Source organism: Globicephala melas, chromosome 2 (assembly GCF_963455315.2).
Source record: "Globicephala melas chromosome 2, mGloMel1.2, whole genome shotgun sequence".
NCBI lineage: Eukaryota > Metazoa > Chordata > Mammalia > Artiodactyla > Delphinidae > Globicephala > Globicephala melas.
Window position 1 is genome coordinate 65,313,439 of NC_083315.2, and position 71,849 is coordinate 65,385,287.

Sequence of the window (71,849 nt, forward strand, 5' to 3'; positions counted from 1 at the left end):
TCTACCTTACTATTTTAAAAATAGTCTATAGATAATATATGATAAATGCATATGTTCATTGCAGCATTATTTACAATAGACATGGAAACAAACTAATTGTCAATGGATGAATGGATAAATAAAATGTGATATATATAGGATATATATAAATGTGATATATATTTTTATATGAATGTTATTCAGCCATAAAAATTTTTTTTAAATAATGTTCTTATTTGGCCAAATTAAAAGTTTGCAATCATATGTTGGTCCCTAAAATACTTTTTTTTTTTTTTTGCAATGTTATTGGCCAGAAAACTAGAAGCCTGGGAGCTACTGTTACATAGGGACAATTAGAGCTGGTTGAGTACTCTTTTTTTTTTTTTTTGCGGTATGCGGGCCTCTCACTGTTGTGGCCTCTCACTGTTGTGGCCTCTCCCGTTGCGGAGCATAGGCTCTGGAAGCGCAGGCTCAGCAGCCATGGCTCACGGGCCCGGACCGGGGCACGAACCTGTGTCCCCTGCATCGGCAAGCGGACTCCCAACCACTGCGCCACCAGGGAAGCCCTGGTTGAGTACTCTTGGATAGAGTGGAGAAAGTGTGCTGAAGGAGGAAAGATATTTGGGAAATAAAACTTAGAAAATGAAGCAACCATTTGGCTATGTGAGTCAACAGAGGACAATTCAAAGGGTGCCCTTGATAAAAACAGGAGAGTGGGGAGCATGATGGTATTTTGGTAGAGGCAGAGTAGGCAGAGGTTGAAAGGGAAGATCATTTTAGTTGTGGAAATGTTCTGCGGATGTTCTCGTAGGAAACTGTTGAAAAATGTCCCTTGGGCAACTGAAATCAGTCTGGAGCTTGGGAGGGAGGTTCATTTATTGTTGAGAAAAGATATTTATTTTATACCTACTATGACAAGCACTAAATTTGGGGGGAAAAGATATATTTTCATGTCATTTATATAGACTCCCTTACAATGATCTTTTCATTAAGTACTTGTTACTTAATACAGTCATCCCTCGGTATCAATGGGGGATTGGTTCCAAGACCCACTGTGGATACCGAAATCTGTGGATGCTCAAGGCCCATAGTCAGCCCTCTGTAAGTTTCAGTCTGCATCCACTGATTCAACCAACGTGGTATTGTATTCTACTGTATTTATTTTTTTGAATCCACATATTAGTGGACCCGCACAGTCCGAACCTATGTTGTTCAAGAGTCAACAGTATAACTCTTTTATTTCTGTTTAATGGTGCTTTAGAACCTCTAATTCGAAGATATATTGCAAATACAATGATAAATATTTAAAATTTACAATTGATCTACAAAATCATAAATGAATCAAAAACTAAGACTGAAAAAAGTTTTATTAGTGTATTGGTTAGCCGAGGCTGCAGTAACAAATAAACAAACATGTAATGGTACAGTATCTAAAAGTTTCTATCTTGGTCACACTCTGTCTCCTGATGAGCAAGTGAACAGGTTGGTAGAACAGCTCTCCATAGAGGCCCAGGCAGATGGGGGTTCCACCTTCATGAACAACACATGGCATCTAAGGTCACTCTGTCACTTCCATCTCAGTCAGCATGCATTCAAGATTTCAGCCCTCCAAGTGGCAAACATTACTTCTACTCACACTCCCCTGGCTAGAACTCAGTCATATGGCCCAATTTAATGACAAGGGCAGCTGGAAAGCATGGTCAAGCTTTGTGTCTGGGAAGAAGAGGAAATGGATTTTGTCGAATAATCAGCTGTCTGCCACGGTTTGTATTAAATCGTCTGAGAAAGAGTTAAATTCTAATAAGTAAACACTTGATCATGAAGAGCATTTTGTATGTCAATGAACAGAATCTTGAGCACTGCATCTCTGGAGAGAAGTTACTGCCATTTATAAGGAACTTCTATTCATGTAACCGTTAAACCATGCTTTAATAGTTGTAAAAATAAAACAGCTGAATTCCTATAATGTTGTGCAGAGTCCTTACAAGGGTATCATTTGCTTTTTTCAGCTGAAAAGCAGTCTAAGCTAAGTGACCTGAAATGATGGGGGGCAAGACGCAAAAGGACAGCGTCCCAAGATTAATATGTTTTCTATAAGCAGATCCTTTCCGACCTTCCTTTTTGTTCCCAGGAATATGAACCTCTTTGATGTGTTTGTGGTTTTTGCATTTCTTTCACCATCAGCATTTTTTCTTCAAAATTGTCCTTAAAGTGACTGCATCCTATTGTGAACCCTTAGTCTATGACGACTTGCCTACTTCCAATAATTTTTTACTACAAATCTCATACCCCTCAGCTTAGTTCTGCACCTGAGCCTGAAAATACGCTCACAGCAGCAGATAGAAACCCATCAGCAGTAATATATCACTACTCAAGATCTTATACCACAAGATGTCCAGAGATCTTTGCATTTATTCATGACAAATGACTTGTAGGTTATTCTCATCTTTAGCATAACCCTTAGGACTAAATTCCTTGTAATGTAAAATCAATTATCTCTACTGGGCATCCTTCTTCTCAAAGTCTTAGAGTTATTACCAGCTCGGATTTGTTAAGTATTTCATTGACATCAACAATAGTACATTGTTTCTTCTGGTCTAGGGTCTGGAGAGGGAAGCATCTGAAAGGAAATCAAAGAGTTCAGATATTAGCTCTGTTTTAGGTTGATCCTAGATAGGTGATGCAGTCTTGTCTTAGTATGTTTGGGTTCCTACAACAAAATACCACAGGTTGGGTGGTTTACAAATGAAAAGAAACATTTATTTCTCACAGTTCTGGAGGCTGGGAGTCCGAGGTCAGGTGCCAGCATGGTTGGGTGAAGGCTGTCTTCCAGGTTGTAGATTTCTCACTGTGTCCTCACATGGCAGAAAGGCTAGGGAGCTCTGTGGGGCCTCTTTAATAAGGGCACAAATCTCAATCATGAGGGATAAGGATTTAGTCACCTCCTGAAGGAGAAGGCCCCGCCTCCTAAACCCAACACTTTGGGGATTAGGATTTCAACATATGAACTGTAGGGGGAGGTACACAAACATTCAGACTATAGCAAGTCTCTTCCTCGTAAACAGCAGTGAGCAGGGGAGGAGCTCAGACAAGGCTAATTTGGATCATTAGGAAACCTTCAGAGTATGGTTTAATCAGAACACTTTAGTGGATTTTGCTTTTGGTCACCTAGCATCAGAATACTCTTTGGGCAGAATCCTAAAATAGATGGGAGGCAGGGTCACACACCCCACTGTAGGAGCTAAAGGGGTCAGATAATCTTTTCCCCTGACAGCTGGGGCATCTGCAAATATTCCTGCCAACGGCTCTGAAGCTTGAGGGAGTGACACAAAAATGAAGGCTCCTGAAAGATCATTCGCGGCAATGGAGGGGTGCAGAGTCCACAGCCTAGAGATGACTTCCAAGGTATGGGGGGTCTTCTGTAGACTATACCTGGAGTACCATCTTGGCTGCTCCAGGCTGCCCAGCTTCCCACTTCCTGCTCTTTTCCTGTACCTTGTTCTTTGGTTTGTGATAGGATTATAAGAAATTGCCTACTGTTTGTATCGGTCAGGGAAAGTTTCCATTGTCTGCAACTAAGAAATCCTACTAGCACAAGCATCCCCCAAATCTGTTATACCTGTATTTTCCATTAAAATAACTTTTTCTTATTGCAAAAATTATTTATCAACTGAAAAACTTAGAAAATATAGACAAAAACAAAAAACAGTGTAACCTCATCACCCACAGAGAACCTTTGTAAAAAAAATTTTTAACATTTTCTGGTGCATACTTTCCTAGACTTTTTTCCTGGGTATATGAATATATTCTTTGTTTCTTTTTTTAGCTATTATAGAAAGTGCTACCACATTGTGATCAACGTGCTTGCTATTTACCTGCTATTCTGCCTCATCTATAGCTTTGCTTCTGCTCATGAACGTGAATATAGACATAATGAGTTGGTCCAGCCTAGTGAAAAGTATTTGTCACCCTTACTCAAGTTGCCTTTGAATAAACATACGTATAAGTGATATAATTCTCTTATACAATAAGGCATACAAAATTATTTCAGAGGACAGTGTTCCTTTGCTGGCTAAGAGTCGTCATATGACTCATTTGGTCAAGTGCATTGGGTGTAATTTTTATATTCAAGTTGCTAGAATTCAGAATTTTCAGAGGAAGTTCAGGTTATAGGTATACTCTCCTGAGGACCTAATATTTCCACTAGAAATAATTTTTAAATTACTAATTTCTCAGAATGCATTAAATTCATCTCTAAGAAGAATTACATATAAGTAATTATATGTACAAATAATAACTGCCATTACAAAGTAGGTAATCTGAGAGGACAGTTTCACCAGGCATGCTTAAACTTAGAAACACTAGTTGCAGATAGTAAATATATTAAAAGCTCTTAGAAAATCTGTTCTCTACCTCTTCCATCTTAATAGACATTAGTACTCTTTTCTTCATAGAGGTAAACTTCAACCCCAGATAGATTAAAATGAATTTGTAGATTCTAAGTTAATTGTATTTCTATTTTTTCAACCTAGGTTGTCCTCAGTCAGTCTTATTCTATGGCTCCTTATCCGATTATTTGTCTTTAAGGCATTATTTTTTTTCCTTTATAGCCATAATTACTACTAAAAATAAGAGATTATAGCTATGGCTTTCTTCCTGGTGAGTGGTATACAAACTTTCCTCTTAATTACCCTTAATACCAAATTACCCTTAATAAATATATTTAAGAAACAGACTCACAACATTTCTAGTGGGTTTCTAACAAGTATATAGATGATAGGTATTTTTCTATCTATAAGCTATCTTTAAGCTGCTTTTATGATTTTTACTATTAATTTTTAAAATGACATATAATGACTATTTTCATTATATATTTCATAATGACAGTGCTTTTTCTCCATGACCAATGCATTGATAAGGTAACTATTCAATAATTTGAGAGATAAAATCATCCAATGCTTTATTAAGCAAAAGAATTAAGAATGGTTAACTTTTTAAATCCTGGACCTCAACATGCCTTTGCTATTAAAATCAAAATGCAGTAGTCTTCACATTTGTTACCATGAATTTCAAAAGAACAATCTACAGTTTTAAAAAACAAGAGGAAAAAAAGAATAATCTACATTTCTAAAAGCTATTTATATAGAAAGACAAAGGAGAACATAATTAAGCTGGAGTCTTTCCACATCATTGTCTTTTGGGGTCCAGGCAGCAGAACCATGATGTAGGTGAAAAAGTACTATGGCCAGGTTCCAGTGTATGTGATTCAAGCTGAAGAACAAAAAGTTGAACTTGTGAATACATTAACTTGACTCATAAAAGGATGCTAACCAGAGGGTCTCCATCTTTAGAGACCAAACAAGGGCAAATGAGTTAAAATGGCAGAAACACCAATGTGGGTTATTTATAAAACAGTGTTTTCCAAAATGTATCAAGAGGCTAAGGACACCCATTGCTTATACCTCTTAAAGAATAAGATGGGCTGCTCATTTGTTTGGAATGGTTCTTGAAGGAAAATATTATGTAAGGCAGGAAGATCTCTCTCCTTACTTGAAGGCCATTTCTCCCTAGGGGCTCAAACCTTTGAACTGCATCTCATTTATTCTTCTCAGTGTGAATCAAATCCAGTTCTGCAAGTTACAGACTCGACATCTTTCATAACCTAACTCCCATTGTAGAATCTCTCAGGAGTTAGGAACTCATCCTCTTCCTACTCCACCTCAAAATTCAGCCCATATTCCTTGATATGGGGCTTCTTTTCTTACTATACGTCTGATATTCAGAGCCATTCAAGGGCATTTATTTCCTATAATATGCAATGAAGTGCAATTTAAGAAACAACTCTGTAGAATAGGGACTGTAAGGGCAGTGTTTGTTGTTATTGTTTGTTTGGATGTTTGGTTAAGTAGCCTGGGGCAAATGGCTCAGCTTTGGCTGAGCTATATTCCTATTTCCTTTTGATAATAACAAAAATCAAAATCACTAAAATTTTCTGAGAAATAAACTACAAAGAAATCTATTTGTGAAAGTGAGAGAAAAATCTCTCCTTTCAAAGTATGTTGGAAAGATGGGAAGTTAAGTATTCAATTGGCTAAATACACTTTTTGAATATTTCAGCTTCTGTAATGATTGACATCCAGTGAAGCCTTCTTTCGATTTTCTAAAACCAGTACAAAAGCTGTTATCTAAAAACAACCGTTAAGTTTAACATTTTGAGTAGTAATCAAGTCATGACTTTTTCCATTCTAATTTGTTCCTGTACATTTTTTAACGGGGGGTTTGGGCTTCCAAGTCATCCTCTCCAGTCTTTGTACGATAAAATGAGCTATTTGCTTCCCTTTAGCAGAGCTGGATGGGGGCTATCTCTGCATTTGATTGGTTGGCTTTTAAAGGATTACTTCTCTGGAAAGGTACCCTACCATATCACATTGCTAGCGGCGTGGACTTAGTTGTGGTTAAAATTTTTAATTGAAGATGAGCATTTACCACCAGAGAGAACATAAACTTCAGGACTCCTGTGCTATATAGATTCTAGACATCATATTGGCTAAATGTGATTTATGAAGAGCTCTGTTTTGAAACAACCTTAAACACCATATCCAGAAATAACAGCTGACTCTGGTAAAGAGAGGAACTTTGGGGTCCCTGTATGTTTTATAACGAAGCCAATTTTAAAAATTATAAATTTCAGCTCCACAAATTGACCTCAATAAGATTAACAAAACTGAGGAAGACTGATGTCAGCTAAGGCAACAAGTCAAATAAATTACCCCATACTATTTATATGCAGATGAAATAAAACAATGGCTTTCCATTTTTATTTTGCATTTCATAGCTACTCAGAGTATACATGATCACTTTTCCAATTCCACTTAATATTTTGTCTGAAAGAAGAATTTACTGAGTAAAATGCTTAGTTGCAGGATTTCACATTTGCAATCCATCGGGTTACAATATTAAAGTTACTACAGTTTCTTCCTCAGTGTAAGCATTCTATATGTGCCTTTTATTTACACTGTCACTTTTTATTTCCTCCTAAACTTTGTATGCTCAAGAATGAAACTGTATTGGTGTTATGTAACAATATTTCAAACTTGCAACATACATATTGGTTTATCTCTCCCTTGAACCCATGTCCCTGAAAAATAAATACAATGTATGCAAAAGAACTACCTTGAAGTGCATGAGGAAGAGTGTAGACGTGTAGAAATAAAAGAATCGAAAAACAGTTGTGTGGAGACGTATCTGTCCTGTTGACAACAATCCCCGTGATTTGTTAACAGACAAAGGCAGCCAACGCAGTACACAACACAGTCCTAGAACTGGCCATAAGTTGTTAACCAAGTGGGAATTAAGGCTTTAAGGTCTCTTACAACTAATGTGATTCAAAAAACCGAAAGCAAGCAAACCGTAAAACTTGGAGAAAGTGCTCCAAATAGAGCCTCTTTGGCAGCCCAGATTGAACCAAATGACTCAGGTGGACAATTAAAATAAACTGTGCGCCGTTTTCTTTCACTAGGTCTATAAAGCCCAAAAATTATGTTCGGTCCAGAAAACCAGGAGTTACTAGCACCTTCCCTTTCCATTTTTTAAAATATTCAAAGTATTCAGCATCAATTCTTAGTCCATGGTCTTCACTCATTTATTGATTAAACAAAACCCCGGGTGCCTCTTGGTGATCACTCCTTCCAAGCTGACATGCAAACTGAAATGCCTCTCCATGGAGAGGGTCGAGACCGCAAGGCAAGTCATCCAGAAGTGGACGCATCTTGCTTTTTATTTACTTATGTATTCAAGGGGCTGCGATGGCCACGGCTGGACTACGACGAGGCGGGAGGCGAAGGGGCGCGCGGGCTGTGAGCCGCAGCCTGGGGGTGGGAACCCGTAGAGGAGATGGGGGGCAGCAGCCACGCTCCACTAGCTCTGCCCGCTGGACCCAGAAAATGACCAGCCCCTCCCCCCACCGCACCCTTGACCCCTCCCCTCTTTCCAGGCCTTTCATCTGCCCGCCCGCCGGGCAGTCCGCGGCCCCCAGACCTCTCGCCGTCTGCCTCTTTCCACAACCCGGTCGTGCGGCGCGGTCAGGCCCGGGGCAACCCCACGAAGCCCTTGGCCCGGCGCGGACCCCGACCCCCTGCCCCTCCGGCCGCGCCCCTCCCTTTCGTATAACGCACCTGCGGCCCCGCCCCCGGCCAAACGCTGAGGCGGCGGCGGGCTGGCGAGGCCGGGCGGCTCGGCCCTCCAGGCACAGTCACCTTCCCTTCCCCCTACATTCCGCCCACCCCCCTTGCTCAGCCGCCGAGCTGCCGCCGCGCTCCTCAGCCGCCCCGAAATCTAAAGGGGTCCGTCTCCGGCACCACAACCAAATGGCTGAGCCTCCCTGGCCGGCTGCGCAGCCCGCCCATTGGTCCCTTCCCCCCCGCCTCCGCCACCATTCGCTGTTGCCCGGAGACCCTCGGCGGCGATTGGCTAAGGCTGCTGCCACTCTTCCGGGCTGCCAATCCCGCCTCCACGGTGATCAGGTTAGTGTGCGCCGCGGGTGCTGGGGGCTCGAGAACCGAGCGGAGCTGGTTGAGCCTTCAAAGTCCTAAAACGCGCGGCCGTGGGTTCGGGGTTTATTGATTGAATTCCGCCGGCGCGGGAGCCTCTGCAGAGAGAGAGCGCGAGAGATGGACATGGACAAACGGATTCATTTAGAGCTGCGGAACAGGACGCCCTCTGATGTGAGCATTTGCCAAAAATATCTCTGTCGGTCCATTCTCCTACTTTGTGTGTGTGTGTGTGTGTGTGTGTGTGTGTGTGCGTTGGGGGGAGGCACTTTTTTTTGAGGGGGGCGCCCGGGAGATGTGGGTTTGGGGGTCGGACTGCAAATGAATTGCAAGGTTGGGGGGTTGCAGTGCCAGCCGAGCATGTTCTGGCTGCCGCCGCCGCTGCCCTTGGTGTGTGACTACCTGTGCGTGTGCTCCCGCGTGTGCGAGTGTGGGTGCGAGAGTGTGCACCCATCGGGGGCCGGCGGGCGCACGCGTTTGGGTCGGAGAGAATGAGGCAAAATAACCCTCTGAGCTCGCTGCTCCCGTGACTCCGTCTGAGGGAAAGATTAACAAGAGAGGAGGAGGAGAGGGGCTGCCTCCTGGATTTAACAACAAAAAAAGGGGGTTTTATATTTTATAAATGAATCCCCCCTTCCGCCCCCCTCCCGCGCCTTCCCCCTCCCTTTCTCTCTCGCTCGCTCGCTCGCTCGCACACACACAATAAGTTTTGGGCTTCGCGAGTCCGGTTTAGTTTCTGATAAATGTGGGCCGAGGCCCCTGGGGAGAGCGCGTGGGGAGGGGGCTGCAGTGGAGTTGGGAATGGCTCGAGTTTAAAGTGCGTCTTCATTTCTTTGCAGTGATGAGGCGAGAGACGGGGGAGCCATATTTGTAACTTTGTAGTGTTCGTGAACGCGCCCTTTCTCTCCCTCCCTCCCTTTCTCTGCCTCCCTTCCTCTCCTCCTCTTTCTCCCTCACTCTTTCCACCCCACCTTCGGGCCAGATGCTGATGTTTCTTCCTTTCCTTCCGAAGGGAGGATAAATTGGAAGACGGGGGGAGGGATTTTCGAACGTGCAAAGGCACAGATAATCCCCGCGCCTCCCCACCTCGCGCGATCGCTACTGCAAGTTACCCAAAGGCTGTGTCCCGGTCCCCCCTCGCCCTTGCTCCTTCCGGCCTCCCTAAGATGCTAGGCTTTGAGCCCTGGCCGCCCCCCCCGGCCCCGACCCCCGGCCCGTTTTTCTCTAGGGTGGGCTCCTTGGCAGCCATTCGGCGCCCAGTTAATAAATGGGCCCGGGAAACTTTGTCAGGACGCGAGCTGCCCAGAGCTGGTGCCTGTGGTGGGTATTGGCTGGGTCCAGATTTATGCGGGCTTAGCACACACGCAGCTCCGGGATGGGAGTTTGCCTTCCCGTCGCCGTTATTGATTGGGCAGTAGCGGGAGTACGGCCGGAGGAAACTTAAACCGATGGGAACTGGGAGGCTAGGGCAAAAGCCTACCCCCGGGGAGGGGAAAGGTGAGGGTGGGTTACTCGAACGCCCGTTTTTGTCTCCCTCTCGCTTTCAAACACTGTTTTATGTGAGTTGGAGGCTCAGCGGAGGAGACCCCGGGTCTGGGGCGGAGACGCTGGCTGACTCCTCTCGTGGCCCCTCCGGGGACCAGCGGAGCGCGGGCGGGAGGACCCCTCACCCCAGCCCTGTGGCCAGGGTTCCACAGAGTTGGGAGTTTGGGGTAGCACTGTGCGCTGACCTGTCGCCCCTCCAGCCCGTTAAAACCCGAATTCCTGGCGCAGGCAGGCCTTGCTTCCTCTTTTCTCTACTTCCTCCCCCAAACCTGAGTGAGACTTTTGAAAACAAGATCCTTTTTGTGCCCCCCCCATCATAACGCAGCTGTGGACTGTAGACGTGCAATGCCTTATGGCGCGCAGGGCGGGGAGGGGGTGGCGGAGGGAGGGGAGGGGTTGCCCGCCGGAGGACGCTGGAGTTTCCGCGAACAATTTGCCGGCGGTTTGCCTTTCTCTGGCCGGTTTCATCCCAGCTTGGACCCCGAGCCAGAGGATTGGGGGGCTGGGTGTGGTGATGGGGGAGGGGGCCGGAGCCGCGGGCTTCCCGCGTACTTTCCGGAAGCCCCCCGTGCGGAGGGGGAAGGGCGCCAAGTAGGGGGCCGGGGTCGCGGAGGGAGGGTGCGGAGGCGCGGTTCGCCCGGCCAACCCTATCGCCGCTGCTGGCCAACTGGGAGCGAGATCGAAAGCGGGTCGAACCGGCTCTTTAAACTTCCCGAGTGTGTGCTGGGGGAGGGGAGCGCGCCGCGCCGAACTGGGAGCGATTTCTCACGCTTACGCCCCCTCGCCTTCGAGTCTCCCGGCCCACACGCCTGCCCCCTACCTTGAGGCGGGGTGGGGCGCGGGTGGGGGTGGAGGGGGCACTTTCTGTCCGTTTGCGGAGGAGGGGGAGAAAGCTAGCTAATGAGGGACAAAAGGGGTGAGGGAGGAGAAACTCGGTTTTTTAAACGTTCTTAAGACAAATAGCTCCCAGAGAGCGCCCCCTGCACCCCTCCCTGCCGTGCTCCCCCCAGGGCCCCCACACACCCACCTTCGGAGCCTCTCCCAACTCTGATCCGGGGGCTGGTGGCCACGCCGCGACGCCGAAATAGGACAAGCAGCCATGTTTCCCGGGTCTCGCGCGGCCCGCCCCTCCCCTCCCCCATGGCGCGGCCGGCGCCGAGCGCGGGGCTCCTAATGCGGGCGCCGGGCTCCATGCGGCGCAGGGCGCGGGCCGGCGGCCGGGCGACCCGGCGGCCGGGCCTCGCGCGTGCGGGTCGGGGCGCGGGCGCGCCGGACTGGCCCCAGGGCGGGCCTTTTGGCTTCCCGAGCTGGTTTGGAGCTCGAGGTGTTTTATTTATTATTATTGTTTTTGTAACGGCCAGGCCTGCCGGAGGCCGAGCCCGAAGGGCGCCGAGGCGTTACTGGGGGGCAGGGGCGGCCGCCGGGGCCCTGCTCGCCTGTGGCACGACTGCCGGGCGCCGGGCTGCCATTTTGTCACCGTGGCTGTTGTCCCTGGGTGGGGGGGCGCAGACTTGCGCCATCGCCCCGACGGCCCCGGACGTGGAGGCAGCAGGGGGAGCGGGCTCCGGGGACCCCCAGTTGTGCTCTGGGCCCCGATGGGGGTCCCCGCCCCTTGCCAACGGCCTGAGGCTCTGCTGGAGCGTTGCGGCGGCCGTTGCTCCGGGAGGGCGACGATCCTCCCGGCGAGTGCTCCCCCCACCCCCCAGCGCGCTCCCTGCCTCCCCCGCCCCTCTTCTCGCCAGTGTTTCGTCCTTCCTCCTGCAGGCGTTTTAGACGTAGTTCAATGTGGCCCTAAAGACGAACGGATCGCCCTGGTGTTTGCTCTTTCTGCGGAACTGATAGGAGGGTGGGGGGAGAAATTAAACATGAGGTTTCTTTTGGGGGGGCGCACGCGACTCTAGCGGCCCTGACTGAAGCCGAGGACAGCAGCCGCTTAGCCGGGAGGGACGAGTTGATGCGTTGGGGAAACGCCCTCCGGGGCTGGGCTCTCCGGGAAGGTAGGTCGCGCTCGGTGTTTCAGGTGGGTGTTGCAGCGCCCTGCTGGCTGCTAGGGGAGGCCCCCTTGCTCTCTCTCTGCCCCTCCCCCTTTTATTTTTGCCCAGGGGAAGGCAGCCCCAGTAGTAAATGTAACCCTAAACCGAAAAGATTAGGGAATAAGGCGTTGCTTTTTAAAAAGTAAATGATGTCTTTTTTTTTCTAACAGCCTTTCTCTGGCTGTTGACTGTGAGCCAGGCAAGGCATCGCGTCGCCGGCATCTGTCTGAGACTTTTTAAAAGCTGATATCCATGCTGGTTAAGCACCTCACAGGTTAAACTCTGGTAGACGTTTGCATGGAGACTAGCTTTCATGGCAGTGCCCGGCCAAGACTGCTCAGGAAGCCAGGTTTAACTTTGACCTTTGGAATACGTCACATCATGTTTTCCAGACTGACTTACTGCCTAATTGGGTTCAAGTAGGCTGATATTAACTCCAGTTTATGCAAGCCTACCAGGGATCCAGAGGCAGAATATTGAGCATGAGTTCCATATGGACATGGTCAGTTATGTTTTGGTACTGGATTGCTGCTGCTTATGGTAGTTTTGAGCCTGAGGGCTTCACGGGGGAGCTGGGTAGTAGAACCACACAGGCCTAAGTGTAAATTCCTCGTGTCACAGAGGTAAGATAAGTTAACCTGGCCTGCCCCTGTGATCTCAGGCCGGCTAACTTAACCTACCTCTTTGATCCTTGGTTTCCTCACCTGTAAAATGGGAATAATCCTATTTAATGAGTCAGTGACAAAACTGGCTTGATCTGGCCCTCAGGTGCTCAGTATGTGATAGTGTTATTCTCAGAGAGATAGGGGGGTGTGATGCAGCACAACTTTGGGCATTTCTAGGGTTTAGAGAACAACAATAATAATAGCTGATGCTTGTATAGCACCCATGCTATGCCTGGTACAGTTTTAAGTGGATTACACATATCAGTTAATTTAGTCCTCACAGCAGCACTAGGAGGCAGGTACTATTATAATCCTTATACTAACACAGGAAATCAAGGCATAAAGGTGTTATCACAGCCAATCTGCATACTCAACCTCTGTACTCCCTCCCCTGAAGTACCCTTACTTATAAGAGACTGTGGGGAAGAGCTTTTTCTTCCTTGGCTTTGAAATATTGCCACCTTGTGAGAGAGAAGACTGGACAGCCTCCTGGTTGAAGATACTGAGGTGGGTGGTCAGGATCAGAGGCTCTCTGGCTTGTCGGTTTTAAGGGGGAGGCCGTACATACACTTCCCTAGTTTGGGTTAGCACATCACATCTGGTTAGAATCTGGCCTTTTAGGTGTTGGGGGACACATTTTGAGGAATGAGAAGATAAGCAGGAGCCACTCAGGCAGTGGTGTGTGTGGGATCGTGCGTGTAATGCATTTCTCACTTTTATTATCAGACAAAAAGCTGAACAGAATTGGCATGTCCTTGGTTTCCAGGACCTAGTTTACTAATAACACTTCATGGATCATCTCACTTAATCCCCCAACAACTCCTTAAGGATAGGCCAAGCAGGGTGACATCCTCTGTTGTGAGGGTGAATCATCCAGGCTGAGAGAGTAGGTCAAACAGCTGGTAAGCAGCAGAGTTGGGTTCTCCTCCCACTGTAAAACCGGAGGTCCTTAGACAGTAAGGACTTTGAAAATTGTATAGTCTGTTGGGTCCCAAACGTGGCCCATCACCAGAATCATCCGGGCGCGTGTAGAATGCAGATTCCTGGCTCCACCCCTGGACATTGGTTTAGCACAGGCATTGCCAAATTTTGGGTGAACTGCCTGTTTTTGTATCACGAGCTAAGAATGATTTGTACATGTAAACACTGCAATCAGTTTGATGATGTGGAACACTGAATCCCAGTTAAGGGAAATGTTGTCTCCCTTCCCCTCCTGCAAAGAATTATACTTGTCTCCTTGGACCTTTATTAGGAAAAAAATTGTGCTCATTATATGTTTTGAATTTTATCAATAAAACAGTTGTGGAAATTTGTTTTTTTTCATTATAAAAGTGCCTATGTAGTATTGTCAGTTTTGCCTTTAGGTAAAGTTTACTATCTTGCCCCTTACAGAAAAAGTTCGGTAATCCCTAGTTTAATAGATTGTGGGGAAGGACCTTGGGATCTCAGTTTTTAAATTTTTTTAATTATTAAATTTTTTTATTAAGTGTGTAAGAAGCCTTTCTTCTGGGTGGTACCTTAGGGGTCTTTCCAAGTCCTTTGACATGTGCCTTTTTTTTTGTTGTTTTTGTTTTTGTGGTACACGGGCCTCTCACTGTTGTGGCCTCTCCCGTTGCGGAGCACAGGCTCCGGACGCGCAGGCTCAGCGGCCATGGCTCATGGGCCCAGCCGCTCCGCGGCATGTGGGATATTCCCGGACCGGGGCACGAACCTGTGTCCCCTGCATCAGCAGGCAGACTCTCAACCACTGTGCCACCAGGGAAGCCCTGTGCCTTTTATCTAGTTGATGTCTGGTGGAAATCAGCCTCAATCCATGAACATCCATAAGAAGAGAAATCGTACTTGTTGCTGGTGTAAAATTGAGCATCCCTTCTATCCAGAAGTTATTCTGTGTAACCAACCGAAATTCTTCATCTTGCATATTCAGGATATTTCAAAAGGTTTTTGCATACCTTGTAGTTAAATGGTTACCCTTAAGTTTTAGATGTCTTCTCAGAGCTAGAGAAAAGGAGCTTTGAACTGCGACGGTTTGAGCTTTGAGGTCTGGAAGGTGTAGCAGCTGTGTACCTGGTGGCTGACATCAGAACTTCAGAGCACAGATCACTGGAAAGCACAGATAATCCTAGAATCTCTAGTTTGGGCCTGCTGCTCTTCCACCGTGCATGTTGCCTGGGGAACGTACTAGCAGCAAAGTGGCTTTGAGTTCCAGAGCCTTTCTTTCTACCTCTCTAGCCTCTTGTGCCTGAGCTAATAAGCGGAAGGAGTGGATAGAAAATTGGCCAGGCCGCGGGAGGAGGTGATAAATCCAAGAGGGTGAATCCCAGTCCCCATAACTGTGGCCTGTACTTTAAGGACAGCAAACTGCAGACCCAGTTCCCTCTCTGGGCCACTGCTGCACCACTAGCCTCTCAAGGTAATACAGGCACCTTGATTGAGCTTTGGGGGCTGGTCGTCTAGAGCTTCATTTTATATTAATTTTACCACATTGAAATAAAAAACCTCAGGGCTGTTGGGGATCTTTTATGGAGATTGTGTAGGATGCTCATCAGATGTCTCGTTACCACGGTGCCTGCCCTCTACTCTGGTGTATCACTTAGGAAAGGAGCAGAGAGCTTGTTGCTGAGTGGTCATGAGCCCTGGTCGAATGAGCTTGGCTGAGTTGTTGAGCCTGAATTATGACTTGGTGAAGAGGAGGCTCATTTCTCTGGTGTCCAGAGGGGGTACTCCCTTACAGATGTTCGCTACCATGCCCTCCCAGGCAACACACACATTTTGACCTGTCCACCACCTCTAGCTAGTGCTCTAGTCTCCTAGGAAGTACCCTCCCCCAGTCCCCCATCACCACTTCCTTCCTCCCACAAGCAAAGTAGAGAAATAGTGACCTGAGTCTGAATCTTATATTACATTGAAATATAATTATATGACAAATGATAAATACCCAACAATGATGTTTTCATTAAAGAGATGGAGTCTGGCAGGGATGGAGACTTGTGAAGGCATCTGTTATTCCGAACTTTTCATTTAATAAAATGGGTTAAAGCTAGATGAACAAAGCTGCCGTTGGCCTGGGCCCCCTTCCCAGACATGGAAGCAGCCTCCCTGCATAGAACCAGTTGTCCTGATGACATTTGTTAACACGAAGCCTATAAAACGAGATAAGATGTCTTTGTTCACTGGCACTGGGCCCCATCGAGTGCCTCCTGGGCCACACCCTGAAACCCCTGTGTTTTCACTCAAATTTATTTTGTTTCAGCTTCACAGATGCCCTGGTGCACACATCTGTTGCCGCCTTTTACCAAAACTTGCTCCAGGTGGCAGATCTAAAAGATGAGTTTACTTAACCCCACGATCACTTACTCTAATGTGGATTAAAGTCTGGGTTATCTTTCCCAGGGGGATTTGCGTTTGGAGATTCCAGTTTGGTGAGGAAATTACCAGAGAGCTATTAGAGACTTGGGTGCTCTTCCCAGCCTTGCTATTAACTAACTTGGACAGTTGTTTGGCCTCTTTGGGCCTCTGTTTTCTCCACTCTAAAATGGGAGTGTTGAGTGAGATCAGTGGCTTTCAAACTTTTTGTTCCTATACTAAGAAATATGTTTTAAAACACTACCCAGTATGTATATATTGATACATACACAGGTTATCTGAAAAACTGACAGTACGCTCCCTTGCTGGGAATAAAACACTTTTATATTCATTAAAAAAAAATGCTGGCTTTGACCCATAAATTGATTTCATTACTTGTTAATGTTGGAAAGACATTAAAAGATGAATATTAATGCTCGTTCCTTCACACTCAAATGTTTTGTGGTTTGATTTGGAGGAATGCGGGAATGCCATTTGCAGCTTTGTGAAATCTCTCCGCCGAGGGTCAGTAGTGATTCCTCCTGCTTTGAAGCCATCTCATCTTGGGTCCTATGTTCTCAAGCTGCTCTCCTAGCTCTTTCCCAACCCAGGCCTTCTCACAGCATTATGGAATCATTATCCTAAATTCCTGCCTGGATGGATGCCTTCCAAGTCTCCTGGTTGTGCCAGCAGCCCTCCGCCAAGCATGTTCCTCCACCCACTTCTCTCTACCCTCACTGCCCCCCCCCCCCGCTTTGTCTTTGTAAAATGACAATGTAATAGTGCCTACCACACAGTCTGGCACAAAGTACGGGCTTGATAAACATTAGATGTCATTGTTATTATGGTCTGTTCCTAGACACCACAGTTGGCATTCACTTAAAAAAAAAAGTTTACATTATCAACAGACACATTATATCAAAAAGTAACATTTGTTTCAGTGGGGAAAGAGGTTAGAAGCTAGAGATTCAAACTTGCCAGTTGTTTTTCCCCACAAGCAATTCAACAGTAAATGTGTTGTTTCTCCATCTAATGAGTGTAGCTCTAGCGTCTAAACATCATGGAGCAGCCCCAGCACTGGATTCTAAATAGGTAGTTTCTGCTGAGGGTAATAACATGACTCTCCCTTTTCCTGGGCAACACCTGGTCACTACCTAAAGCGAGTAATTCAGACTCCTCAAACTGCCCACCAACCCTCCACCCCCGCCCTCCCAGCCAACGACCTTCCCCTCACAGAGAAAATGGAAACTTCCTGGTTTCCTAAGAAATTCCTAGACCAAACCTGTGCCCAGCTCAGCTGTCCTTTGGGTCTTACCTGTGCCTGCCTTTCAGTTACCTTTTTCCTCCTGGGCACCTAGCTACTCTCCTTTGGATCCTTCTCAAGCTTGGGGGGTTTCTCCCATCTTAAAGCAGACAGGAAATGTCCCTTGATCTCCTATCTCACTCTAGCAACTGGCCATCTCTCACCTTTTACATTCAAACTTCCTGAATTGTCTAACCACCTTCTCCCTTCCCTCACTTCTCTCACACCTCAGCCTCCGCAGCTTCCTAAACAGCTCCCCAAATCCCAGCAGCCCTCACTGTCTTTTACATGACTCCTCAGCAGCAGTACTGTATCCCCACCCTTGACCTTCATGAGATATGTTCCCCATTACCTCCCCCTTTCTCCAGTATTTCCCCTACAGCTGTGGCCACTCCTCAGTTTCTTTGGTTCTTTGGCCCTCCTCTCTGCAGCCGTGAAGTATCGGACTCAGTCAAGCCCAGGCCCTGAGCTCTCTCTTGTTCTGTATTCCCTCCCCACAAAATCTTGTTCTTCCTCACTGACAGCTGCAGGTACTTTGTGGTGCCTGGGGTCTGACGTTTACTGTTAACATCTCCGGCCTGACCTCTTGACTGAGCTCAGGACGCACCTAGTGTCTCCCCCCGAGCGTCCCCAGAGCACCCCACATTCAGCATGTCCAGTGGGAACCCATGGCCTCTGCAACCTCCTCCATCCTCCCCACATGCACACATGTGATCTTTCCATCACAAATCCTGTCAGTTGAAAATATCATCCAGCCGATTTCCCCTGCACAAAGCCCCCTTGAAGCCATGCTTCAAACTTGTTAGAATGATCTTACCAAAATGCAAGTGTAATCGTGTCACCCTGTACTTAAAATACACCATTGTCCTTAGGATAAAGCCCAAAAGCCTTAATAAGACCAACAAGAGTCCTGTGTGGTCTGCCTCTTACTCTCATCTTTCTCCTCACCCCCCTTTCCCACTGCGCTGGCCTCACTACCGTTTACGCTCTCAAAGCTACTCCTCTCTGGAGCTGCCACCATTACTTCTCTAGCATCTAATCATCTTTATGATCTCCTTCATCCGATATCCCTCCTCAGCTCTAGGTCTTCTTTTGTTCTAAAACTCGTATAGAAATTTCCTTCAAAGAGCTTCAGTTTGTAATTAGACATTCCTGCGTGTGTTTGAAATGGCATCTCTGTACCCATGTAGCCGGTAGGCTGCATGATTGATGGGACCTGTTTGGGCTCAGCAGTGCACTTGGCAGGTGCCAGGCATTGTAGAAGTATTGGTTGAGTGAAGGAGCCATGGTCCTTGTACGTTCTTGTCATTTTCATCACCCACGGTCTGGTGAGCCAAGCACGAAGCCACTGAAACAAAGCATCCGAAACACCACTGTGGTTTGGTGTCCTCAGCTTTCCCAGGGTCAGTGTGAGCGCCTGCCTCTGGGTGGCTGATTCACACCTTCTCAGCCTAGTGGTCTTCACATTTTTCTGGGTTTTATATCCCGTGTCGGTAAAAAATTTGAACCTGAGCCCTGGCCCCGGTGTGTCTCCCTTTAGTTAGGAATTATTCACATACACTGCCTCTAAATATGTACATTGTAGAACCACCAAAAAATTAAAATTTAAGAGGTTAAGTTAAAAAATATTAGAAGTCCGAGGGTTTACTTCCTGCGGCCCCATGGATTGTCTGGGGGTGATCCACTTAGGAGACCACTCCTCCAGTCAGTTGCTTTTTTTTTTTTTTTTGAATTTTTGAATTTTATTTTACTTATTTTTTATACAGCAGGTCCTTATTAGTTATCTATTTTATACATATTAGTGTATATATGTCAATCCCAGTCTCCCACCACCACCACCCCCACCGCCACTTACCCCGCTTGGTGTCCATACGTTTGTTCTCTACATCTGTGTCTCTGTTTCTGCCCTGCAAACTGGTTTGTCGGTACCATTTTCTAGGTTCCACATATATGCGTTAATATACGATATTTATTTTTCTCTTTCTGACTTCACTCTGTATGACAGTCTCTAAATCCATCCACATCTCTACAAATGACCCAGTTTCGTTCCTTTTTATGGTTGAGTAATATTCCATTGTGTGTATGTGTGTGTGTGTACATATATATATATGTATATATATATACATACCACATCTTCTTTATCCATTTGTCTGTTGATGGGCATTTAGGTTGCTTCCGTGACCTGGCTATTGTAAATAGTGCTGCAGTGAACATTGGGGTGCATGTGTCTTTTTGAATTATGGTTTTCTCTGGGTATATGCCCAATAGTGGGATTGCTGGGTCATATGGTAATTCTGTTTTTAGTTTTTTAAGGAACCTCCATACTGTTCTCCATAGTGGCTGTGTCAGTTTACATTCCCACCAACAGTGCAAGAGGGTCCCCTTTTCTCTACACCCTCTCCAGCATTTGTTGTTTGTAGATTTTTTGATGATGCCCATTCTAACTGGTGTGAGGTGATACCTCATTGTAGTTTTGATTTGCATTTCTCTAATAATTAGTGATGTTGAGCAGCTTTTCATGTGCTTCTTGGCCATCTGTATGTCTTCTTTGGAGAAATGTCTGTTTAGGTCTTCTGCCCATTTTTGGATTGGGTTGTTTGTTTTTTTAATATTGAGCCAGTCAGTTGCTTATTTTATTTTTAATTTGGTTACGAAAGTTCACGGCATACAAGAAATGCCTGTGTCTTATTAAGTGCCCTTTCCTTATTAAGATCTTCCTCGCCCTGGTGTTGATGGTTAGGAGTGGAGAACATTCTTAGCCCTTCTTTGATAAGCAGGGAAGATCCAGTGGTCTGCCTGAGCTCCCCAGCAAATCAAGCGTCTGTTGCCCCATGTCAGCTGGGTGCTGCCTGGTCAGGCTGTGTGCACAGACCCTCCTAAGTTCCCTCAGGTCGTCCCTTGGGGTCCAGTAAAGCCAACTCCTGGGCTGCTCCTGAAGATGCTTGGAATAGCCCAGAAGCACCTGAGATGAGAGGATTCCATCAGCCATAGACTTCAGCTGGTCATTTTAGCGGGGGGAGGAGACTTTCTCCTGCTTATCCCTCAGGCTGGATATAAATCAAAGGCAGGATCTGTGCGGGCCAGAGGGAAATCTGGAGGAGAGAAGCCTGCCGGTGTTCCCGTGTTTTTGTGGGGCACCATCAGCAAGGTTGTGCCAGGACTCTGCAGTCAGAAGTGCCCAGAAGGTCTGGATCGGTGGATTCTGCCGCCTCTTGCAGAAGGCGTGAGTGAGTGAGAGAGATTCCTGAGTGAGTGGGGGCTGCGGGGGAGCACAGCCCTTATAGTAAATTTAAAGGGGTTAATTGTAGATTTCTTCAGGGGCGTGCATCATGAGGAGAGACCCATCCCACGTAATGTAACCAGCTTTCCCCTGAGCTCTTGGCCTCACCAACAGGCCCAAATGGTGTGGCTGTGGAGGGGAGGGTGAGGGGAGCTCACTTTCACTGACATGGGCTGTGTGCATAGCCTCCAGGATGATGCACGGGGCTTTAGGAACGCTCTGTAAGTATCCGTGTAGCAGATAGAGTGCATTGAATCTAGTTACTTATGTCCTGGGCTGGGGGCAAGGGATATGAACAATGGGGAGCGGGTTACAGAAAGCTGGTACTTACTGCCCGTTTCTGTGGTGGAGCTGGGGAGGCATATATATATATGTATGTATGTATGTATAAACACAGCACATAGGCAGGAGGAAAGGTATGTGGTTGGTAAGGCAGATTTCAAGCCCAGCTGTGTATCAGAACCACCAGGGGAGCATTTTGAGAAATTCCCAGGCTCTACCCAACTTCCGAATCAGTCTCCCAGGGTGGTGCCCAGTCTGTGTATTTTTAGAATGCTCTAAAGGGGTTCTCTAAAGCAAAGTTGGAAGCCGCCACATTGAGGCGGGGTGCAGAACTTCACAGCGGGTAGGAAGAAGTAAGCTAAGCGGATGTAAGAGAGAGGAAAATGGAGCAAGGAAAACAGGAGATTGGAAAGGATGCAGGATTTAAGCTGCTGGGGTGCTGGGACCCGGTCCTTGGCCTGCTCACTGTATCCCCCCGCCAGCCCCACCCTCCACGGCCACACACATTTCACACGTGCCCAGATTCCTGCTCATCACACTTGTGAGTTTTCATTTACTTGTATCTCATGAGGCTGCTGAGTGCTAAGTGGGATTTATTGAGCAAGGCTGGACTTGGTCCATCCTTGATCTCCAGGGAACGGAGGCCAGTGGGCATTTTGTGAAAAGGAGGGGACCAAAGGGCCAAGCAGTCAGATGTGCTGGGCTGTGCCAGGGACCGCTGAGCCCTGTGGGTGGAGGATATCTAGTAGGTTGCGTTTTTAAGCCTCAGTTGCCTCATCTGTAAAATGGTGACTAACACTAACACCTGCTTCCCAGGGCTGTTGTCAGGACTGAAAGAAATAAGGTTCATGCCAGGTGTGTGTTGTGGACAGCCCCTGAAGATAAGTGATTCTAACCAGCCTGGGCTTGATTGAGCTGCTGGAATGAGGGGGAGCCAGCCCGGCTAAAGAAGGCCCTTGCTCAGTGTCTGAGCTTGTGTGTGGTGGGAATACTTCTTGGGAGAGCTGTCTTTGCCTGCCTCGGAAGGAGACCTCACTTGGAGCTGCTCAAGCAGGTGGGCGAGGGCAGGACGGGTCCCAAGCAAGGGACAGAGCCCCCAGTTTCTTGTTGAGGTGGGGCTGGAGCTATGTCAGCCAAGCTGCAGACATCCCCTGCCCCAGGGCCTCCCTTCCCATCGTGGGGTAGGGGTTAGAGGCTCTCTACCTGGCATGCTCTGTGCCAGCAGCCCCTCCTTCCTCTCAACTTCCCTCCTGGCTACAGACTTCTGGGTCTGCCCCGCTCAGGCCTTTATCTTTCATCCAAACAGCTCCTGAGAGGTCTCCTCCAGGAAGTCTTCCTAGACTCACTGGAGGAAGGGGAGCAAATTATGTCCATCCCAGGTGATGTCAAGATGTAAAGTCCCCAGGATTTCTAGGTCATGCAGCAGTGTTCTCCTCTCCACTAATTCTGGGATCACCTCCTTAGGGTGTGCATGGTGGCCCCTCTCTCCTTGGATTAGTCAGTGTCCCTTTATTCCCCCCTGCCGGAGGGCAGCACTGACGGTTTGCAGAGCCCAGCACAGCTCCCCTGTAGCTGGGTGCATCAGGAAGGCGCTGTGATGATGTCATGTGGCCTCCAGCCTCCCGCCTGGCTGCCAGTGGGAAGGATCTGTCTGTTCTGGCACAGGGGCCTGCTCCATATGGAGGGCCAGGAACAGGCCATTGCAGTCACTCGGGGCGTTCCTTGTACTGCTGCACGTCTCCCTTTCCCCATGGAGATTCGGGTGTACCCCGGTGCAGCCCAGGGAGAGTGGGCAGACGTGGACTTGAGTAAAGCTCCCCAGCTGTCTGGGAGGCCCGAAGAAGCCTCTGCAGAGGTTGGCCTGCTGCCATGATGAGTGGTTCTCCTCTGAGCCCCCATCTACTTTGCAACTCCGTCGCAGACATGCCTTTGTGAGTCTCGGTTAAGAGAGCTGGTGTGTCTGTACGTTGAGGTGTGGTCTGGGAGTCTGGGGAGGCTTCTAGGGTAGGGCCCTCCGGGGGCTGCTGTGTGGGGTGAGGTAGAGCAGCCAATCTGGGAGGAGAAATGGAATGCTGGCTTCTTAAAAGCGAGGGGGACTTGGTTCAGGGCAGACAGTTGGCCTCTGTAGACACTCAGGAATCTTCCCTCAGATCCCGTGGCCAGTGTGGTCATTGTCAGGAGTGGACACCCAGGAGGGTCAGATGTGAGAGTGAAAAAGCACCTCTGAACTTGACCTGTGGCCGTAGACTCCAGCGAGGTCTGAATCCCTGTTTGAGGTGCCCACTGTGCTGGAAACCAGACTCGTATTGGGCACATGGCTTGCCAGCCCCAGGAGGCTTATTATGTCCATAGATGTCCCTGATGATGAGCAGCGCTGGCCAGCTAGTGCCTGATGGTAGCCAGAGTTGTGAGGGTGATTTCTGAAGATAGAAAATACTGTGGAGGGTCATTCGTTTCCACATATTGATTGAATGCCCGCCCTGTGCCAGGTCCTTTCCTGAACATTCCGGGTACAGCAGTGAACAGGACAAGGACATTATCCGGGCTGCCCATGTGGGGCTTCCATTCCGTCGAGGGAGCCCATCAGTAAGTTAAGCAAAGGCATGACTGCTGGTGTGATAGGTCCCACGAAGACAGATAAAGCTGTGTTAAAGGGGATAGGTGACCCAGGAAGGCTTCTCTGACACGGTGGCGTTTGAGCAGAGGCTCGAGTAGCCTACGCTGGACTTGTGGCCCCCTGAGCCAGCAACTTAGAACGTCTGATTTGGAAGCACCTGCGAATCATCTTGCTGAGGAGCAAGCTGAGGCCCAGCGAGGTTAAGATGAGAATTCATGAGCTAATGACATGATACAAAAGAGTGACAAACTATAACTGGCCAGTACTCTCTGCTCTCAACCTTATGCCTCTCCCCAGACCAGCTGACCCTCTGCCTTTTCGTTCCATAATGTCTTTTATCACCCTCTTGAGGCTCGCACTTTAAAAGATTGGTACTTCCAAATTGCGTTCGTTAACAATAGTAGATTTATCTTCTCATTTGTGGCTGGTGTGTTGGGGGTTGGGGAGCAGGAACACATCTGTAACTGCCAGTCAGCCCCCCAGGCACGGCCTCGCCGCTGGGAGCTGGTTATGCTCCTGTCTCGGCAGAGATGCGGCCCGGTTTGGGTAACGACAGGCTCTTGCTTCCTTTCACGGTGGGATTTCTATCCATCCTTCTGAAATAGCAGAGTTTCTTGAAGGACGCCTATTGGTACTCTTTGGATTCCATCTGGATCTTTCAGGCCCTCCCCACCTGGTTTGGGGGGCCAAGCGCCTTTGAGTGGGCAAGGGGGACACTGCCAGAGCCGAACTCAGAGGCCCCGGAGCTTATTTTAGGGAGAGAAACCCACAGTTAAGTCAGATCACAAATCCAGCCATGACCCACCCTCTCCCAAGGACCGGGATGAGCCTTAATTGGCTGATAGTTTTCATCTAGAAGCAGGCGTCTTGCATGAATATGAAAGGAGCTTCTGGTGAAGTAAGACTTCATTAATCAGCCTGCTAGGAGCCTGGCTTCCCAGTATGATGGGGGCTGGGTAATTTGATGCCTCCTGTTCTGCTCTGAGCTTCTAAAGGAAAGGCACTAGATTTTCATCTCTTTGCTAAGTATTGAGAGAAAGTAGTATCTTTTGTATGTGTTTTGTTTGTTTTTAACTGTTGTGGTGTCTGGCACATGGGTACTCATTTGTTCTTACTTAATCTGTACAGAAACGCTACAAAATGAATGGGATTATTCCCACTTTAGCAGATGAGGGAAGTGAGGCTCAGAAAGCTAGTGAACTAGCTCAAGGTCACATAGTACTGAGGAGCTGTGCTGGGTGCAAAGCCAGGTCGTTGGCTTCAGAGCAATGCGTGGAACCTTGCATCTTAACTTTGACCTCTTGCCTCCTCTCAGCCACTTTTGGGGCTGCTGTTAATATGGAAATACTCTACACTCCTGACTTCCATTTCTTTCTTTGCTGCATTTGTTCCCCCAGGAAAGCAAAACAGATGATGCCAGAATTTCAGATTTTTTAAAGTGTATTATTATGAAATAGAACACATTTAAAAGTAAACAAAACAAATGTGAGGTTCAGTGATTTTTCTCCTTCAGGTTTTTTTTTTTTAAAATGATTTAAATGATTCTTTTACACTGTCAGTGAAATCCCAACAAAATCAACTTTATCCTTGCCTTTCTGTGCCAGGGTCTTTAATAAATATGTGTCTGGGTTTCCACTGACAACTCGGATGTACTTCAAACATGAGGGCTTGTGCACACAAATGAGAAATATACCCAGGATACCTCACAGTACGAAAGAGTGTTTGGAAGGTGGGAGAAGGCCAAATCATTCTCCAATAAAAGTGGGCTAAGACATAATTAGGGGCTTGGGTGCTGCCTCAAAAACTAATAGTGCATTCCAACCTTCTGTAAGGAAAGTTGTGAACGGGCATGGCATGAGCGTCATGTGTTTTGCCTAGAACACCTTGCTGCCCTTGCCATCAGTAAGACCCCTTCTGGGACAGGAGTTAGGCTTATCCCTTGTTGAGTACCTGCTCCGAGCCTTGCTTCCTGTTAGGTACTTAGCAAGCATTACGTTTTGATCCTTTAGAACGCCCCCTACAGTGCAGGTCTGGCCACCCTGTTACCAGACAGGGAAACAAGCCCACAGAGGTCAGGTGGCCTTCAAGGCACACTGAACTTGCCCGTGTGCTGTAGCAGTCCCTTCCGCTTGTCTATCCCAGACTGAACACTCTGGGGACAGAAGGCAAGGATACCTTTATCGTTGGAGCCTGGTGCAGTGCCTAGCATTTGGTAGGTTCTAAGTAGTAGTATTGAACGGATGGAGGCGAGGTAACTTGTTCACACAGGTACAGTGGTGAGCCCATTAGATTCTAGAACTCCCAGTCTCTACGACTGCTGCCCTGCAGGTCAGAAGTGGGGTCTGATTCCAGCTCTTTGCTTAATAAGCTGGGTGAATGCAAAATGACATATGTGCCAGCTTATCTGTATTGCAACATTATAGCAAAAGATTGGAAGTAACTCAAATACTCATCAAATAAGGGGCTGGTTAAGAAAAACGATGGCACATCCACACGGAACACAATGCAAATAAGAAACAAGGACGGTTTTTTGCATACTGTATATTACACGAACTTCATGAAAAAAGGCAAGGCAAAGATCAATGTATAATATGTTAATTTGGTATAAAAGAGAGAAAAATAAGATTCTTCTTTTTTTTTGGCTGTGTGTTGGGTCTTCGCCGCTGTGCGCGGGCTTTCTCTAGCTGCAGTGAGCGGGGGCTACTCTTCCTTGCAGTGCGCAGGCTTCTCATTGCGGTGGCTTCTCTTGTTGCAGAGCAGGGGCTCTAAGGCGCGTGGGCTTCAGTAGTTGTGGCACGCAGGCTCAGTAGTTGTGGCACATGGGCTTAGTTGCTCTGTGGCATCTTCCCAGACCAGGGCTCGAACCCGTGTCCCCTGCATTGGCAGGCGGATTCTTAACCACTGCGCCACCAGGGAAGCCCGAAAAATAAGATTCTGAATTTGTTTGTGTATGTATGAACAAACTCTGGAAGGATTTTTAATGGGTGGAATAGTTACTGGAGAGGACGAGAAGGAGAATTAACTGTATATGTTGAGAATGATTGTGTTACTTATTCAAAAAATTAAAAAGAAAGTAACAGAAGTGGCTTTGGACTAGCTAGTCTATGTATCTGGGCTTCAGTCTCCCCATCTGTAGTGAGGTGATTGGATTAGATCAAGGCTTCATGTGGATGGCATGGTGTATATATTGTGTATCTCTGGTTTTCATGGGCTTTTCCAGGAGCTGCTGACCCTGTCCTAGGATGGTCTGCGGACCCTTCTTTCGTTGGTGGCCTGGACTTGGATCAGCTCAGGCTGCTGGAGAAAGACTGGGGTGATGCAGAGAGCCAGGGGCCTTCTGCAGAGGGGTCGGGCCCAGTTCCTGTCCCCATTCCTGGGACTTTATCCTCTGAACACCCTGCCCTGATGTGACTCAGTTGGTTCTTCCCCTAAATGAAGGATTACGGAGAAGAGAGTCTGTTCCGGAGCATTCTGGCAAAGTGCTCCAGTTTAATAGGAAGAAAGAAAAATGGCAGCATGTTTTCCCAGGTTATTTTTAATGCTTTTCAGTTCAGCAAACATTTATTGTGAGCTAAGTGCAAGGCGGTATGGGGGAATCAGCTGCATAACACCTCCTCTCTGCTCTCTGGGGTGCCAAGTGTTGGGTACGAAACTTGCTCGTAAAATTCCTCCCTGTACCCTCCAGGACAGCACGGTTTACCTCGTCCAGTCCCACAGAGATTTGTGGGATCGGTAGGGATTCTTCTCTCCATTTTACAGATGAGGAAATTAAGTCTCAGTGAAGTCTTGCCCAAAGCCACACAGTTCCTAAGTGGTAAAGGCTGGAACCAAACCACATTTTCTGACTACTTCTCATGCACCCAAACGCTCATAAGCAAAACCTTCTGCCACAGGATATTCCCCAGGGGTGTAGCCGAGGGCCGTTTCTACTGGGAAACATTGGGTGAGCACAGTCCTGAGTAAAGCTCCTTTTTTCCTCTAAGGACAGGCAAGAGAAATCTCAGGCTTATGGTCAGGTCTTGGGTCTTACCCCCTTTGCTGTGGTCCAAACAATTCTGACTTCCACTGCTTGTGAAACCCATCACCCTGCCACCAGTTAGGTGCAGAATGTCCCATGGGTGTGCACGAGTGCGTGTGACAGACAGCGCCTTCTTCCCACCCCTTTCTCACTCCACCACTTCCTTTCCTTCCCTTCCACAAATTCCGTTGCCACCACCTGTCATCCTAGCTGTTCCCCCAAAAGGACCAAGCATGTTCCCTGCTCAGGGTCTTTGCCCTGGCTGTGCCCTCTGCCCTCTTCACTTGGCTTCAAGTCCCCACTGAAAGCTCAGCTTGGATCGGCCTTCCCTGGTACGCTTTGTAAAGTCCTCTCTCGTCATGATCTCTTTTCTTTCCCCTTTTTCCCTTTGTAGCAATTATATAGGTTGTATATAGACATATACACTTACTGGCTTATTATCTCACTCCTCCACTAGATTGTAAACCCGTGGGCTAGGCACCCAGTTTTGGTCTCTGCTGTTTGGTCACTGCCTAGCACAGGTGCCCAGCATCTGACAGATACTCTGTTGATATTGTTGAATGAGTAAATCGGGCCTGTGGCCTAAACACGTAATGCTTCTTTAAAGAGGAAAGAATCAATCATAGCGTTTTAAGAGGTGAAAAGACCCGAGGCTCATCTCTTATGCAGGACTTCATCATACAGTATTATTAATTCATTTAATAGTTGTTCAGTGCTGTTTATATGTACGGTTCTTAGCAGATGGTCACTGAGCAGTCTCCAGTGCGTATGCTTACTGGGACAGGGGGATCACTGATTTTCTTAGAACAGCCCATTCTTTCGTGGGACAGCTGTAAAGATTTGCTGTAAAGATTTAAGCACCGTCTTATGTTTTACGTTGGGCCGAAAACTACCTATTTGTAATTCCTGCACACTGATCTTAGCTCTTGGGCTGCTGGAGAGCACAGAATAAATGTACTTTTATTTGCATACGACTCTCCTTCAAATAGTTGGAGAGAGAGAGCTATCATGAGTCACCGCCACCTCTGGCCTAAACATTACTAGTTCCTTCCATTGTTCTTCTAGTGTCACGGTTTTCAGAAGCCTTCCCACCCTTGTCACCCTCTTCAAGTTTGTTCTGCTTCAGGTGTTGGAGTTTCTGGTTTGGTCCCATCAGAGCAGAGTGTTCTGGGACGGCCTTGTCTGTGTTGGCCACCTTGGCGGGGACCTTCTTTATGAGCTTCTGATGAAGACTAAAATCTCTAGGCTTTTTTTTTTTTTACATCGTCTCTATTTATCTAGCCCCTCGCTGACTCTTCAAGAATCATGAAGGTTTTTGTTTTGTCTTCGTTTTTAGCATTTTAAGATTAAAGCAGCTGTAAATCTGTGAACAGCAATGAATTCAACCTGTACTATATTTTAAAAAACAGTAAATATACGTAAAGCTCTATCACCAAGATGTAGGTGAAGAGGGTGGAACTATGGAAGTAATGAAAAACCCACAGAGCCTTTAAGTTTCTCCTTTCTGCCCTCTCTTTGACTGCCTGTGTCCTTTTCCCAGTGTCCATCTGTCCCCCCCGCCCTCCGTGTTCCATCCCTATCCCCTCCTTCCAGCAGCCCCTCGCCTCCGCTTCCTTCCTTGCTCTCCTTCCATTGCCTCCTGTTTTCCCCCTTCTAGCTAGTAGCATATGGAACTAACAGTACTCCTTAGCATTTCCTGCACTTCCATCACCAATACTTTTACCATAAGCACTTAATTTCCAGACGAAGGCAGGCTGCACATGTCACATTTCTCTAAGGGAGGAAGAGATTAAATTCCTTCGTACGTGTGACCCTCGGCTAATTTGTTTTGCGGTCTTGGAGAGAAAAAACTTTCAGTCCCCAGCTTTAGGTTCTTTTGCATGATTGGTTCCCTTTTCTGCCCACATCAGCGGTTTCCGATTGGTGGTTGGACACGAGGGCTTCAGTGCCACGGTGTTCGCTCGGCTTCTGTCATTGCTAATGTGGCTGTCATTTTGGTAGAGGTGGCAGGGAAGGAGGCCAAGGTCGAGGGTTTCTTCTCTGAGTCCACTTAGCCCTCCCTGGCCTCTTCTGCCCTGCCAGCCCTCCTGGGGTACATGGAGAGGCAGGCAGGGGTCGGGGAGGAGGGCTGGGTTCAGGCCTGGGGCTCTTTTCCTAACAGCTGTTTTCTTTCTCCTACTCTGTTTCCCCTTGCTTCAAGGAGTTCACCATGGAGAGGCCTGTGTCTTTGGGGTGCGGGCCCTAAGTTAAGAGGATTAAGAAATGGCCCAAGGTCTGGTTCCATAAAGGGCTAACTGTGTGACCTTGGGTGAGTCACGGTGTTGGTTTCCACCTGGTTTGTTAGTCGCCTGAAGAGCTGGACTGGATCCAGTGGTTCCCTAGAGTTACGGTGAGGGATCCTTTAGTTCCCTGAAGCACTTTTCTAAAGCTGACTGGAAATTTGGCAGGGGCCCATACGAGGGCTGTGGGGAGTGTCTCAGCCCGAGTCTGAAGGCATGGTGTCTTCTTAGATGGGCTGTGCTGTTCGCCTGGGCTGGGTAGGGGCTATGAACCGCTGGCCTGTGGATCTCTGTGTGGTGAAGCTGAGGAAACGAATTAACTTCTGTTTTGCAGACCATTCTTCCACTTGGTCCCTGGCGAGTGGGTAGCTGTCACCACCCACACCAGACCCACGGCAGAGACCCTGGGCTGTGTCCTCTTTTCAGACCCTGCTGACTCGAGGACTCTGGTGGGATTTCCACAAGTGGTCCCAGCCCAGCTGGGCTCAAATCCCTGAAATTGATTTCAGGAACCCAAATTAGCCACATCAGTGCAGCTGGGACAGGGGGCCCAGGAAGCCATTTTTGTATCGTTTTGTTGAGTTGCCCGCGGGTGGAGTTAGTGGAGTGCTTTGCTTCCAAAAGTGAGTAAGGGGTCAGAGCCATTGCCTTCCCCCGCTCCATCCTTTCCTCTTGAGTGACCTGGTCCAGTTTGACCACTTAGCCAGCCCCTCTGGGCAGGGCACCAGCAGGGGACACCAAGACCTCAGACCATAGCAAGGCTGTGTTTGGAGGGGAGACCACAGGACGAAAGACTGCCAGGCATCCTGTGACCGAGCCATGGTTCTCTGAGGGCCCTGGTAGGTGGACAGGGACGGTTTCCAGGGGGTGGGATCCAGTTGTCTGTGGATTCAATGAGGTGATGCCTGGGGAAGCACTTCGTAAACTGTAACGTGGGGAAGAAATGCCAGGTGGTGTCACTGTGTTTGCTGCCAATCAGGGAGGCTGGCAGAGGGGTGAGGCAGGGACAAACTTGAACAGAGGCACAGGGTTTTAGTCAGGGGACATTGATGGTCGGGGGGCTGGGAATTCTCCCCTGGATTTGGCACTTGACTCCCTTGGCCATTAGAGGCTTCTGGACAAGGAGTGATGGGCCATGACGTGGCATGATCAAAACAGCATTTTGGGAAGGTTGCCCAGGATGTACCCCCTCTGCTCTCTGGGCCTTCCTCTTCACTCTCCTCAGGGCTCTTCTGTCGCATGGGGCCAGTGCTGTGGCTCTTGGATCATCATGGATGGTGTGGTTTTTTATGAACCCCAGGATTGCACAGCAGGCAGTAGGACCCCATGTGTTGAGATACCTGCTCCAAGCTGTCCTGTAAGGTGGCAGGCATCAGATGGGGCAATGCCAGACTCCAACATTCGGAACCCAAAACCTTGAGCCCTGGGGGCTGTTTTTATGATCCTGGTGTGTTTTAAGAGACTACATGATTGATTTTCGCATTTCAGTAATTATCCGGGATAATTGCCCGGCAGCCCAGATTTCCTTTTTGGCGTCCCTCAACGCGATGAATCCTGGGCTCTTCTGGCCCATAAAATCTCCCACCTCCTTTTGGGGAACAATGATTGAGTTTGGATGTGGGGGCAGGACTAAAAGTGGGTGGACCCACAGAACTTTGAAACTAGAAGGGATCTCGTGTCTGTCCAGTGTGCGGATTCGGGGACTGTAGAAGCCCAGAGAGTGTGGATGTGACTCCCCCCCCGGGGGCACATCGCAAGTTAGTGGCAAAGTGGGCCCAGAGTCCAGGTCATCAGACTGCCTGACGAACATCCTTTGCACCAAACCTCCGTGCTTCTTGTCCCTCTTCCTTCCCCTGGTCACCATTCAAACACTGCCTGCTGGGACTGCACCTTCCCTGGGCTCTGCTTCCAACTCCTGCTTCTCACGCCTTCCAGTACCCGCTGAAGGTAGCAAGGGACACAGCCAGTTAGAAGATGCAGCCTGCTAGATATTCGCTTGATCATGTCATTCACCAGTTCCAAAACCCTCATCTCTCTCTGTCCCCACTGCACTATCACCCCCACACCCCCCCCCCCACACACACACACACACACACACACACACACACACGGTAAAGTCAGACCCAGCTTGACTCCTCCCCACTTCCTTTCCCGCAGACGGCATTCCGGGCCTATTTTCTCCGTCTCTCAGAATTGTTCACCTGCTGTTAAGTCAGGCAGGGCTAGGGCAGGGCTGAGCAATCAGGGAAGGCTTCCTGCAGGAGATGGAACTGACAAGTCCTTGAAGTGGAGTAGAATCTAGACTGGCTGGAAGAGAGGAGTGAGGTTCAAGGGGAGGAAAGCAAAGGCATAACATTTGCTTTCCAGCTCTGCCAGGCTTCACTAGCTAAGCAGGTCCATCTGATAAGCCCAAAGCCCAGCTCCTATACCAGTTGTGCCAGTCCTGGGGTTACTGCCCTGAGTCTGTTCTTCTGGCCGGAGAAGCATCTGCAGTGGTACCAGCTCCTCTGTCTTTGGCGAGGCAGAAACCAAGTCCTCCCCAAGCTTGGGGCAGGAGGTAGGAAGCAGGTTCCAGGCCGCGAGGGAGCCAGTCACAGGGTTTATGTTAATGTGGGCCCTCCCCCAGCCGGCGCTTAGCCTATTACCCAGGCCCTGCCGACAGCTTAATTACCGCCGCAGCGAGCCTCGGCCTGCCTTCCATGGTTCCCTAAAATAATAAGGATGGCGTCACCGACTTCCCGCGCCATGTGCTCCCACCCGTGCCTTCAGAGCTCTATTGTAGGAAACAAACAAAATCCAGAGACCCAGATGCTTTTTTCTTAGAGAGATTTTTTTGTTTTTGTTTGTTTGTTTTAAAGTAAGGTGGGACTCTGCCCCTTAGTTAAGATTTTAAAAGATCTTTAAGAGGTATGGAGACCTGAGTCTTAGCTACCACTGAGGCTGCAGAACAGCCTCCTATTAGCAGAAACACGAAAGCTACGTGGTTGATTCCCCGGTCTTCCACTGGGGCCTGATTTCCGATCAGAGCAGCGGCGTGGTGTGGCAGGAGAATCATGCAGCTTGGGGTTCCTGGGCTCTTGGCCAACTCTGGACCTTGCTTCTTCCTCTAGAAAAAGAGAGCTAAACTAGACCAGCATTTTGCAAACTGTGGGTCACATTTTTTTAAAAAATTATTTTTTAACGTAATAGAAAAGAGTACTTGTAACAGGGTAAGTTTTGTTTCAGTGTGTATGCCTATACACACACAAAAACGTGTGCTGAGCCAAGGTGTTAATGTATTTTTTATTGTGGGTTGTGGTCAGAAAGCCACTGACCTAGATGATCCTGAAGGCCTTTCTAAGCTTTCGAAATGTCCAGCTTTTCCCCCAGAGCCTGACTTTTCCCCCATGGAACCCGACTGGTTTTTGCATCTTTTGCCACACTGACTGTTAAGCAGAACTAGAGATTTTAGGGACAGAACCACAAGCATCTATCACTGCTATCGATCACCTCTGAGAAGAAGCCCATTTCCCCTCAGCCTCGGTGTCTCAAACAGTTGGTCTTCGAGCTAGAAACGGGATCTGCAACAGGGGATGGCCCATTTAAAAGCTGACCTATTTAAAACCCATGAGCACCAAAAAAACACGGGGTCAATCTGATTTAAGTCTTCTGTTGGAAGCCTGGGACCTGAAAACTAAATTGGTCAGGGACTGACAAGGTTGAAACCAAAGCTACAAATATTTATTACATTCTTGTTTGGTGAAAGAAAAGAAGATCAGGCTTCGAGTTTCGTGGGACAAACTAAACAAAACAAGGTGTAGGTATAAAATCCAGCAGGGGGTGTCTTCTGGGCACAGCATCTTAGCCGTCCAGAACGTGGAGAGGCTTCTGTTCCACGAGGAAGCCTTGAGGGCAGCAGGGGTGACTCAGAGCTGCGGGCCTGCCTTGATTCCCATTCTTGTGCCTTGACTCAATCCGCAGGCCGTGGATTGGGGAATAGGCAGGTGGCTTTTTCCAAGCTGGGGATGCTCTAAGTGCATTGTTTCACCTAATCCAACCCTAAGTGGTGGACACTATTGTCATTGGAGGAAACGAGCTCAGGAGAGGTGAGATGATGAGCTTGCAGTGGGGAATTTGAACTCGAGCCAGGTGCGTCCGACTCCGGAGCCTGCCTTCTGCCCACCTGTCCACATTGCCTCAGGAAGTGCTGGAAAAATAAAGAGCAGCGCCCTCTCGAGCTTCCTTCTCTCTGGTTCTGGCCTTCAGAGGGCTCTGCTTTAGGCCCAAGCTGTCCATTTAAATCAGGGCCAACTTCATGGACATGTGACCTGTGTGGTCACACAGGCTCCATGCTTAGAAGGTCCCTCCCTGCTCTTGGGTTTAATGCGCTCCTGTCACTGTCTGGGAATTCTTAACAATTTTTGAGCAAGGGGTCTCCCGTTTTCATTTTACACTGGGCCTTGCAAATTATCTGGCCGGCCCTGGCTTTGCTCTAGTGCATCCCCTTTCTTGGTCTTTCTGGGTCCCTCCTGCCTGTCCTTAGTGTGCCCATCCTCTCGGGGTAGAGGCGTGCGAAGCATGCACCCTGTTCCCAGCCTCGGGCCTGCTACGTGGCACAGTGGACTATAGTTGTTTACCAGGGGTCTGTCTCCTCCTAGCCCGCCACCACACCTCTTGCTGGCAGGGACCCCCAGCTGTGGCTCTCCGTCACCTCCGTGTCCCCTCAGCTGCTCAGATGGACAGTGTCACAGGAGCTTGCTGGGTGGAGAGAGGGGTTTCTTACGGGCAAGAGACCTGAGTGCAGACCCTTGGGTCGGGTCAAGAAGAGGGTGCACCACTGACCTACCTCCTCTTGGGGCTTGTGTTTACCTGGGGGGACACGAAACACACGAGAACATGTTGTTGTTATTGTTTATAATGAGGGAGGGCTCGTTCAACGTGTATCGGACTGGTTGCACTGTGTCCCGATGCTTTGTCTCCCTCTGCATGCCCCCGCACCTAGTGCTGTGGCTGGCACGATAAACAGGAACATTTGTTAAGCAGTTGCTCTGGTGTCCGCTCCCTGCTAGGCTGATTACGGAGAAGGACAGTTCCTGACCTCTAGGAGGATCGGATGCTTAATACACGATTAAATGATTCATGCGGCAGCTGCCCTCGGTGCCCCAGGATGCTCAGAGCTGGGTGCAGAAGGCTTCCTGGGGAGGTGGGCTTAACTAGATCTGTAGGCGAGTGTGAGAGGTGGGCAGGGGACGATGAGATTGGAGGAAGTGGGGAGACGTCGAGAGTGGAGGGCCTCCTTGGGTCAGTTTAGGACCTTGAATTTTTTCCCAGAGGCAGCGGGAAGCCAGGAATGTTTTCTAGGCCAGAGTTTGCACTTTATAGGTTAAACAGATATCATCCTCCCCTTTCTTCGAGGCAGAGCCTGAGACCTCGGGGATCGAGTCAGAGTCATTCAGCCAGCCAGGCCTTGGCCTCCGGGTGGGGGCCTCTTCCCAGTAGTCCAGCATTCCCACTGTTACATGGACCCCATTTGGAAGCAGAAGCAGACTTAGAGTGACTTAGATGACCGTGACCAGGACTGCAGTGCCGGCAGTAGAGAGGAATGGTCAAATGTGAGAGATCTGTAAAGACAAGATTTCACAGTTTTGAAACAAGCAACGGGTTGTTCCTTAGAGTAATAATGTGTTCGTGTTTATCACAGACAGTTCAACTCCCCTTGGTGAGAAATGACTGCTGCGTCCTTGCTTTGGGGACAAGTTTTTCAGGAAATGCCGGAGCCACGCAGTCTGATTTCCTGGGAACCTCAGTACCTCCCCACTACTGTCTCCGGGGGGGATGGGGGGTGGGCGCTGAGTATGAATATGCAGACACTTCTTGGGTGTTAACGCTGGAGGAATGAAGCAAAGGATCCTGTGGAGGGTTTTTGGGGTGATTGAAAAGTTCCCGATAAAAGCAGAGTAATTCCAGTTTTGGGTTCTGGAGAGAGTAACCGCATTCGGATATTTTTAAACGGCCAGTGGAGTTGGGAGAGAGTCTAAACCCAAAGTACAAATTTTCAGTTTAATTTTAACTTTGCACTTAGCTCACACCCATGGTTTGGCGGGGAGAATGGGCCTCACTTTTTTTTTTCTTTTTTAAGCAGAATACACCCTGGATGTAAAAGGGATGTTCTCTTCACATGGAAGGGTTTGCAGCAGCAGCAGCAGCGAGCAGAGATGGGAGGAAGCGGGCTGGAATTGCAGCAGGGTTTCAAAGTCAGTTTAAGGAAGGTTGGGGTGGGTTTGACGTTTTGAAACACGTTAGCCTGCCCTGGAGCTGTAAGAAAGCGTGGGCTTGTGTGGAAGCCGGTGGAACAGGGGGTGGATGGAATACCCTCCACAGGTCAGCTCTTGGGCTGGAGTTTTTGTTTTTTCCTGTTTGGTGCGTTACGGACACTTACTTCACAGGCTGCTTACTTGCCATACCCGATGTGACTCATCACCTCACAGAGAGGCAGTGGGTTTCCCCCGATGTGGTTTGGCCTCTCTGGTGTAAGCCTCAGCCCACCCCTCCCCTCTTTGATCTCTCCCCAAACTGGGCTGAAACCCCGCCAGGAAGGAAATGCAGAAACCATGGGGATCCCGGAGGCCCCACAGACCTGGAGCAGCCACCTGGACTTCCAGACACCACAGGCCTTCCCTCCCGAGCGATGGGAAGCAGCCTCTTTCTCCGTGGGGAAGAGCAGGGTCTCAGGCCCCCGGGCCCCTCTCCAGATCCTCCCCCACTGACTGCAGTGTCATTGGAACGGGGGCTGGGTTAAGTTTTGTGCTTTGGTTACCGAGGAAGTGTAACCAGGGTGGGACCGCTGGGAGTGGCCCCCACTCGCCGGTGGAACAGTTAGAAGAGGGGCCGAAGGGGGTGTAGGTGCCGTCAGGGTAGCTTGTAGGATCAGTTGGGGGTCTGTAAGAGCCTGTGCCCTGCACTTGGGAATAGCAGGGAAACCCTCCTTATCTTGCGGCAACACTGACCATCGCGGTCCATTAGATACCCTCCTATGCCCATTCCTGGGGCTTTAGGATCTGTGGTTCAGATGTGGCTGTGAAATGGGAGAATACCCCAGGAACAGCCCGTGGAGCGATTGTGAGGATTAAACGAGACGGTGCCTTTGAAGAGTGTGCCTGCTAAGGGCTCTGGAAAGAGCCCATGATTGTTGTTAATAAAAGCATTAGTAGTGGTGGCTTGCATATTGTCCCCGAGAGGAATGGCCACCAGTTTGGGCATGGTGCTGGGAGCTGGAACCTTGGGTCTGTCTGTAGAATTCCCAGGCAGCATTGTGCCTCTCCGGGACAGAGGCTGACTTCCAGGAGGAATTCCCTTGACTCCACAGCACCATCTCCCCCTGTTACTGAGGGCTCCTCCTTGGCTGATGGCCGTAAGAGGAGAAGCCCTTGACCCATCTAGAAAAACCACATGTCTGAGATCTTTGAGGGTGGACTGGAAGCCCTTCTCATTTTTGTCTTTCTTTGGTGGAGCTTAAACAATTCCCAGGGCCTTCCAAGGAAAGGAGTGACTGGAGGAGCCACTCCAGTGGCTGTGTGACCCCAGCAGTAACTGCAAACGAAGGGGAGGTGACTCCCCCTCCCCCGGGAAAGTTGATCTCCCTCCACTGCTCCCCTAAGGCCTGGTTTCCTGGCTCTACACTGATTTCCTGCCCTAGGGCAGAAGGCCTCATGGGATTTATTCCCAGACACACTTGCAGTGACCTTGAGAAAGGTGGCTTGACCTGGACATCCCCTCCCCTGGGGACTGAGAGAGTGGGAAAGAACTTAACTGCCCCCATCCCAGATCCAAGGGAAAGGTGGGCCCTGGCGCTGGTGCTTGAGCCGAGAGCTTGCTAGCTCTGGGTGAGAGCTGCCTCGCCTGGCTTTGCCCCTCCTGGCAAATTGCTGTAGTCCTAGACTGAGCAGGCTCGGTCTCTCCACCAGGGAAGAAGAAGGCAGGGCAACTATTGGGTGCTGTGGGCCAGACATGCCCCGAGCGCTCCTGGTCTGACCACTGGCAAGGGTGGACTGAGGAGCCCTGCTGTGGATCTGTTCCCCCGGGTTGGCCCGGGGATGCCCGAGTAGGAGGACCACTGAGACAGACGGTCATCCTGGGCCGTGCAGGAAGAAGCTGGGCAAATGGGCCTGCTGAGAGGCAGGGAGCAGCCCTGGACAGGGACTGCTTAGAATATGCCTGTCTGCTTATCTAGGAGGAGAAAAGCCTGCTCCCTGCCTCTCAGCAGGAAATGACAACGCAGGGCTGCTATGGAGAAGGACGGGCCTGTACCGAGTGACCCATGGGTGAGAAATCCGAACCTGTGGGTGGAAGTCCCAGGGATGCATCATATCCAGGTGAAGTCAGTACATGTTTCCTGGAGGCTGCAGGGAGGGGGCACGTGGAGATGCTGTGTCAAGTGCCAGGTGCAGCCAGGAGAGATCACCTTTAAGGTGCCTGCCAGCCCTGGAAGGCCAGGGAGCAGCCCTCTATCAGCTCAGGACAGGAGTGGATAACCCTGGGCATCTCTCTGGAGGGCCAGGCAGCCTGGCGTCCCTTGCTGACTCCCCTGGGTCATTTCAGGCCTGAGACCTGAGGACTCTTCCTCAGCCTGTCTCCCTACCATCTGCGCTGGAACCTGCAGCCAGGTCTGCCTTTTAACAACACAATGAGACGGTAGCTCTTTATCAGCTCTTTCTATCTCATTTGAAATAAGGATTTAGGGCCCAAATTTTGAGTAAGAAGAGAAGAGAGGGGAATCTAAGAACTCTAATAGGGCAAAACCACCTCCAGGGAGTTGGCGGGGGCAGGCAGGGCCACAGAGGTGCCTCCAAAGACTAACTCTTGGACTTTGCCAACCTCAGCATTTCTATATGGGTCCATCCTGGGTTTGTGGATATCCATTCTCTCCTTCCACATCTGCTCCCAGGACCCTGAAGAGCAAAGTCTAGAGCCGTGATATTCCATATGGTAATTTACGTGTGTCTCTTTACACTTATATTGATTAAAACTAAACAAAATTTGGGACTCTCTGGCAGTCCAGTGGTTAAGACTCTGCGCTTCCACTGGTTTGACCCCTGGTTGGGGAACTAAGATCCCACGTGCTGTGCGGTGTGGCCAAAAAAAGAAACCAACTAAATAAAATGTAGAACTTAGTTCCTCAGCCTCACCTCGGCGGCCACATGTGGCTAGTGGCTCTTCTCTTAGTTGGGTTTCCATCGTCGCAGGAAGTTCTGTTGGTTCTGGTGGACAGCGCTGGTCTAGAGGATGGAGAGTTGGAGGGGTCCCTGGTCTGTGACCCTTACAGTGGGGCCAAGTGGTGAATGCCAGGCCGGATGGGCAGGCTCTGACCGTGGTGGCAGGGACAGGTACGAGTGCAAGCAGACGGGGACGTCCTGGGAGCCGTCCACGGACACATGGAGGTGAAAGGCCCGTGGGGGGCTGAGGAGGCGAAGTCGTAGGTAGCTGGCCTCAGTAAGACGGTCAGGCGGGACCGTGGTGGGCGCTGGGAGAGGGGCTCTGATGGAATGGCAAGGCCGAGAGGTTGCCAACAGTGTTATGGCTGGTACCGTGGGGAGCTGGGGGCTGAGGTGTGGCGGTAGGGTTGGAACGAGACACCGCCCCCAGCCTTGCCGACAGCAGCGGGGCTTATTGCGTTTGTCTTCTCCTGTCCGGAGGGGCCCCCTGGTTCTGCAGCTCCGTTCACCGCAGCGCTCCCCTAGGTCCCCCCAGCATTGGTAAAGGCAGAAAGAGCAGGGTGGGCGCTGGTGCTGCGATGCTTCCTGGCCTGCCTCCTGCCCTCCCCCTACCCCGGCCTCGGCCCCGATTTCTGGCCCAGTTGGTTCACGCCCTCCTTCCCTTTCCAGGTGAAAGAGCTTGTCCTGGACAACTGTCGGTCAAATGAAGGCAAAATCGAAGGCCTCACAGATGAATTTGAAGAACTGGAGTTCTTGAGTACAATCAACGTAGGCCTCACCTCAGTCGCAAACTTACCAAAGTTAAACAAACTTAAGAAGGTAAATAGAGCGGAGGAGCGTGTGTGCTGGGGAGGCCGGGCTGGGGAGGAGGGAAGGGTCATTGTTCCACATTGAGGGAGCATCACTGAAGGGGGGAGGCCAGGTGCGAGCCCGCCTGCCAGGTCCTTCCTTAGCCAACTCCCTTCCTGGCCTGTCTGCGGGGAGCCGGCCGCCTGAGCCCAGAGCCTTCATTTTAAAAGCCGTTTCTGCTTTTTCTCTCCCTGCCTCTTTAGCTTGAACTAAGCGATAACAGAATCTCAGGGGGCCTGGAAGTATTGGCAGAAAAGTGTCCGAACCTCACGCATCTAAATTTAAGTGGCAACAAAATTAAAGACCTCAGCACAATAGAGCCACTGGTGAGTCACTGGGGTCCTCCCCTCTCCACCGGGGTGGGAGGGATTGATATCAGGGAATACTACTTTTGCATTTGTACAACATGCTTTTTTGTTTTTACTCTAATTGTGTGCCATGAGATAGAGTCGGGGCTCCTACTTCTGGTCCGTCCGTAGAGAAACTGAGGCCTAGAGAAGTTAAAGAGCTTGACCAGGGTCGCACAGTTAGAATGGGCATCGGGGTGAAGGATGCTGCAGGACCCAGGTCTCAATTTCTGGTCTAGTGCTTTTCTTCTTATAGTTTCTGCTCAGCTTTGGAAACCCGAGCTGTCATTTCTTTAGGCTTAGAGCATGGCTTGTGCCCTTCACTGGTGAGAGAGGAGCCATCCGGGAATTAAGCTGACCCTGGAGGTGGTCACCTGCTTTCTCCTTGGGTCACTGGCCAGAGGCTAGCACCTCTGAACCGTGGGAGGTGGGTTGGTCCTGACACAGGCCCCCTGGGATGACAGAGAGCCGTGTGGCACGGGAGCCCCATGCAGGCCTTCCCCTGTGGGGCGTAGAGAAGAGGGACCCTGGTCACCAGTCCTGGGTGTGATGGTGACCAGGGACTCGGAGATCTGGGCCGCATTTCCTCCTCCGCTGGTCCACATAGAGCTGAGCACACCCCAAACCTCACGATTCACTAGCCAGAAAGGGGCAGGTCATGGTTCATGGTTAGAATAACAGTTTCTACATTACCCAGATCTGAATGACTGTATTCCCTTGACTTCAAGGAAGTCAACTGTAAGATGTATCACTGATTCATGATAGCTTTTTTGAAATGTAGAAATAACTACCGCATTAAATTAACACTTACTGTAAATACATACGTGTAAATACATACGTAAGGATTACTTCCTAAGCCATGCACCTTAGAATCAGGGAAAGGCCATGGGGCTATTTGGCCAAGTGTGCCACGTCTCCCTTTTCTGGGTATATAGAGCGGCAGTTGGGGCATCTCTCAGTTTGTGTTCTTGTCCAAAACGCGTTCCTTGCCCTTCGTGGATGCTTGAAGGGCAGGTTGATGGGCCAGCGTGGCAGAACGGGAAGCTGGCATTTCTCCTCCCAACTCAGACTTTACCTGCTCATCTGTGGCCTGGGGTCAACTACTAGACTATGCTTCCCATTGAACTTTCTTTCAGGTCTTCCACCAATTTCCTTGGGGAAAGCAAAGCTATTTTGATCTACCTGGAAGCCTTGATTTCATAATTTCACTATAAAAGGAAAATACCTTTGAAGTTCTGTATATGTGTGTTTTAGTTGTGATTTGGGTACCATTATAGATCAGTCTCTCTCTCCCCCTCTCTCCCCCTCTCTCCCCCTCTCTCCCCCTCTCTCCCCCTCTCTCCCTCCCTCCTCCCCCCCCTTACCCAGACCACACATGGTTTTGTACCTTCTTCCCTGATTATCACTGTGATTAATGTGTTTTACTCATTTCTGAGGGTGGGGGAACTGCCTTTGGTTGGGGGGTGCTGGCCTCACCCACCCAGTCCGCAGCTCGGACTCCTTCCCTGCCCTTGATCCTCTGCTGAGAGTGACCGGGTCTCAGTCACGAAATCTCAAGAGAGCAGCCTCATTCCTGACATTGACCCTGAGGGACAGTAGCCTTAATCACCAGTTATGCCTGGCCCCACTGGAACAGGGACTTGGCCCGGGGTGGGGTTCCTGCGCCTTGAAGACGTGTGAGGTAGGAAGTCAGGAGGCAGCTGTTTCTTGCTAGATGTATGACCGTTTTGCTTCCTGGGCCTCAGATTCCAGCCACCAAGTGGGTATAATATGGGCCTAGAACCCATCGATACATAAAGCTTTGATAAAGCAAATTGTGTTAAGTACTATGGACAAAATCTGGATGCTTCACTGGTTTTTCTCTTGTCCTTTTTGCCAGGCAAAGAGTAAGAGCCCAGGTCTGCCCTCTACTTCCTTGTCTGTAAAATGAACGAATAATTATTTCTGCCTTATCAGGGTCATGAGGATAAATTGAGTTAATCCATAAAGTGCTATGTTAACTGCCATTATTATTATTATTCATAGAAGGAGGTAGTTTGTTAGTTCCTGTGGCCTTTTCAGTTCCTCTCTGGCTCCTCAGTCACAGGGGCAGGCAGCAAAGCTCCTGGCTGATACACCAAGAGAGCCCCGGCTTAATTTCAGGTGCGTCACTGTTACGGCAGGAGCTGTAATTGCAGAATAAAAGTGTTGGCGTCGGATGAGGCTTCGAAGATCCTCAAGTCCAACTCCCCATCTTCCACGTGAATGAACACGAGGCCCCCCGACCAGGGCTGAGACAGCCGGGCAGGGCCAAACCAGAGTGTACTCATCACCCGTGAGCCTGGAGCTCTGCACGCCGTCTCACCTCACCCCCATCTGTCTCCCCACCCCGCCTCCCACGCCGCTCACTGTCAACTTTGTTGTTTGCTTGCAGAAAAAGTTAGAAAACCTCAAGAGCTTAGACCTTTTCAATTGCGAGGTGACCAACCTGAACGACTACCGAGAAAACGTGTTCAAGCTCCTTCCTCAGCTCACGTATCTCGATGGCTACGATCGGGACGACAAGGAGGCCCCCGACTCGGACGCCGAGGGCTACGTGGAGGGCCTGGAGGATGACGAGGAGGATGAGGATGGTGAGTGGCGCCAGGGAGGGGCCAGGCGAGGCTTTATGGGGGGGCGGGCTGGGTGTCAGGGGGCCCCCACCGGCCCCCGAGGGCTATCGACCTCTTTCTAGAACTGTGGAGGGGAGTGGGCTGTCTGCTCTGTTTACTGTTGTCCCTGGTCTGTCTCATTGATGGAAGCCCCTAAAATAACAGGGCCTGAGCCCCAGAGAAACATCCTGAGGTTCTCCAACTGCATAATAACTCCTTAAAAACCATCTGAGTCTTCCTTCAATTTCTTTCCCTTTTCCAAAGTCCCCCTGAAAATGAGATCCTACAGTGTCTCTCTATAGTGTGGTGCTGGACTCAGATACTCTTCCAGGGAGGGGATGAGCGGATGGAGGAAGGTGGGGTGTGGCCTGAGGGTCCCCTCTCTCCATCTAGGGTCCGGTAGTGGAGATGAGGTCCCAGCTGGAGAGGTCGTGGGGCCCCCAGCTGACTGCCGCCCACGGGACCACATGGTAGGACCTGGGGGATGAGGACTCAGGAGCTCCAGGGCCCAGGAAGCAGAGGAGGCTGCAGGCAGCACGTTGGGCTCCCTGGTGGTGTGGTGAGCAGTCAGGGACCACAGGAAGGAAAGAAGGAAGAGGAAGGAGAGCCTCGCATTTCCCTCCCACGCTGCCAGCTCAGTGCGGCTTTCCTGCAGGTCTTTGTGGCCAGAGTAAAGTTGAGGGTTGAGACCTTGCCTGAATAATTCAGATGTAAGAGTGCTTTTCCCTTGTTAGGTGGGAGTATTTCACAAGGGATTCAGACACCCTGTTTGCCTTAGTTTGTTCCATCTTGTGATGGGACAGAAAGGTCCCAGGACTGGAGCCCTGAGACCAGGCTTCTAGGCCCAGATCTGCCGCTAACTCCAGGTGTGACCTTGAACAACTCACTTCTCCCCCTCTGGGACTCAGTTTCCTCACCTTTAGGGCAGCGCGTTTGGCTAGATGCTCTTTGTGAATGAATTGACGTCTCAGCTGTCCCAGGCCTGTAACTTGGTTCTCTGATCCGGCATTTTCTCTCCCATCTCAGCCTCCACGAGAGATCTTTTGTTTTCGTAATACTTGGGAGGAGGGCTTACCTTTGGGATCATTTTAGGATGCTTATCTTTTGGGTTACTTTAGGATGCGTTCAGTCACATTAGAGCATCCAGGCTGTGGGCCTGGATGGGCGTGGGAGAGTCGTGGGCCCCACACCTCTGGTGCCAGGCCCCGGGCCTGTGCTGTGGGAGGGAAGGGCCAGCTCACCACCAGTTTGTTCTTGTCCCCATTCCCACTGCACAGAGGAAGAGTACGATGAAGATGCTCAGGTAGTGGAAGATGAGGAGGACGAGGAGGAGGAGGAGGAAGGTGAAGAGGAGGATGTGAGTGGAGAGGAAGAGGTGAGAGGTTGGGCTGGGCAGGGAACCGTCTCTCAGAGCCCCCCTCACTTACCCTGCCGCCTCTGAGTCAGTCCCACTAACTGCCTCAGTGATCCGCCTCGGCAGCCGGGAGCCTGGCTGGGAATTGAACCCACTTCAGGGCCTGTTACTGGGTTGGTCTGGGAGAGGCAAGCCTTGCAGCTGGCCCTGGAAAAGAAAGAGGGAGGGGATTCATCTGCTGGGGCAAGCCTGGCACTTGTTTCCACATGAAAATTAGTTCCTGTAGAATCCACATCCCCTTTTTCTACCTCTTTGCATTAGTATGTTAATTCAGATATTCAGTGAGCACTTACAGTGTGCTAGGGAAAATCAAAGACTGCCTTGAACTGGTGGGTAATAGGATAAGACACTGCTGGATTCCACATCAGAGGGTGACAAGGGTCCCCTGTACACAGCGGATAGTGCCATTATCCAAACACTGTCTGGCATCATTTTTTAACAAGGTCTGGGATGTGTCTGTGACGGGGTGGATCCCAGCTTCTACCACTTGCTAGCTGGGTGTCCCTGGACAAGTGCCTTGACCTTCTGAATCTATTTCCTCATCTGTACAGTAGGTGTCATTTTACAGCGGGGTTGTAAATAGGGATCAACTCACTGGCTTAAGAGGATAAAATAATTTGTAAGTAAAATGTTTAAGGACAAGGGAGTGTTTGCCCACTGGCTGCTTTAGGCTTTCACACCCTTCTCCAAGGTCCTGGCTCTGTGTGCTGGGTTTTGTGTTTGGATGTTCTGAGTCTTTCAGTAGCAGAGTCATTTTCCCTGGCTTTTCAGATTTCTAAATCAACTCTTGCTAATTGCAAAACTTAGACCGAGAGAGGTTTAAAATGATGACAGCATGGACAAGGCACCTGCCTTCTCCCCCCGTTCCCTGTCTCTCTCCATCAAGGGCACAGATACCTGTCTGCCACACAGACCTGCTCAGGCGGGATCTCCCAGCCAGCCCCGCACAAGCTGGGGAGAGGCAGGTCGGGGTTAGTGAGAAAACTGGTGAGATAGGCTTGGTTCCCGTCAAGTTGTGCTGCTGGGTGTCTCTTCTACCCAGGTGTAGGCTGCTAGGCTCACCTCTGAAGAATATTGTGTATTTTAAAAATAGAGACCTAGCAAAATAGGCCCCCCTAGGACAGGGCAGTAAGTCATGTTGGCTAATGGATATTTCGTCTTGCTCTTCCTGTCAGGAGCCGCCAACATGTAGAGGTTGTTCTTGGTTTGGGGTTGGTTTTCTGCTGTGGTTGTTTTTAGTAATCTCATTGACTATCTGCAAATTTCCAGCTTCCAGTAAAGGAGAGCTCACACACACACACACACACACACACACACACAGTCTTAGCAAACAGACTGATTAAGGAACTATTTGGTGACATTATGAAAGGATATTTCCCTTGACAAAAAGAAGTCTATTGCCAAGTTCTCATTAAACAATGGGCTGCCTGGTACTTTAGGAACAGTGTTCATGCAGAGATTCAACTAGCCTGGATCTACCAGAGCAGCGTGAAGCGTGGTCCTGTGTTGAGGGTGAATTCACATCCCTTGCTGAATCTCACGGAGGTGGGAGTGATGTCCTGGGCAGGGGGTGAGAATTGTATTTTTCCTCCCTCCAAGTGACCCAAGTTTGCAAGACGGTGAAGGGGCTGCACTCACCCACAGACTGGGGTCTGGACTGGGGTCTTCTCTTGAAGCCAAAACTAGAGTGAGGACAGATGAAAGCTCGGCCTACTTCACACGATGGAGAGTCGGCTGGGAAACTTGTTCCCCTAGGAGGGCACACTGCGGAGCTGCCTGAGTTATAGGGACTTCAGGTCAGGAATTCTTAACGGGGGATAGAATCCACCCCCCTCTGCTGACATTGTTTGCAGCTATTGGTGTGTAATGTGGGTATTTTCTAGGGAAGGGGGTTCAAAACTTTCTACAGATTCTTAAAGGGGGGGGTCCTTGATACAAAAGAACCTCTGCTTTAGGTTCACCGGTGCGAAGCAGGTCCGTGGGAGCTCTGAGGGGCTGGGGGCGGCCCCTACCTTTCTGAGCTCGGTGTCAGGGAAAGTGGCATCCTCCACGTGTCCCATGGTCGGGGCGTTCCTAATGTCCGGTGTCCATCTTCTCTCCTAGGAGGATGAGGAAGGTTATAACGATGGGGAAGTAGACGATGAGGAAGATGAAGAGGAGCTTGGTGGTACGGCAGCGTTTTTACTCTCCGCGGGTAGCAGGCTGGCCCCCTCAGTTGACAGTAGATGACCTGGGTCCTGAGGACCTGGCCTTGGTTTGCCAGGGTTGGCAAAGCGTCCTAGACGTACGGTCCCCTGCTTTCCCAGCGGGGGGGTTGAGTAGGAGGCAGGATCCGTGTTTAATCTGCATGCCTTTTCCTTACTTTTCCAGAAGAAGAAAGGGGTCAGAAGCGAAAACGAGAACCTGAAGATGAGGGAGAAGACGATGACTAAGTGGAATAACCTATTTTGAAAAATTCCTATTGTGATTTGACTGTTTTTACCCGTACCCCCCCAAATCCCGCTCCCCGAAACTTATTTTTTTCTGATTGTAACGTTGCTGTGGGAACGAGAGGGGAAAAGTGTACTGGGGGTTGTGGGGGGAGGGAGGGGGGAGGGGGTGGAATAAAATACTATTTTTACTGCCACTCTTTATTTTTTTCCCCTACTTTTTCTTTGTGTCTGTTTTGTCCCTGATAAATTTGCGATAGCTGAGTACACACACAAGTGAGCGTTTGTTCCTTACCCTCAAAGAGGACGGTTTGGAGATCTCTGACGTTTCCTGGTATTTCCCGAGTCTCTTGAGTTGGTTGGAAGGCCATGGCTGGCCTCAGTTTGGTTTCCCAAAGCCCAGGAGGGGCTGAGCACCAGCCGCATCTTACCTCTTGTTCTGGTTCCCGTGATTTCCGCCTTTCTTGGGCCTGCTAGAGGCAGCCAGCGCCCTGGTTTGTAAATAGCAACCTAAAGGCGTATTTTGGCACTAGTCGGGGGATCTTCCCCATCTCCCGTCCCCTTTCCCTCTTCACAGGTGGTGGTGGGCTCCGCTGTCCTAAGAAGACTCTGGTGTCACTCTTGTGATGAGCCAGAGAGCTGAGAGCAGCAGGCTTCTGAGTTAGGAGTAAAATGGATTTGGTAATTCTAATTAAAAGAGAAGAAGCAAACCCTCAAACTTCAACCTCTTTCAAAGATTAAAAAAAAACTGTCCTATCTTGTTCTGTAAAATATTAGAACGCTTTGTTTTACAAAATGACAAGAGAATTCTTCTACGTGTCCTTCTGTGCTTAGACCATTTTTACTAACCTAAGCACAGGAGACGCTGCTGCATGTCAGCTGGGTTTTTTTTTCATACACCCGAGCACGGAAAAACTAACGCAAAATTGTATTTTCTTACCTAGTGGAAATCTGAAATGACTGCAAATTCCTAGCGAATGTACAGGTTTGCTTTCCTGTCCCTCTTCTGGATTGCTTTTGAAGTGACGTGTGATCCCTTAGCCCGTGTTTCATCTGTATAAAAGAACATCTGCATCGGTTTTCCTCCCCCTCAGAAGAGCCAAACTTTGAGTTTTATGTCTGTTTGTCATTGATAAATTTCAATAAATCTTTTTATACAATTTTTTTGGGGGTGGCTTCTTTGAGTCCAACAGGTCATTGATCTAGGATGAATTCCAGATAACCTGCTAGCTGATGGGGGTGCAGGGGCGAGCTTCACATTGGTTACCTGATGAAATCGTCTTTCTTACAGGATATATAACCTGATACACTAAGTCTGGGTACTTTGGGTCTCAACTTGAGACTCGGTGGTGTGCTGTCTTCATTAAAAACTTCATTTGGGCAGGGAAGTGGGTGTGGTGATGTAAAGAGAGAAAGGTATAAAAAGAGTTATTAAAAAACACTCACCAGGAAGGCCAGCCTTGGGACCTTACTTTGAATATCTTTCATTGTTTTGTTGTTCAGACTGTAAAAAGAATACAGGAAAACCTGAGGAATGTACACAACAAATTTGTTGCTTTTTTCACTTAACGTTAATTATAATTTCTCTACCTCTAAAGAGTCTTTACAAGCGTGTATCTGAAATGGCTATGTAGTAGTCCATTAACTATTCTGATTTGCTTAATTCTAACCAAATGGTAAGATGTTTGGGTTATTTCCAACCTACCACTAGACATTCTGTTATACTTTGCAGCGTCACTACACCAAAAGGTGACATGTATAAGGCTCATGTGCAAGGTTCCATGTTTTCCAGAAGGGTTATACCAATATACTGTGGTAGTTTATACACATATATTCATTCTCAGCCATATGGCCTTGAACCTGACAGCAAGCCCTAGATCCTGTGTAATTCCAGCAGAATGAGGTGTTCTCAGGAGAGACTGACCCACCCCACCCCCTGGGTGGTACCCTGACACCTACTGCCCTCTTCTTTGGAGCAGACAGACATCCTCTGGCTCCAGGTGTAGGCTTGGGAGGTGGCCTTGAGGCCAGGTCCTATGCTAGGCATCAGGACTATGAGGACGAACTGGCCAGGCATGCTCTGACCCTCCCAGAGCTGGTGAAGGAACATGGCAGTGGAGTGAAATCCAGAGGCACTCAAGCCTGGACTCAGGTTTTCTGGCCCTGACTCCATGGGGACTTTAAGGATTGGTTAACTTCATGTAGATATGGAAGTAAATGCTATAAAATGTAAGGTAAAGTGGATGATGATGGATGGGTTCATGCTGATGGGACCAAGGGAGGAAAACCCTATCTATGTCAGTCATATCAAGCAGTTACATCAGCACCTGAGATACGGTCTTGTGCCCATTTTACTGATGAGGAAAACCTAGGTCCAGTGACTTGGAGGTAAGAAGAGGGGGAGGCAGGGTTAAACCTGTTTGGGCTATTTCCATTTCATCGAACTTAGTCACGAATGGCAAGGAGGAAGGGGACGCTCATCCAGAGGGGGAAGGCAGTAAGAGCTGACCTTTATCGAGTTCTTGTTGTGTGCCGGGTCCCATGCTTTACGTGCAGCATCTCATTCATTTGAGATGAATCCTCACAACCACCTTAGGTGGGTGCCATTGCCCTTGTTACACAGGTGGCTCAGAATGTGATTGGCCCAAGGTCCTGCAGCCAGAAAAGAGAAGCATCAGTAATAAACTAGGGGTGTGTGGTTCCAGCACCAGCCCTCTTGCCTTCCACTAGAGTGCCTCCCGTCGACTCCTCCCCCAGCTGCAACCACCCGTGTGGGCCAGCTGTGTCGAAGCAGTTCCTCACCCCCTGCCCAGCACAGCCCCGGTGACAGGTTTCCCCACCGGGTCTAGTGAATGCCATAGGATGGATCCCTGAAACGGAAGGGCCCTTAGAAACCACCTAGTCATCAACCAGCCCTCTCACTCGATGAAAGAGGAAACCAAAACCCAGGGAGCGTAGGTGACGTGCCCAAGGTCACCCTGCAAGGCAGTGCCAGAGCCCAGCTGGAGCCCAGGACTCCCATTCCTGGGCTTCTGAAGCACCACATCTCTCGCAGCTGCACCGTGTGGTTGCGGGGAAGCCCAGCTGTCATGGGATGCAGAAGGTACACAGTGCAGTGTCTTCCAGAACACAACCGAGCCTTGGGGGACAGGATGTAGTGAATGCGTGGCACATCTCTCTGTTTCATGTGGCTTTGGGGCGCAGCCTATGTTTTTAAATACTCACAGTGGGTAGTATCTGGGATTGATCATCCCTGAAAAGGGTGTGCATTTCTTGGTAATGTGATGATTCTTGATCATGAGTTCCTACTCTGTGTCATGTGCTATATCCGTCGCCTCCCTCATCCTCATGCAGATTTCCTAGATGTAACCAAGGCTCAGAGAGATGAGACAACTAGCCTCAAACCTATGTCTTTCTGATGCAAGAGACCTTGTTCTCATCCACTGTGTTGAAAGAGCCAGGCAGATGAGGGAAGAGGGGATGAGCAATTCAGTTTGTCTCATTTGCTGACTTGAAAAGGCTGTTTTTATCCTGATTCAGAAACTCATTGTTCTTGCTTGGAAGGATTCCCAGTGGATCCCTAATAAAGCAGCTTTGGATAATGGCTGACCTGAGTCCCTGGACCAGCCCTTGGACAGGCCCCTGTGGCCGGCTGGACCCAGGGGTGAGCGGGGCCAAGGAGAGGGCTAGAGATGGTGGGACAGAGGAGGGCAGGTCTGAGGCTGAATCGTCCTGAGGTCCTCAAGATAGCCACGAACATGCCAGCAAGGGGAGAGACTGGAGAAAGATTCAAACCCGATGGGGCATCTGTAGACGGCTAACTGTCTCTGACTTGAGGAGCTGATGAAGGAGACATCAGTGTAGTTGCCGGCCAAGCATCAGTTGCTCTTGGTCTGGCAACAACACTACAAGGGACCGCTGGAAGGACTCACATGGATGTGGACCACTCCCATTCCTGAAGCTCAGATGGGGCTTCCCCACCGCCCTGGTTCTTGGGGTGAGCAGGTGACACTGTCCTGGCCAGTCGGCATATTCCAAACTTTGACCACAGTGACTGGTACAAGGAGGAGCCTGGAACCCAAACTGGTTAAATGAGGCTTGGTCCCTGGGATTTGGAAAATGAGAAACCTCCTACTGGGGGGACGGGGCTGGGAGGATGGAGGTACATCCCTTGGAGAGAACCTCTAGATGTTTCCATTTCAGCCTGAGACAGTCCTGACTAACACAGTGAAGTGAGGACATCAGCGTACATTTAGAACTTATTGTTTGCTGGGCATTGTACATTATTTTGCTCGTTTCTCATAATGTCCTATCTGGTAGTCATTATTATCCCCATTTCGAAGACTGAGCACATATATAAGTACTTGATAAATATTAGCTGCTTAGTGACAGGCACACAATAAATACTTTATAAAAATCAGCCTAGTGTTGCCCAAATTTCCCTGATAAGAATCCCTGGGGCTTGTCAGACTGCCAGGTCTCAGCCCTGGGAATTCTGGTTCAGTGGCTCTGAGGCGGTGCCCAGGAATCTGTGTTTTAACAAGTGCCCAGAAGATTCTCATCATCGAGGACATTTGGGAAATGTATTCAACTCAATCCCCACCACAGCCTACTGAGGAAGGTATTACAGCCATTTTTATTTAAAGTTGAGGAAAGTGAGGCTCCAGAGAGGTTTATAACCTGCCCAAGCTGACACAGGTGGTGAGTGACAGAGCTGGGGTTTGAACCTGGGTCTACGTGACGTTCACACTCCTTGGGGAAAAGGGATGATAATGACTGCCTGTGTATCTCACAGATTGTGAGATGATGCAAAAGATGGAAAGAACATCGCAAAGAGGAAAGTGAAAACCACTGCGGAGAGAGAGAAATGGCTGTTTATGAAAAAGAAGCCCAAGCAACTCAAATATTTTCTCTAACCAGGGAAAAACAGAAGTCCTAAAAGCCACTTGGTAATTAAGATAATCTACGTGGAAGGTTTTTTTTCCTCCCTTTAAAATTTACATGTAATAAGATTCACTCTTTGTATCAAGCACCACAGTCATGCTAGATCTTAGTTTGTAGAATATCTCAGTTGTAAAAAGAAATGGATTTGCACTCTGGGGGGTGTCCTAAGTCTTGCTGATGGCCTCTTGAAGGTGTTACAAGTTTTGACCAAGGCTCAGAAGACCTAGACTCTCATCTTAGCTCTGAGACTAACAGCTGGGTGATTGCAGACAGGTCACCTTTACATCCTGTGAGAAGAGTGATGCAGACTGCCTGACTCTGACAGCCTCAGTCGATAGTTTGTTACATTCTTTCCCTCCCTGCCCTGAGGCTCTAGTTAGGGCTTTGTTGAATGTGAAGTTTAGGAAAGGCATTCCCTGGTAAAAACTTTGAGGTGACAGAAGGGTTAATGTGCAAGAAACAGCCTTCCTGCTGAGGCAGGAGCTCTCTGATGACTTTCTAAGGTCCCAACAAGTAGACAGCCCAGTCTGTACCCACCCACAATTGCCTGGGTCATCCAGCTGGGCCAATAAGGAAGCAGAGAGAAAACTAATCCGAACTGAGTGCTCACTGGGTGCCCAGAGCTCGACACGGGTGCTCTCATTTCATTCTTGTTGTAGAATCTCCTTTGAGGTATTTATTATTCTCCCCACTTTCCAGATGAATACGCTGAGGTTCAGAGACATTACATCATCTGCTAAACATCATACAGCCCAGGAAAGCATGAGCTGGTATCAGAACCCATAGCTTCCTGGCCCGAAATACGGAAGTGTTTCCTCAATTCTCAGGTCCTGTGAAGCCTACAATGAAGTGCAGGGAGATTCATGTCCTCCAGATCTTGGTGGACTAATTTCATACCTTTTCTCAAGAATCTAACTGTCAGGCCTAGCACACTCCTCCCACTCATCTCTGCAGTTCTCCAGACTTCTACATCTGACAAAATCATCCTCGCCATGGTCCCTGGGAACAGATGTCTTACGACAAAAATGATCTGAACCTCAGGAACAAGGAGGATGGATCGCTACCTCTGGAGAGAGGGGCCCTAGATGTTTTGAAGTATCAACAGCAGCTCCTTCTAATGCTTGAAAAATGGAAGAGACAGCAAGGCTGGTGGTACCATCCTGGGCTAGAGCTGGGAGGCCTGTGTGACTGGGGACGAGCCACCTCTCTGGAGTGTGTACCTCCCAGAAGTGTCAGGAGATACAGAGATGATAGAACTGGTCCAGTGGAGAGGGAGGCATCAATGATGTATGTAGAAGAGACAGAATCTGGGAGAAAATCAGAGGCCTGGGATCCTGTAACAGAAGCTTAGCCTTTGGTAGAGGAAAGGACACTTCTTCCTTTGCGACAGGAAAGAAGGGAGAGAAAGGTTATGGGTACAGGTGGGTGGGTAGCTTTGGTGGAGGGAAGAAGGTAGCGTTCCATCGGCTTTTGAAGGACATACGAGCCAAGGTCACCAGTGGGGTATGGAGTCAGAGAGGGGCAGAAAGGGAGTAGTGGTTTGAAGAGAGACAAGAAGGTATGAGACGTTGTTCTGGAGGCTAGGTAAACCACCACCCCTCGGAAGCCTGGTGGGGGGGTGGGTGAACGCCTATTTACCTGCAACAGATGACCCCGACTTTAAAGGAGGACCTGTCAGCATGGCTCAGCTGCTAGAGTGCAGGCATCAAGGTGGCAGACAGTTGTGTTTAACTAGCCGGACGACTGTAATGCACACAGCGTGAGGCAAAGAAGACGGGGTGTTTAGAAAGTTGTAAGAGGGGACCGTGTGCCCTAAATTGGCTAAAGAGGGAAGTGAGTCATGACTGAGAGTGAGTGAGAAAGCAGGAGGCGGTCGGCAGATTGGAGAATGGCTGGAGCTGAAGGATTGTTGGGATGGGAGCACCAAGGTAGGTGAGTGGCAAGAAGAAGAGGCAGTGGTCAGAGAGTGGAGGTGTCCAAGGTGGTGCACTTATTGGTGAGAAGGTCAAAGAAATGACCATGTAGGTAGGATGGAGAAGCATGTCTTCATTGGAGGTGTGGAAGTGAGGAGTCTGCAGAACTGACAGCCCAAGGTATTGGATGGCTCTTTTTTATTTTTTTAACTGTTAGCTTTTTGTTTTGTTTTTTCTGCCACACCACGAGGCATGCGGGATCTTAATTCCCTGACCAGGGATCAAACCTGTGCCCCCTGCAGTGGAAGCACAGAGTCCTAACCACTGGACCACCAGGGAAGTCCCCTGGATGGCTCATCCATGAGGTTATTGAAGTTGCCAAGAATGACAACAGGAACAATAATAGGAAAAAAGATAATAAACCAACTGCTAGAGCCCTCACTAATGAGGAGGCAGATGACAGCAACAAAGAGGTAGACGTGACTCTAAAAGAGGCAGGAGGAGAAACGGAAGCAGTGATGGGGAACGAGAATAATTCTCCAGTTCCATGAGGAGGGGGCCAGCCTCCCCTGTGGCCTCCTCATGAGAAGACTGCAGGGGAAGTGGCGTCATTAGGTTTCAGTTAGGATAAGAGACGAGGTCCATCAGCTGCTTACTGATGGACCACACATGCTTCCAGAAAGATTGAGGAGGTGAAGAGTGTGGGAAACAGCCCTTGCTCTCCCTAACACAACTTCCACGTGCTTTCAGGTTGGTGGGGGGGGGGCAGGGCTAAGGCAGGAGAGAAGGCTGGGTCTTTTCCATTCTGGTGCTTGTGGGAGTCCACAGAGGAGCTGGCTGTCTTGTGTTGTTTGTTGTCTCAGATTCTTTGGAGCTCGCTGGCTTCTCCTCTCAGGGGCTGCCAACTCCCTGTGACCCCACACCCCTGACATCTCTGTTCTAGCCGGATAGAGGTGGTGATCTCTGCCTGTTGACTTAGCCCCACCCACCCTGGCAAGACGCTGGCTGATTGAGCGTCCAGATATGCATACATTGGCCAAATGTCTCAGCCAGATGTCCCCTCTTACTTGCACACCTTTGGCCAGTGTTCCAACTTTATCAGTGGGATTCAGATGGTAGGGAGGAAAGCAGGAAACACCACCATGGCCTGCCCCTCTGGGTCCTAGCCCCTCACAGAGTATACAACAGGCATATTGGAGAACTGCAGCAAAGGCTCCTTTGTCACTCAGATATAATGGCAGCTCTGGGGCCTCAGCCGTTCAGTAGATTCTGCTGCTCTCTGCACACCCCACGTTCCCCTCCCCAGGCAAAAATAAGCTGCCTGAGCTGCTTAGTCATGGGCAGTAGGGAACCTCACTTATTGGTCAGGTTCTGGCCTGGACACCAACCCCTGCTTCATTCGTCTGGCTGTGGGGGATCCAGCCATAATTTATAAGCCCTAAGGACTGTGTAGAAAGAGCTGCCTGGGCACAGAGAGTCCCATACAGGATTCACTGAAAGAGGAACACACCAAGACACACCGTAATCAAAATGAGAAAAATTAAAGACAGAGAAGACTAAAAACAGCAAGGGAAAAGCAACAAATAACATACAAGGGAACTCCCATAAGGCTATCAGCTGATTTTTCAGCAGAAACTCTGCAGGCCAAAAGAGGATGCCATGATATATTTAAAATAACGAAAGAAAAAAGCCTACAACCAAGAATACTCTACCCAGCAAGGCTCTCAGTCAGATTTGATGGAGAAATCATAAGCTTTACAGACAAGCAGAAACTAAAAGAATTCAGCACCACCAAGCCAGGTTTCCAACCAATGTTGAAGGAACTTCTCTAGGCAAAAAAGAAAAGGCCACATTAGAAACAAGATGATTACAAAATGGAAAAGCTTACCAGTAAAGACAAACATACAGTAAAGGTAGGAAATCATTCAAAACAAAGCTAGCAGGGAGATTAAAAGACAAAAGTAGTAAAATCATTTGTATCCACAATAAGCAGTTAAGGGATACACAAAAAAGTGAGTTGTAAAATATGATATCAAAAACAGTAATCAGGGCTTCCCTGGTGGTGCAGTGGTTGAGAGTCCGCCTGCCAATGCAGGGGACACGGGTTCGTGCCCCGGTCCGGGAAGATCCCACATGCCGCAGAGCGGCTGGGCCCGTGAGCCATGGCCACTCAGCCTGCGCGTCCGGAGCCTGTGCTCCACAACAGGAGAGGCCACAACAGTAAGAGGCCCGCGTACCGCAAAAACAACAACAACAACAACAAAACCCAGTAATCATGAGGGGGAAGGTAGTACAAAAGCAGGGTATTTAAAATGTATTTGAAATTAAAAGGTCAGCAACTTAAAACAATCATGTATATATAGAGACTACTACACAGAAACCTCATGGTAACTGCAAACCACAAACCTGTAATAGATAGACACACAGAAAAGAAAAAGGAAGCCACACTAAAGAAACTCATCAAATCATACGAGAGGAGAACAAAAGAAAAAGGAAAAAAAAAAAAGGCCTACAAAAACAATTAACAAAATGGCAATAAGAACATATATATTGATAATTACCTTAAATTTAGTCCATAAATGGACTAAATGCTCCAACCAAAAGACACAGACTGGTTAAATGGATACAAAACAAAGACTCATATATATGCTGCCTACAAGAGACTCACTTCAGATCTAGAGATACACACGGGCTGAAAGTGAGGGGATGGAAAAAGGTATTTTACAAAAATGGAAATCAAAAGAAATCCAGAGTAGCAATACTTGTATCAGACAAAATAGACTTTAAAATAAAGACTGTTACAAGAGACAAAGGACACTACATAATGATCACAGGATCAATCCAAAAAGAAGATATAACAATTGTAAATATATATGCTCCCAACATAGGAGCACCTCAATATATAAGGCAAATATTAACAGAAATAAGAGGAGAAACGCACTAATAGTAGGGGTCTTTAAAACCCCACTTACATCAAGGGACAGCTCAACAGACAGATCATCCACACAGAAAATCAATAAGGAAACATAGGCCTTAAATGACACATTAGACCAAATGGATTTAATTGATTTTTATAGAGCATTCTATCTGAAAGCAGCAGAATACACATTCTTTTCAAGTGCACGTGAAACATTCTCCAAGATAGAGAACATGCTGGGTCACAAAACAAGGCTTGGTAAATTTAAGAAAACTGAAATCACATCAAGCATCTTTTCCAACCACAACACTATGAGGCTAGAAATCAACTGCAAGAAAAAACTGCAGAAAGCACAAATACGTGGAGGCTAAACAATATGCTACTAAACAACTAATGCATCACTGAAGAAATCAGAAAGGAAATCAAGAAAATATCTAAAGACAAATGAAAATGAAAACATGATGATCTAAAACCTATGGGACACAGCAAGAGCAGTTCTAAGAGAAAAGTTTACCTCAGGAAAAAAAGAAAAATCTCAAATAAACAACCTAACCCTACACCCTAAGCAACTAGAGAAAGAACAAACAAAGCCCAAAGTTAGTAGAAGGAAAGAAATCATAAAGATCAGACCAGAAATAAATGAAATAGACACTAAAAAAAAAAATAGAAAAGATAAATGAAATAAGGTAGTTCTTTGAAAAGATAAACAAAATTGATAAACCTAGCCAAACTCACCAAGAAAAAAAAGAGAGAGAGCCCAAATCAAAAAAATCAGAAATGAAAAAGGAGAAGTTACAACCAACACCACAGAAATACAAAGATCATACGAGACTACTATGAACAACTATATGCCAATAAAATGGACAACCTAGAAGAAATGGACAAATTTTTAGAAAGGTACAATCTTCTAAGACTGAACCAGGAAGAAATAGAAAATATGAACAGACCAATTACCATACTGAAATTGAATCAGAAATTTTAAAATTCCAAACAAACAAAGGTCCAGGACCAGATGGCTTTACAGGTAAATTCTAATGAATATTTAGAGAAGAGTTAGTGCCTTAATAGAGTCAATATCCTTCTGAAACTATTCCAAAAATTGCAGAGGAAAGAACATTTCTGAACTCATTCTATCAGGCCACCATTACCCTGATACCAAAACCAGACAACAGTATCACACACAAAAAAGAAAATTACAGGCCAGTATCACTGATGAACATAGATGCAAAAGTCCTCAACCAAATAATAGCAAACCAAATCCAACAATATATTTAAAGGATCATACACCATAATCAAGTGGGATTTATCCCAGGGATGCAAGGAGTTTTCAATATCCACAAATCGATCAATGTGATACTCCACATTAACAAACTGAAGAATAAAAAACATATGATCCTCTCAATAAATGTAGAAAAAGCTTTTGATAAAATTCAACATCCATTTATGATAAAAATTCTTCAAAAAGTGGGCAGAGAGGGACTTCCCTGGTGGCACAGTGGTTAAGAATCTGCCTGCCAATGCAGGGGACACAGGTTTGATCCTTGGTCCAGTAAGATCCCACATGCCATGGAGCAACAAACCCCATGCGACACAACTACTGAAGCCCATGCACCCTAGAGCCCGCGAGCCACAACTACTGTGCCTGCATGCTGCAACTACTGAAGCCCATGCGCCTAGAACCTGTGCTCCGCAACAAGAGAAGCCACTGCAATCAGAAGCCCATGCACTGCAATGAAGAGTAGCCCCTGCTCGCTGCAACTAGAGAAAGTCCACACGCAGCAATGAAGACTAAATGCAGCCAAAAAAAAAGTGGGCATAGAGAGAACATACCTCAACATAATAAAGGCCATATATGACAAACCCACAGCTAACATCATACTCAGCAGTGAAAAGCTGAAAGCATTCCCTCTAATATCAGGAACAAGACAAGGATGCTCACTCTCACCACTTTTATTCAACATAGTTTTGTAAGTCCTAGACACAGCAATCAGAGAAGAAAAAGAAATAGAAGGAATCCAAATTGGTAAAGAAGTAAAACAGCCACTGTTGGCAGATGACATGATCCTATACATAGAAAATCCTAGAGATGCTGCCAAAAAACTACTAGAGCTCATCAATGAATTCTGTAAAATTACGATACAAAATAAATATACAGAAATCTGTTGCATTTCTATACACCAACAATGAAATATCAAAAAGAGAAATTAAGGAAACAATCCCATTTACCATCACATCAAAAAGAATAAAATACCTAGGAATAAACCTACCTAAGGAGGCAAAAGACCTGCACTCTGAAAACTATAAGATGCTGATGAAAGAAACTGAAGATGACACAAACAGATGGAAAGATATACCATGTTCTTGGATTGGAAGAAACAATCTTGTTAAAATGACCATATGCAAGGCAATCTACAGATTTAATGCAATCCCTATCAAATCACCAATGGCATTTTTCACAGAACTAGAACAAAAAAAAAGTTTTAATTTGCGTGGAAACTAAAAGACCCCAAATAGCCAAAAGAATCATGAGAAAGAAGAATGGAGTTGGAGGAATCACATTCCCTGACTTAAGTCTATACTACAAAGCTATAGTAATCAAAACACAAAAACAGACACATAGATCAAGGGAACAGGGTAGAAAGCCCAGAAATAAACTCATGCACTGGACTTCTGTGGTGGTGCAGTGGTTAAGAATCTGCCAGCCAATGCAGGGGACACGAGCCCTGGTCTGGGAAGATCCCATGTGCCACAGAGCAACTAAGCCTGTGTGCCACAACTACTGAGCCTGTGCTCTAGAGCCCATGAGCCACAACTACTGAGCCCACATGCTGCAACCAAGCAGACACAAAAGAGTACATACTGTATGACTCCACTTACATAAAATTTAATAATAAGCAAAACTAATCTATAGTTAAAGAAGTCAAATACTGATTTGCCTTTGGGAGCATGAGACTGGGGATTGATTGGAAAGGGCATGAGGGAACTATCAGGGTGATGGAATCATTCTATATCTTGATTAGAGTGTGGGTTACACATGCATACACATTTGTCAAAATGCATCAAACACAAGATTGGTGCATTTCACTGGGTGTAAATTTTAACTAAAAAAAATTAGAACTGTAAATAAATATTGAATTTTAGCTAAGGATATGCCTGCTGAGGTATTTAGGAGTGAAAGGCACTGATTTCTGAAACTTATTTTTAAACACCTAAAAAGATAAGATGGATTGATGGACATGTGATCAAGTAAATAAGCAAAATGTTAATTATAGAATCTAAATGGCAAATATGTGAGTGGTTAATGTACAATTTTTTCATGTTGTCTGTATGTATGAAAAATTTCAGGATGAAATAATGAAGTAGAAGATAACATGCGACTCAGCCTCTCAGGCTCCTAACATCCCCTCCCGCTCTTACAGTACGTTCCAATAATATTTAATTGCGTCTTGCGGCATTCTGACTTAAAACTCATCTGTAAGCTACCAGGTCCCTTGATTCAGCCAAGTACCTCTGCGCTCCTTCCTCTCTGAGATAAAGCACCAGGCAGAAGGGGACGGGGGATTGGACTGGAAGGACCCCTGAAAGCGGTGGCCTCACCTAGAAAAGAGGTCGGGACCTGAACTATCACAAACGCCCCGGGACCCTTACGGCAGAATCGAGGGAGACAGTTAGAAAGTGGTATCTGCTGCCTCAAGTGTTGTGGTCTCTAAGCTAAACCTGGTCACCTCTTTTGAGCAAAGAGCCCTGGGATATGAAGAAAAGGAGACAACAGTCATACACCCAGCTGTGTGGATGAAAGGCTCTTGGTGCTGCAGCCAGGAGTCACTGCTGTGACTCTGAGGTGGGACAGCTAACTTCAGGACACCGGTCCACAAGAGACCTCCCAGCTCGACATAATATCAAACGGCGAAAATCTCCCAGACATCTCCATCTCAAAAACAGCACCCAGGTTCACTCAACGACCAGTAAGCTACAGTGCTGGCCATCCTGTGCCAAACAACTAGCAAGACAGGAACATAACCACACCCATTAGCAGAGAGGCAGCCTAAAATCATAAGTCCACAGACACCCCAAAACACACCACCAGATGTGGACCTGCCCACCAGAAAGACAACATCCAGCCTCATCCACCAGAACACAGGCACTAGTCCCCTCCACCAGGAAGCCTACACAACCCACTGAACCAACCTTAGCCACTGGGGACAGACACCAAAAACAACGAGAACTACCAACCCGCAGCCTGCAAAAAGGAGACCCCAAACACAGTAAGATAAGCAAAATGAGAAGACAGAAAAATACAGAACAGATGAAGGAGCAAGATAAAAACGCAGCAGACCTAACAAATGAAGAGGAAATAGGAAGTCTACCTGAAAAAGAATTCAGAATAATGATAGTAAAGATGATCCAAAATCTTGGAAATAGAATAGACAAAATGCAAAAAACATTTAACAAGGACCTAGAAGAACTAAAGATGAAACAATGATGAACAACACAATAAATGAAATGAAAAATACTCTAGATGGGATCAATAGCAGAATAACTGAGGCAGAAGAACGGATAAGTGACCTGGAAGATAAAATAGTGGAAAAAACTGCTGCAGAGCAGAATACAGAAAAAAGAATGAAAAGAACTGAGGACAGTCTCAGAGACCTCTGGGACAACATTAAATGCACCAACATTCGAATTATAGGGGTTCCAGAAGAAGAGAAAAAGAAAGGGACTGAGAAAATATTTGAAGAGATTATAGTTGAAAACTTCCCTAATATGGGAAAGGAAATAGTTAATCAAGTCCAGGAAGCACAGAGAGTCCCATGAAGATAAATCCAAGGAGAAATACAGCAAGACACATATTAATCAAACTGTCAAAAATTAAATACAAAGAAAACATATTAAAAGCAGCAAGGGAAAAACAACAAATAACACACAAGGGAATCCCCATAAGGTTAACAGCTGATCTTTCAGCAGAAACTCTGCAAGCCAGAAGGGAGTGGCAGGACATATTGAAAGTGATGAAGGAGAAAAACCTGCAACCAAGATTACTCTACCCAGCAAGGATCTCATTCAGATTCAATGGAGAAATTAAAACCTTTACAGACAAGCAAAAGCTGAGAGAGTTCAGCACCACCAAACCACCTCCACAACAATTGCTAAAGGAACTTCTCTAGGCAAGAAACACAAGAGAAGGAAAAGACCTACAATAACAAACCCAAAACAATTAAGAAAATGAGAATAGGAACATACATATCGATAATTACCTTAAATGTAAATGGACTAAATGCCCCCACCAAAAGACACAGATTGGCTGAATGGATACAAAAACAAGACCCATATATTTGCTGTCTACAAGAGACCCATTTCAGACCTAGAGACACATACAGACTGAAAGTAAGGGGATGGAAAAAGATATTCCATGCAAATGGAAACCAAAAGAAAGCTGGAGTAGCAATTCTCGTATCAGACAAAATAGACTTTAAAATAAAGACTATTACAAGAGACCAAGAAGGACACTACATAATGATCAAGGCATCGATCCAAGAAGAAGACATAACAATTGTAAATATTTATGCACCCAACATAGGAGCAGCTCAATACATAAGGCAAATACTAACAGCCATAAAAGGGGAAATCGACAGTAACACATTCATAGTAGGGGACTATAACACCCCACTTTCACCAATGGACAGATCATCCAAAATGAAAATAAATAAGGAAACACAAGCTTTAAATGATACATTAAACGAGATGGACTTAATTGATATTTATAGGACACTCCATACAAAAACAACAGAATACACATTTTTCTCAAGTGCTCAAGGAACATTCTCCAGGATAGATCATATCTTGGGTCACAAATCAAGCCTTGGTAAATTTAAGAAAATTGAAATCACATCAAGTATCTTTTCCGACCATAATGCTATAAGACTAGATATCAATTACAGGAAAAGATCTGTAAAAAATACAAACACATGGAGGCTAAAGAATACACTACTTAATAACGAATTGATCACTGAAGAAATCAAAGAGGAAATAAAAAAAATACCTAGAAACAAATGACAATGGAGACACGATGACCCAAAATCTATGGGATGCAGCAAAAGCAGTTCTAAGAGGGAAGTTTATAGCAAGACAATCCTACCTTAAGAAATAGGAAACATCTTGAATATACAACCTAACTTTGCACCTAAAGCAATTAGAAAAAGAAGAACCAAAAAACCCCAAAGTTAGCAGAAGGAAAGAAATCATAAAAATCAGATCAGAAATAAATGAAAAAGAAATGAAGGAAAGGATAGCAAAGATCAATAAAACTAAAAGCTGGTTCTTTGAGAAGATAAACAAAATTGATAAACCATTAGCCAGACTCATCAAGAAAAAAAGGGAGAAGACTCAAACCAATAAAATTAGAAATAAAAAAGGAGAAGTAACAACTGACACTGCAGAAATACAAAAGATCAGGAGAGATTACTTAAAAGCAACTCTATGCCAATAAAATGGACAACCTGGAAGAAATGGACAAATTCTTAGAAATGCACAACCTGCCAAGAATGAATCAGGAAGAAATAGAAAATATGAACAGACCAATCACAAGCACTGAAATTGAAACTGTGATTAAAAATCTTCCAACAAACAAAAGCCCAGGACCAGATGGCTTCACAGGCGAATTCTATCAAACATTTAGAGAAGAGCTAACACCTATCCTTCTCAAATTCTTCCAAAATATAGCAGAGGGAGGAACACTCCCAAACTCATTCTACAAGGCCACCATCACCCTGATACCAAAACCAGACAAGGATGTCACAAAGAAAGAAAACTACAGGCCAATATCACTGATGAACATAGATGCAAAAATCCTCAACAAAATACTAGAAAACAGAATCCAACAGCACATGAAACGGATCATACACCAGGATCAAGTGGGGTTTATTCCAGGAATGCAAGGAGTCTTCAATATACGCAAATCAATCAACGTGATACACCATATTAACAAATTGAAGGAGAAAAACCATACGATCATCTCAATAGATGCAGAGAAAGCTTTTGACAAAATTCAACACCCATTTATGATAAAAACCCTGCAGAAAGTAGGCATAGAGGGAACTTTCCTCAACATAATAAAGGCCATATATGACAAACCCACAGCCAACATCATCCTCAATGGTGAAAAACTGAAAGCATTTCCACTAAGATCAGGAAAAAGACAAAGTTGCCCACTCTCACCACTCTTATTCAACATAATTTTGGAAGTTTTAGCCACAGCAATCAGAGAAGAAAAGGAAATAAAAGGAATCCAAATCGGAAAAGAAGAAGTAAAGCTGTCACTGTTTGCAGATGACATGATACTATACATAGAGAATCCTAAAGATGCTACCAGAAAACTACTAGAGCTAATCAATGAATTTGGTAAAGTAGCAGGATACAAAATTAATGCACAGAAATCTCTGGCATTCCTATACACTAATGATGAAAAATCTGAAAGTGAAATCAAGACAACACTCCCATTTACCATTGCAGCAAAAAGAATAAATATCTAGGAATAAACCTACCTAAGGAGACAAAAGACCTGTATGCAGAAAATTATAAGACACTGATGAAAGAAATTAAAGATGATACAAACAGATGCAGAGATATACCATGTTCTTGGATTGGAAGAATCAACATTGTGAAAATGACTCTACTACCCAAAGCAATCTACAGATTCAACGCAATCCCTATCAAACTACCACTGGCATTTTTCACAGAACTAGAACAAAAAAACACAATTTGTATGGAAACACAAAAGACCCCAAATAGCCAAAGCAATCTTGAGAACGAAAAATGGAGCTGGAGGAATCAGGCTGCCAGACTTCAGACTATACTGCAAAGCTACACTAAGCAAGACAGTATGGTACTGGCACAAAAACAGATAGATCAATGGAACAGGATAGAAAGCCGAGAGATAAACCCACACACATATAGTCACCTTATCTTTGATAAAGGAGGCAGGAATGTACAGTGGAGAAAGGTCAGCCTCTTCAATAAGTGGTGCTGGGAAAACTGGACAGGTACATGTAAAAGTATGAAATTAGATCACTCCCTAACACCATACACAAAAATACGCTCAAAATGGATTGAAGACCTAAATGTAAGGCCAGAAACTATCAAACTCTTAGAGGAAAACATAGGCAGGACACTCTATGACATAAATCACAGCAAGATCCTTTTTGACCCACCTCCTAGAGAAATGGAAATAAAAACAAAAATAAACAAATGGGATCTAATGAAACTTCAAAGCTTTTGCACAGCAAAGGAAACCATAAACAAGACCAAAAGACAACCCTCAGAATAGGAGAAAATATTTGCCAATGAAGCAACTGACAAAGGATTAATCTCCAAATTTATAAGCAGCTCATGCAGCTTAATAAGAAAAAAACAAACAACCCAATCCAAAAATGGGCAGAAGACCTAAATAGACATTTCTCCAAAGAAGATATAGACTGCCAACAAACACATGAAAGAATGCTCAACATCATTAATCATTAGAGAAATGCAAATCAAAACCACAATGAGATATCATCTCACACCAGTCAGCATGGCCATCATCAAAAAATCTAGAAACAATAAATGCTGGAGAGGGTGTGGAGAAAAGGGAACCCTCTTGCATTGTTGGTGGGAATGTAAATTGATACAGCCACTGTGGAGAACAGTATGGAGGTTCCTTATAAAACTACAAATAGAACTACCATATGACCCAGTAATCCCACTACTGGGCATACACCCTGAGAAAACCATAATTCAAAAAGAGTCATGTACCAAAATGTTCATTGCAGCTCTATTTACCATAGCCCAGAGATGGAAACAACCTAAGTGTCCATCATCGGATGAATGGATAAAGAAGATGTGGCACATATATACAATGGAATATTACTCAGCCATAAAAAGAAACGAAATTGAGCTATTTGTAATGAGGTGGATAGACCTAGAGTCTGTCATACAGAGTGAAGTAAGTCAGAAAGACAGAGACAAATACTGTATGCTAACACATATATATGGAATTTAGGAAAAAAAATGTCATGAAGAATCTAGGGGTAAGACAGGAATAAAGACACAGCCCTACTAGAGAATGGAGTTGAGGATATGGGGAGGGGGAAGGGTAAGCTGTGACAAAGTGAGAGAGAGAGGCATGGACATATATACACTACCAAACGTAAGGTAGATAGCTAGTGGGAAGCAGCCGCATAGCACAGGGAGATCAGCTCGGTGCTTTGTGACCGCCTGGAGGGGTGGGATAGGGAGGGTGGGAGGGAGGGAGACGCAAGAGGGAAGAGATATGGGAACATATGTATATATATAACTGATTCATTTTGCTGTAAAGCAGAAACTAACACACCATTGTAAAGCAATTATACTCCAATAAAGATGTTAAAAAAAAAAGAAGATAACATGCAAAAACAAAGATATTGTAGAATTAAGATTACGGAGGACTTTTTAAAATCACCTAAAACATTAAATTGTGTTTTATATTCAATTTAAATACTTTAACATCATTCTTGCATTACCAAAGTAAAAAAAAAGATTATTTTAGAAATTTTGGAATATGCAGAAAAGTAGAAACAAAATTTTTTAAATCTGTAAACCTATGACCCATAGAGAATCACTTAGTAACATATTAGTTTATTTTTTTACTTAATATATCTTGAACATTTTCTTGTCATTAAATGTTCTTAAAAGCATGATTTTTAGATCTTATATTCCATTGTATGTATACACTATATATAAATTATAAAAATCATTCCCTATTGTTAAGCACTGGCTTGTTTCCAAGTTTTTCTGCTGCAAACAAAGTTGGGTGAACATTTCTCTGTGTACATTTTTGACCACATTTTGATCTTTCTTAGGATGGATTCCTTGAAGTTGGGTTACTAGGTCAAAAGTTAGACACATTTTTTTACATTTAACACTAGCAAATTTACATACTCCAAGGAGTGTACAAGAGTCTTTTTTGTCATGCAACATAGTCACCTTGGGATATATATATTTTTTAATTCAGTTTTTTTTGTCAATTTCATAGATGGAAGATTGTACCTTATTATAATTTTAATTTGTATTCCTTTCTACCAAACATTTCTTTTTCCAAATTCTAATAGTGATTTGTATTTCTTTTGTGAATTATCTATCCACATCTATTTCCCTATCATTCTGGGGGATTTTTACTATTTTAATTATTAACTAAAACTTTAAAAAAATTTATATTAAAGCTTTTCATAAAATGAGTTTATTATCCCATGACTTATGTGCTTGCTACAGATATTTTCCCCAATTTATTGCTTCCTTTTTTACTGAAATTTTTAGTTTGAGATACTTGTAGATTCATATGTAGTTGTCAGAAATAATGCAGAGAAATTCTGCACACTCTTCACCCAGTTCCCCCAATGGTAAGATCTTGCAAAATTATAGTAAAATATCATAACCAGGATATTAACATTGATACGGTCAATAAGCAGAACATTTCTATCACCACAAAGATCCTTCATGTTGCCTTTTTTATAGTCATGCTTTCCTCCTGACCCCAGACCCTCCTTAACCCCTGACAAGCATGATTGTGTTCTCCATTTCTATAATTTCATCTTTTAAGAATTTTGTATAAGTGGAATCATACAGTATGTAAATGTTTGGGATTGTCTAATTTCACTCAGCATAATTCTCTGTAGACTCATCCCAGTTGTTGTATCAATAGCTCCCTCCTTTTCATTGCTGAGTAGTATTTCATGATACAGATGTACCAGAGCTTAACCATTCCACCCATTCTAGGACATGTGGGTAGTTTCTAGTTTTTGGCTATTATGATAAAACTGTATAAGAATTCCTGTATAGGTTTCTATGTAAACATAAGTCTTCATTTCCCTGGGATAAATACCCAGGAGTGCAATAACTAGATTGTACGGAAATTGCATGGTTAGTTTTCAAAGAAACTCTCTCTTTTCTAGAGAGGCCATTCCATTTTACATTCCCACCAATAATATGTAAATTATCCAGTTTCTCCTCATCCTTGCCGGCATTGGTGTTGTCACAATTTTTTTTTTTTTAATTTTAGAAATTCTGCTGGTTGTGTAGTGGTAGCTTATGGTGGATTTAATTTGCATCTCCCTAATGGTTAATGATGTTAAACATCTTTCCAGGGACTTCTCTGGTGGTCCAGCAGTAAAGACTCTGCACTCCCAATGCAGGGGGCCCAGGTTCGATCCCTGGTTGGGGAACTAAGATCTCACATACCACAACTAAGCCCGCTTGCCACAACTACTGAGTCCGCGCACCACAACGAAGAGCTCGCGTGCCACAATGGAGACCCAGCACAGCCACAATTAAAAAACATTTTTTTTCCATGTGCCTATCTGCCATCACTACATCCTTTTTTTGGTGAAATGTCACTTCATGTATTTTGTCTGTTTTCTTGTTAGATTCTTTCTTCTTATTTCCTTTTTCTTTTCCTTTCTTCTTTTTTTTTTTAAACTGTTGAATTTTGAGAGTTCTTTATGCATACTAGTTACTAGTCTTTTGTCACATATGTGGTTTGCAAATACTTTCTGCCCCTCTTAACATCCTCTTTTCATCCTCTTAACATGGTCTTTTGCAGAGCGCAAGTTTTTAATTTTAATGAAGTCCAGTGAATCCTTTTATGGATGATGCCTTTGGTGTCAAGACTAAGAACTCTGTGTTTAGCACTATATGTGGAAGATTTTCTCCTATGTTTTTACCTAAAAGTTTTATAGTTTTACATTTTATTTTTAAGTCCATGATCCATTTTGAGTTAATTTTTATATAAGGTGTGAGGCTAAGGTTGAGGGTTTGTTTTTAACCTATGAATGTCCAATTACTCCAGCACCATATTTTGAGAAGTCTGTCTTTCCTCCATTGAATTGCTTTTGCACCTTTGTAAAAAAATCAATTAGGCATATATGTGGAGATCTATTTCTATCTATCTATCTATCTATTTCTGGATACTCTATTCTATTGATCTAGCGTTTATCCTTCTGCCAATAGCACACAGTCTTGATTACTGTAGCTACTTAATAAATCTTGAAATTAAGTAGATGAATTACTTCCATTTTTTCTTATTTAAAATTGTTTTAGTTATTCTAGCTTCTTTGCCTTTCCATATAAATTTTATAAAAACCTTGCCCATGTCTACAAAAAAATGTGTGATTTTGATAGAAACTGCATTAAACTTATATATCACTTTAGAGATGAGTGGCATCCTTACTGTGCTGAGCCTTCCAATCCATTCACACAATGTCTCTCCATTTATTTAGATCTTCTTTGATTTCTTTCATTAGTGTTTTGAGTTTTCAGCACACAAGCCCTCTCATGTTTTGTTAGATTTATGCTTAAGTATTTCATTTTTTGAACAATTTAAAATGGTATTTTATTTTAATTTCAGTGTTCACATGGTCATTACTAGAATATAGAAATATAATTGATTTTGTTATGTGGATCTTGTATCCTGAAAACTTGCTGAACTCACATTAGTTTTAGAAGGGTTTTTTGGGTAGATTCTTTGGAATTTTACGCAGACAATCATATCATTTGCAAATAGTGCCATTTTTGTTTCTTTCCTAAAATCTTTTTCTTTTTTTTTTTTTTTGCGGTACGCGGGCCTCTCACCGCTTCGGCCCCTCCCGCCGCAGAGCACAGGCTCCAGACGCGCAGGCCCAGTGGCCATGGCCCACGGGGCCAGCCGCTCCGCAGCATGCAGGATCCTCCCGGACCAGGGCATGAACCCGCGTCCCCTGCATCGGCAGGCGGACTCTCAACCACTGCACCACCAGGGAAGCCCCCTAAAATCTTTATTCCTTTAATTTCCTTTTCCTGCCTTAATGCTCTGACTAGAACTTCCTGCAGTATGTTGATGAAAGTGGAAATACTTGCCTTGTTCCTGAAATTTGGGAGAAAGAATTTGGTCTTTCTCCAGTAAGTAAAATGTTAGCTGTAGATTTTTTTCTATCAAATTGAGGAAGTTCCCTTCTGTTCCTTTTTTTCTAAGAGTCTTTATCAAGAATGGATGTTGAATTCTGTCAAATGCTTTTTCTGAAATGACTGATATGACTGAGTGATTTTTCTCCTTTAGACTGTTAAAGTGGATTACAGTAATTGATCTTCAAATGTTGAATCAACCTTGCATCCTGGGAATAATCTCCACTTTGTTATAGTGTATAGTTCTTTTTGTATAGTGCTGAATTCTATTTTCTAATATTTTGTTAAGGATTTTGCATGTATATTCATGATGAATATTGGTTTGTAGTTTTCTTTTTTGTACTGTTTTTATTTGTTTTTGGTATCAGGGGAATACTAGTTTCATAAAGTGAATTGGTAAGTAATTGGTAAGTATTCTCTCTTATTTTCTGGAAGAGATTGTGTAGAATTGGTGTTAATTCTTTAAATATTTTGTAGACTTTTCCAGTGAAACCACCTGGGCCTGAAGCTTTCTTTTGGGGGGAGTTTTTATCAGTTTCCTTAATAGTTTATAGGGCTAGTTACTCAAGTTATCTGTTTCATCTTAAGTAAGTTGTGACAGTTTGTGTTTTTTTAGGAATTGGTCTTTTTTCATCTAAGTTGTCAAGTGTATGTGTGTAGTTGTTCTTAGTATTTCCTTATTTTTCTTTTGATCTCTGCAGGGTCTATAGTGATAACCTCAATTTCATTCCTGATATTGGTAATTCATGCCTTCTCTCATTTTTGCTTTGTCTTCCTAGTTTTGTCAATTTTATCAATCTTTTCAAAGAACCAGCTCTTTGTTTCATTGATTTTTTTCTATAGATTTTTCTGTTTTCAATTTCATTGATTTCTCTTCTTGTCCATATTCTTTCCTTTCGTCTTCTTGCATTGAGTTTATTTTACTCTCTTTCTAGGTTCTTGAGGTTCTTGAGAGCTTAGATTGTTGATCTGGGATTTTTCCCTCTTTTCTAATGTATGCATTTAGTGCTAAAATTTCCCTCTCAGCACCGCTCTAACTGCATTCCACAAATTTCTATATAATTTATTTTTATTTGAATTCAGTTCAATGTATTTTTAAAAATTTTTATCTAGGTAAAGTCAATTTACAATATTATGTTAGTTTCAGGTGTACAGCAAAGTGATTCAGTTATATATATTTTTTCAGATTATTTTCCATTTTACGTTATTACAAGATATTGAATATAGTTCCCTGTGCTATACAGTAAATCCTTGTTGCTTATCTGTTTTATATATAGTAGTTTGTATCTGTTAATCCCATAATCCTAATTTATCCCTACCACCCCTTCTTTCCCCTTTGGTAACCATAAGTTAGTTTTCTACACCTGTGCTGTACAATGTATTTTTTATTTCTCTTGTGACATCTTCTTTGATCCATGAATTTTTTGTTAGTAGTGTGCTGTTTAGCTTCTAATCGTTTAAAAATCTCACTGTTATCTTTTTGTTATTGATATCTAGTTTGATTCCATTGTGTTCAAAGAAGAAACTCTTCATGATTTTAATTCTTAAATTTGTTGAGGCTTGTTTTATGGCCCAGGATATGGTCTATCCTTGCATATCTTGGTATATTCTGTTAGGGCTTCGAAGGAACGTGTAATTTTGTTGTTTTTGGGTGGAACGTCCTAAAAATGTCAATGAAATCCTGTCAGTTGTTGTTTTCCTCTTTATCCTTGCTGATTTTCTGTCTAGCTCTATCTCTTGTTGAGAAAGGAGTATTGAAGTCTTCAACTCCAAGTGTGGATTTGTCTATTTCTCCTCTCAGCTCTATCAGGTTTTTTGTTTGTTTGTTTGTTTTAGCTCTATCAGTTTTTGCTTCATATATTTTGCAGCTTTGTTGTTGGTATATATACATTTAGGATTGTTACACTTTCTTGGTAGATAGGTCCCATTATCACTGTGTAATGTCCCTCTTTGTCCCTGGTAAAATTGTTTGCTCTAAAGTCTACTTTATCTGATATTAATATAGCCACTCCTGCTTTCTTTTGATTGCTATCTGCATGGGAGTTATATTTTCTAAAGAGCTTCTTTAAAATGGAAAATAGATGATGAGAATTCTAGTTACATACTTTTTAAAAATGGAGTGAACTTTTAGTTTTCCATAGTGAAAAGGACCCGAAATTGCAAAGACCAAGCAGCATTGCTGAATTTACTCCCCATGCGCTCTCTTGTGGGTGAACAAATTAATAAAAAAAAAAAAAGAAATGAACCCTAGTAACTTTGATATGCCTGATTCAAAGCTGACATATACCAATCCTTGTAGAATTTATGCCAAAGAACAGAACTACAGTCAGAGGTCTTCTGCTAATTTGTATTTTATGGTGATGATTCTCCCAACC

At 46.3% G+C, this 71,849-nt stretch overlaps 1 protein-coding gene across 1 annotated transcript; it reads left to right on the forward strand.

The window, feature by feature from the left end:
* Window positions 1-8,492: 8,492 nt before the first annotated feature.
* On the forward strand, window positions 8,493-47,917 carry ANP32A (acidic nuclear phosphoprotein 32 family member A). The gene is made up of 7 exons (XM_030875133.2): window positions 8,493-8,702; window positions 39,756-39,905; window positions 40,139-40,261; window positions 42,696-42,894; window positions 44,190-44,287; window positions 46,430-46,493; window positions 46,697-47,917. The coding sequence occupies exons 1-7, from the start codon at window positions 8,649-8,651 to the stop codon at window positions 46,756-46,758; spliced, it is 750 nt and encodes a 249-aa protein (XP_030730993.1). The 5' UTR covers window positions 8,493-8,648; the 3' UTR covers window positions 46,759-47,917.
* The last annotated feature ends 23,932 nt before the right edge of the window (window positions 47,918-71,849 follow it).

Coding starts and splice junctions, on each gene's coding strand:
- ANP32A (XM_030875133.2), top strand. CDS start 8,649: ATGGACATGGACAAACGGATTCATTTAGAGCTGCGGAACAGGACGCCC. Junction 8,703..39,755: donor GGAACAGGACGCCCTCTGAT/GTGAGCATTTGC, acceptor TTCCCTTTCCAG/GTGAAAGAGCTTGTCCTGGA. Junction 42,895..44,189: donor TGACGAGGAGGATGAGGATG/GTGAGTGGCGCC, acceptor CCCACTGCACAG/AGGAAGAGTACGATGAAGAT.